General features: G+C 36.5%; 2 protein-coding genes and 1 long non-coding RNA gene across 4 annotated transcripts; 1 reads left to right on the plus strand and 2 right to left on the minus strand.

Moving 5' to 3' along the window:
- Nucleotides 1-13,421: 13,421 nt before the first annotated feature.
- Nucleotides 13,422-21,363, minus strand: SPCS3 (signal peptidase complex subunit 3). Its single transcript, XM_084286001.1, has 5 exons — nt 20,973-21,363; nt 18,595-18,670; nt 15,828-15,902; nt 14,320-14,435; nt 13,422-13,867 (listed from the first exon to the last, which is right to left on the minus strand). Exons 1-5 carry the CDS (start codon nt 21,113-21,115, stop codon nt 13,735-13,737), a joined length of 543 nt encoding a protein of 180 aa, XP_084142127.1. The 5' UTR covers nt 21,116-21,363; the 3' UTR covers nt 13,422-13,734.
- A 1,929-nt stretch (nt 21,364-23,292) lies between these two features.
- Nucleotides 23,293-33,349, minus strand: LOC311208955. Its single transcript, XR_014618365.1, has 2 exons — nt 33,220-33,349; nt 23,293-23,445 (listed from the first exon to the last, which is right to left on the minus strand). It is a non-coding gene; the product is annotated as an uncharacterized lncRNA (long non-coding RNA).
- A 97-nt stretch (nt 33,350-33,446) lies between these two features.
- On the plus strand, nt 33,447-59,900 carry ASB5 (ankyrin repeat and SOCS box containing 5). 2 transcript variants are annotated; one of them, XM_084285999.1, is made up of 7 exons: nt 33,447-33,690; nt 53,749-53,828; nt 54,961-55,068; nt 56,599-56,749; nt 56,883-57,017; nt 58,830-59,021; nt 59,287-59,900. In XM_084285999.1, the coding sequence occupies exons 1-7, from the start codon at nt 33,495-33,497 to the stop codon at nt 59,412-59,414; spliced, it is 990 nt and encodes a 329-aa protein (XP_084142125.1). In that variant the 5' UTR covers nt 33,447-33,494; the 3' UTR covers nt 59,415-59,900. The 2 variants fall into 2 exon arrangements, with proteins under 2 accessions (XP_084142125.1, XP_084142126.1); XM_084286000.1 differs by lacking the exon at nt 33,447-33,690 and adding an exon at nt 50,612-50,679.
- Nucleotides 59,901-61,600: the final 1,700 nt, after the last annotated feature.

The following is a 61,600-nucleotide window of genomic DNA, read 5'->3' on the forward strand; positions in this document are numbered from 1 at the left end:
TTTCTAGAATGGGTACAGAAGAGCTGAATATACAGTCCTCCCTCTTTTTTTTTTTTTCATATGTACATAAAGTATAATATTTTCTCATGCCAGTTATTTTGGTCCTTATTTGTAGCAGCTGAAGTTTGGTAGGGAAAGGATAAAAACAATGGTTGGTTAACAGAAGTATGGTGGGAACTGCCAAGGCAGCTGTTCTCATTTCATGTTGAATCTTGTTGCTTTGAGACTTGCTGCTGCCCCACTAGCAGTTGAATTGTATCTTGTCTTTTGGAGAAGCAGCTGTTCCCATTTAGCATAGGCAGATGTTCAGCACATAGACCTTTACCTTAAAGAATGGGGTCAGTATGATTATCAGTAGAGAAATACCACCCAGCTTCAAAGGACAGCCATTTGTGCTCTACCACCCAGATATTTAAGAAAAATATTTTTATTTTGTTTCTTACAGGAAACATTTAACAGGCAGTTAAAAATGCATTGAAATTGCCTCAAAGCTATTCACAAAAACAGTGGACCATCAAAAAAACAGGTTGAATGATGCTGTCTGGTCTTGTCACTCCACACAGCAACTCTTTATCCATACAGTTCAAAGTTTATAAATTTTATTTTCATTCACAAGAAATTAGGTTTCAAGGTGGTTTTGAGGCAATCAACTATTGCTCCTATATATTTTAAAACTCTGAACCACAGTTTTGTCATTTGTAACTTCTTTATTTGGTCTGTGAGAGATCTATAGAAGAGCAAAGAATAATATCACTGTGTCCTAACTCCAGGAATAGGCTTTAACTATAAAGATTCTTTCATTTGCAACAGATTACGAATTAAGTTCCAGGGTTAAACTAAACAGCACTGTCTTAAATATCACCAGACACTTAGTGGGTAGAGAAGGCAAATGCAAGAATATCATTTATGTACATGTGCACATATTTTCCCCCTATTATATATAGCATTATAAATATGCCAAATATTCAGAAATGTCACAGTAAGATTGAGCCTACCACTGTTTAACACATAACACCCTGAAAAGTCAATAGTGACTTAAAGGTGAGAAGCTGCACACTACTGCTGTGTACCTAAACTTAAAATGAAAGCCTCTTATATCCTTCTGCGAATGTGGACACTTTTTGAGCTCAGTTGTTTTGTAAAGTGAATGCCTGACATCTGCTGGTAATTATATAAACTGGAGAGTGTTGAATCAAATTCTTTAGTTTAGCCATTAGATTAGGGAAGATGCTTTGGAAGATAAACATTATTCAAATAAGAAGAGATTTAAATTATTACTGTCACGATGTAATGTGTTTTCAAAACTGAACAACATTGCAATTACTTTTATTTGTTAGATGGAAGATAGCAATTGTCTTAGACTTTCTTACAAACTTTTCCTGCAGGAGTGATCAAATCCAATCCTCAAAAAAAGTGTCTTTCTCCCTCTCCCCCCACCTTTTTGTGCACATTACTTCTAATAAATTAACATAGGCAGTTCTAGTGTTTTTGTACTTTTGTTTAGATTGAACATTTTTAGAAAGCTATTTCTACACTATTCTGTAATCTGTAATATTTCAGTCATGCTATGAAAAAAATATACTTGCCAACTGAACCAGCAGGACTATAGGAATGCCCACTAAGATACAGACTTAGAAAAGTCCCATCGGTGACAAAGACAATTGTGCTTTTATTTAAGAAGACTTCTCAGAAGCCAGCAAACACATGGGAGAAAATGAAGGATACCGCAGGAGAAAATGCAACAAAAGCTTTGTACCAAAGCTGATAAACTGATAAAGTGAAGACTTTCAGTATTTCATCATTTCATGAAAGGGTGAAAAGACACGGGTCTTTTTAATGGGTCTTTATGTATTTTTGAAAAAATGGGACGATCCTGTGGTTTTATAAAGAGACTGTATAACACCACGCCTTGATAAAATATCATTTAGAAATGGTGCATTAAGGAGCCAACAGCCAGAAAACAGAAGAAATAAAAACATTTAGTTTCACCTTTTCATGTATAACATTTTACAAATTCTTTAATACATACATCAAAAACAAAATGCTATATTTGAAAAAAAAAAAAAAAAGAAAAAAAGACTTAAAAATGGGAAAAAAAATCAGAACTTCCAAATTATACAACTGACCATTATGGGTATCAAATAACAGAACCCTTTCAGCCATGAAAACTGATCTTTCAAGAAAAAAAAAAAAAAAAGGGACAAGATTTTTCTCTTTCCTTGCAGGATTATCACCATAAACCCAATGAAATTAAGAAAATAATTTATTTTTTTTTAAAGTAAAATTTACTGCCCCCACTCATGTTTATTCTCTTTTTGGATCTCTATACTAAAGAAAACAATCCTGTAGAACATCTGCTCAGTCTTTATGTCATAACGTACCATTCTGAAGGTGTGCAACGTGAAAGCTATAGTTTGCTACAATTCTGCCAAAAAGACAGCACAAAAGCACCTTGAATTTAATATCAAGTGCATGTAACTTTTCTGAATTCAAACCATCTGCAATTCTCTTTGGTGGGAGGAAAAAGGAGGATAACAACCAAAACAAAGAGATGAGTTTTAAGATCATTGAAGAGTAGTAAACTATTGCTTCACAAAATAAATAAAGAGCAGCTAAGTCTGTGTTTTTCTGGAGCTGACAAGTCAGTTGTTTATATATGCTCTATCTTCTTAGTAACTTCCAGTCCTTTATTAATTTATTTTAATTTTGTGTTATGTTACATAGAATAGGGCAGACAAATCTTGGTGTTTGAAACTGATTTCCCAGATATATAAGCAGCACCAAAATCACATTGCTAAAATTCTCTTGAGATCTCTTTAAAATATTACACTGAGCTGTAGATACACATATGCAGTTTTTGGGTCTCAATGAAAGGATAACAGTTTGTATACTTTTTGGAGAGAAAAAAAAAAAAGACATACCAAAGTTCAGATTTTAACTGTATGAAGTAATGAGTCTCTCATGAATCCCCAGGAAGTACTGGGGGTTCGCGCTCCACTGACAGTCCTCAGCTGCTCACCAAGCAGATTTGAAAGCCAGAGTCCTTTTTGTGCAGGCACTGAGATGAAGCTCTTATACACCTACTTAAAAAAAATATTATCACTTATCTTCATCTCTTCTATCAGAAGAAATAACTGTTTACCTCATGATCTTACTCCACCCTAATACACATTTATGAATGCTAAAGGATGAATCAAATTTCTTGCTCTCCCTTTGCCTCCACAGGTTCAGAAAGTATAGCCAACAATGTGATAGAGGGCTAAGTCAGCAGAGAAAAAGTCCACGCTGTCTGTGAACCAATTGATGGCCCAACTCTTAGCTGATAACAAATGCACTTACATAAAATAAAGAAAAATAATGTAGAACTTTCATTTACCACTAAAATGTCTGATTCTTTTATAGTACTTAAACATTTCCTTATCCTGACAGGATAACATAAGCATTAAACAAAAGAAACAGAACTAATGTACTTAACGTATAGTTGCTATGCCAAGTATCCAGGAAAGCATAGATATTCTTCATCTTGGGATACTCACTGACTTTGATTAACACTGATGAGGTCCTACATGAAATTATCTACCTTTAAGGAGTAGCCTATGGCCCATTTTCATGGCATCAACAGCTGCTTTTCAAATTTTTCATTGATAAGATAAAAATGGGGAACAGGGAAAAATAATAGGGCTGACTATTCACCAAGTCAAAGACAATACCTATATGCTTTTATGTCACCAAGTTTCATTAACTTTTCATATAAATATCCAAGTGGAAGGTTTAAGTGCTTGCAAGAACAAAATCCATTTATTTAAGGATAATTAAGAACGTTAAATCTGCAATCCTTTTTACCTCTGAGACTTCAGACATCACATAGCTTACCATTAATCTGGAATAATGTGGTATGGAGTTCCTTTGCCAGTGTTTCTTATTTGTTAAGCTTTTAAAACTTACTTTTTTAAACAGTAAAAAGGATACTAATGTTTATTTATATAGCAAGGAAATGCATTAAAAATCAGCTTGTAGGAATGCAAAAGACATTAAAACCCACAAACACGTTCTATATCTTGGTCAAAGACATTATTTTTAATTCTAAAGCTAAGCTGCAGCACATTCTTGAAACAGCACAGACTTCTGGTTTTAGACTCTCCAAGTTTGAAAAACATGCTTTGCTTTCTTGCAAAAACTACTTTACACCCTGCCATATAGCTGTTCTACAAATGTGGAATAAAAGTGATTATGGACTTTGGCCCAGCATCAAGGGCCTGACTGACTTTCTAGATTTTTTTATTATTATTTTTTATTTATTTATTTATTTTTTTTTTTTACAATTTTGACAGAAAAGTGGCAATTCTAGATGCCAGAGCATCAAAGAATGATTGACTAGCATGGCCTTTTCCCAAGACATAGCACTATTTTACTTGGAGCCGATCAGAATTATTACTTCATCTATCTTCATGGATTTCTAGCAATTATAACCAATGCATTTCTTAGATCCAAATCCACTGGTGAAACTCCACAGTTATGAAAGGTATAAAGTATTTATTGGTCTTATCTATGTGAATTTCTGCCTCTACTGAACAAATGGTTTCAGTGACATATGCTAAGTTGCACGTAGCAAATTTCCCAGCCACTTTCAGCTTGAGATCAGAAAGTTCCTTTAATATATAATTATTGGCAAAAAGCACTTGAACATCTTTCGAAAGAAGTACTTGTAGCACTTCCTACTCAGTCCAGGTCTACTACCACATTAAGCTGTTCAATTAAAATCCCATTTCTGATCTGTACTTTAGATTATGGGGATACGATTGCACGTGTACCTAAATTGCAGACACTTATGAAATGGGATACCTACAAGCAACAAAATTAAATTAAATACAATACAATGAACTTGCATTAACTGGAAAATGTGTATATATATATATATAAATATAGCATAATCCTACTAAGCAATAAATTAATAGTTTATCATTAAATATCACAAAGTCTATAAACATAGCCAGTCATCTCTAAGTCATTCATTTAATCAGTTGCTCAAGACATTAGTGCCTAGATTTCTAATAAAGATTAATTGAATAGGATGAGGGAAATTAAGGATAAATGCTCTATCACAAGTACTTCATAAAACATCTTGTTTTTGTTATCTGATATTACATTGTTTTTACATGCGCAAAATTTTTTAAATCTAGAAAGCAATAAAACCATCAACATTAAAAGCGTCCTCTTGGCAACTGTTCCCCTACCTATCCCAAACAACAACAACAAAATAACAGTATTTTAGTTAGAAATTGATTGTAATTTTTCTGTGTTTAGAGCTATTTCTACCAGCTGTATGCTACTAAGATTGTATGCAGTAATTAAGACTGCATTCCTGAAGCATTTTACAAAGTCATATCCACTACAAGCATCTGAAGAGTCAGTGAATAACTCTTGTCTCAGCAACTGGCAACTAAGCTACCAAAATTTTGGGACCCGACTTCAGTTTCAAAAAACTGCTGTCTTATCCTTCATGACAGCCTGCAATTTTAATTTTTGAAACAGAATTACCTGGAATCCTTGCTCTGTGAACATGAATTTACTGTCTGGAGGATCAATTCATATGCTCAGGTCAGTTGGGGTAGTTTCATTTACATTAAAATTGTATAAATGCCAACTTGTAACCACACAGTCTTTCCCACTGAACCCTTTAGATGAATGAATTAATTGCTGCCCTAGCATCACGACAAGGAAGACACAGCTTCAACTACTCTCCCATTGCTACGCTCATCTCAGGGTAGAGGTGGGATGCTGGTGCCCATATCAATGGCTTACACAGTGCAATGCACAGGGAATGCTGTCTTCATCAAAACCCATGAGAAAAGCATGAAAGTTGGGTATGCTCAATGGAACAATTTAATCTACATCACCACTTTTCCCAGAGGCAAGATCTAATAGATATAAATTATCCCAGATAGATACTGGTGTAAGTTATTTCCAGAGAGTTCTAGAGAGATACCTTCCTAGAAAGTATGTGATAACCTTTTAAAGTTCTTCTTAATGGGTGAGGAGGAATTTAAGACTAAATATTCAAACAAATATTTTAAAATAACAGATTCTACCATCATCTACTCTGAGGAGATGTGACACTTATTTTTCTTCCCATGTACAGTAAAGTATTGCGCATGTCAAGACCTACAACTCAAGGTACTCCTAAATATTTTGTAAAAATAAAACACCTCCCCATTAAAAAAAAAAAAAAAAAAAAAAGTGAATTCCTGTTCTGCATTTCAAGTTGAGTTAACAGAGTCAAAAAGCACTTAAAGCACTTCCAAAGTAACCCACCTGTGAGTTTGGCAGATAATATTAAATAGATCTTCTTATGTGTTTATTTACTAACTACTTTTGCTCTCAGAACAATTACAATTTTCTATTCTTAGCATAATCTCTGAATGCATAATTCCTATTCTATCATCCCCACTGTTAATGACTAGTGAGTAACACAAGTTTCAGAAAAGGAAAAAAGTTTCAGAACCCCAGTGTAGTCTTCTAGTACGATAGTGAAACCCTTGTAGTTACTACTTTTGTACTATCGTCCAAACAGTTTTACACTTATCTTCAGGTATTTTCCTCTTTAATGATCTTTTCTTCATGACTCATTAACATCACAGAAGGCAGGGTCAAAAGTTTTATTTCAATCAAGACAGCACGATAGTCTTCACTACTTCTAGGGATGCTGCTATGAATAAATACACAAAGCTCTGTTTTTTTTGACCACCTTTGAAAAGACAAGTTCTGATGAGATCCTCCATTTAGGAGACTTGAGAATACAGAGAGGTTACAATGAAGTAAAGTTCATCTGCCATCTGGAAGTGGATCAGAACTTGAGAAATCAGATAGTCCTTATAGGAAACTCGGATGACATATCTGATGAAATCTATGATTTGAGGTAATTTAATTTAATTACTTAATTTACGGTAATTTTAATTTAATTTAATCACAGCTTTAAGTTTTACAAGTCACTTTACCAATGAATCTTAACATTTGCAAATGTAAAATAAGTAAGTAAATAAATGGAAACCCTAAAGAGAGAGGAATATCAGCATTGGCCATTGCCACATATATGGCTAGACTGCAAGCACAAGTATCCCTCCACGTTTCTCAATATGATTTCAACAACATATAGAAAAAGGAAAGAAATTACCTTTCAGAAATAAAGAAGGGGGATGGGTGGGGTGTGTGTGTGAAAAAGACACTTAAGCAGCTACAACCAACCTCATCACTGTGACTTCCCAATCACAGTTAAACTAGTTCCATCTTAATCTTCAATTGCTACCTGACATGAAAAAAATTTCTCTCTTCCTGACTTGTCAACTACTTCATTACACCTAATGCAAGTCATTCTTAATGACAAACATTTCTTACATTGAAGTCCTACACTCATTTCCCAATCTTCTGTAGCCACATCCAAACTACTTTTTCTCATAATAACTCACATCACTTCACTGTGAAACCTCTCCTGCATGCCAAACCCACCTCCTTCACCCCCAGAACAAACACCCAAGACCATAGCTACCATTTGGAAAACAAAAACAAAGCAACACCACCCCTCTCTTACAGCAAGTAGAAACTATGAGCAAGATATCAGATCAAATTAATAAGACCATACCTGTTTTCCCTTTAGCAGCACAGAAGCAAAAGCCTACACATGATGCCCAAAGTCTGGTTCTGCAAAGGGAGCCCTCAACAATTACCCCTAGGTAATTATTACCCAGCAAGCACCTGTGAAGCCAGGTGGTGCAAATCCTGCAGGAGGTCAGTCGAACACCAGAGACTATTCTAGAAAGGGCTTCATAGTAATTTTGAGGTGGTCACTTGCAAAAGCAGTGCTGATATGGCTTCAGAATGCCAGCCTGTCTGTGGAAATAAGTACAGATAATTATTGTAAAACACTTGAAACACTGGATTACTGCTGCGAAATGACAATTACTGTTACCAATGTTAAGGACATAATATAAATATGTCTCAAAATTACAAAAATGCTTGTTCACTCTCACCAGCCTCTAGTGCTGGGAATAAACACATTCTCTCTGATCTATTTCTACCAGTTGTGATTTTAAGGAGTACCAGCTATTTTTTCAGTACTGGCAGCCTGGGGCACTGCTAACCAGGGCATGCAGCTGATTATGCACCTGAGAGTTACAGGTGGCTTTGGTGGGCTTCATCTGCACAGAGCCTGGGGGAGGGAGTAAAGGACATGAGGTCAAATGGCATCTTTGACTACTTCTGAGTTTTGAAATTTCCTCTTTGTTGGCTCCATTTTTTTTTTTTTTTTAATTCAAATGTCTTGTAATTCTGGTTAATGTGAGATTGATTCAGAGAGTGGTTGTTTTCTGTTGTTGTTCCTTAATACTTTGCACATGGAGGAATTAGAATTTCACTGTTCCCTCTATCACCCAGTAGATATCAGAAATGCAACAATGTTGAAGTTAGAATTAAAAAAAAAAAAAAAAAAAAAAAGAGAGAGAGAGAAAAAAGGTTCTAGTTATCCTTCCAGGCAAATAAAAACAACTTAATTATTTGTGGATAAACTAAATATTATTTTATGTGGAAGGACTATCAGCGTGACACTATTAACAGGATAAGAAACCTTAACAATGGTATGCCTACTTCATCTCTCTAAGAAAGTGTAGGTACACAAAAATGACATCAGAAAATGCAGCTGAGAGCACTCAGGGTGGGCCCCAGAATAAGATCCAGCAGTAGTTTCAGCTGTTCAAGCTAAGTTTGGGGCTTTTTTGTTGTAGTTGTTTGATGTTTTTTGTTTATTTTAGTAAAAATATGCCTGATCTTAATAGCGTAAGACATATATTTACATGTGTTCTAACAGTGGGACTCATACTAAAAAGCATATGCGTGTTTGTATGAAGTTAAATTGTTTTTCAGAGAGGAAAGTCTCAAATTTCTTCCAAAATGAAGAAGCCAAATAAACTGGAATAGCATCCTTCCAATTCAAAAGATTGTCAGGTATTTACTTTTTATGTAGTTTCTGAGACAAATTCAGAATGCAATTGCTCCTCCAATTTTTGTTGTATTATCTTTTATTTTATTTTTTTTCATTTTATAGAACTGCTTCTGCAAAATGTCCTTTAAAACCCTTTCCAGAGAGATGGTATTTTCTGTATGTAATCCAAAAATAATGCAGGAACTCTATTTGAATCTGGCTGTTAAGCAATTTAACAACCAGCTTTAGCTTCATTGTTCAGAAGGAAGTTATTAAAAAAAACATAAACAATGACTAGTAATTTATATTCTACATGTCCTTCTATTTTCAGTATCTATAGTGTCAATCCATAAATAAGACTACGTGCAGGGCAGTAGAGGTTTAAATAGATATTCTAAATAGTTATTTTCCTTTCATGCACATAGTGCTTTCTGTTTCATGCTGCATGCTCAAATCAGTAAATAGAAACCAAAGCTACTGTAAGAGTTCACATTTTTTTGGCCTTAGACAAGAACTGTCTTCAGCACCTCAATAAATTGCTATCTGAAATGCATCGGGGGTGGGTTTGGTTTAAATTTCCTACAGAGGGGTTTCAAGCCCTTTCACATTAAGTAAATTGGTTGCTTGGGAATAGGTATTTTGTACACATCGCTAAATAAACTGGCATTATTTAGTTAGTAACACATCTAAGAGTAGTAACACATCAGCTGCTATTTGCTTCTTTTTATATGAACCACAGGCCATTTGTTTCCCTAAAAGAGGGTTCTTTTTAGAAATGGTTTGAGAATTATCACAACAAAATACAGTAGTCATTTGGCTTTTTGAAAGGCCTTACAGAGACCAGCTGAGGAATTTGCCTACTTACTCCCTGAACCAAGAAGGGAAGAGGGAGCATCCTGTTCTTGTAGGTGGCTGAGAAGCCAGGAGCAAGCACTTACGGTGCCATTTAAGTGCTCATCTATGGTGACCTTTCCCTCAGGACAAACCCAAGTTCTTGCCTCTGAGAACCTGAGCACAAACTCAGAAGTTGTGGTTTCTTCTTCAGCCCCAGGTAAGTCTGAGCTTACCTCAAACACTGCAATGACCTAAAAAGGCTAGAAAAGCTGCAGGCATCATGCTTGAAGTTACAATTCTGGTATCTCAAAATTCTGGTACTGTCTGCTGGCAGGAATATACAATTTTTCAGAAATGAAGGCAGGTTTCTCTCCAATGTTTTCTGACTGTGGGTCCTTGTCTTTGAAGTTAAAACATCTACTTCATAGACAGTCTTTACATTCATCGGACGAGTGCTGCCAAAAGCATACAGTGATGTGGTTGAATGCCAAGCCACAAGAAATAAGTTTCAGTAAACATTTCAAGAAAATAATTTTTTCTTGAAATAAAAATGGTGGATAAATCAACCAACCAACACTTATTTCTCAATTAAAAACAAAACTAAAGGGAAAAAATCCCCCCACTATTTTGCCCAATTATATTTAAAAAGACCTTTTTTCTTCTCTATGACTGTATTAAGTTCTCTATAATATTAAAAAAAAAAAAAGATTTTATATCAAAGCATGTTAAAAACAGGATGTATTTCAGAGTGCTGATTATGCTAATCTGTGGAATACAGCACTAGTTCAGAGAAGTGACATTCATTTAAGCATGGTGGGTACAAATGAAAAATTGTCCTAAAATAGGACTTTAAAATAGTTTTTATTTTTCACACTTCAAAACCGAAGTGTTTGCTTGTTAAAAGACAAAGTTTCTGGACTTTTTTTTTTTTTTAAGAGCTCTCTGATTGTTATGCCAACAGAGAATATACCTACTTATAGTTCAAGTAAATAGTCAGTTGGGGATAATTCATAAATATTAAAAGTTCCTTTTTAAAGAGCAAGCTGGTCTCTTCAAGATCAGCCAGCTCTTGGGTCAGCTCCCAGCAAAGGAGAAGACCGCTTTCCCTTGCAGCCAAAAGCAGCAAACAGAAGTTAACTCCTTTCCAGTGGTGGAAATATTGTGAAAGTACCCTGTCACACTACTTTTTACCTTAAATTTAGGAAGTACACTCAGTAGTTCTCCTTCCTGCTTTGGTTTTGCTTTTTCTGCTTTTTAAAAAGGTGTTATTGTCAGTACAAACACCACATTCCCTGAAAGTCATAACAGAACACATCATTGTTCATCTGTCCTCATACCCAGGGGTCATCTGTAGTCCCTCTATGGTTGAGAAGAAATGAGCCCCACTTAGTAGTTACCCTTTACCTAGAATGTACTACTTGCACTGTATTATTCATGGCTCCAACCTCCTCTCATTTTCTTAGGTCCCATTGATACCCAAACCAGCATTTTCTGCAGAAATGAATCCTGTAGCAATTGTATGCCAATAGTGTCCTAATGTCAGCAGGTGCAATTAGCTGGCTTGTTAGTAACAGCAGTATAGCTTCTGCAGCATAAAATTAAAAGTGAGATCACAGAACAACACATCCAACATCTCTGTTGGATTTTGGTTTGTGTTAGACAGGATCTAAGATCACTCCAGCCATGAATTGAATTCGACTGGCAATGCTCCAACCCATTCCAGGGTCCCCTAGTCCACCGGTAGCTCTGAGGGATGGTATCTGTACCCCAAATCAACAATACCATACTATGACCTCAATATGGAAACTCTCAATATGGAACACTAGAAGAACAGAATTCCACCTAACGGCCTTCTATTTTTTTTCTTTTCTGTAGCTAAAAAGCATCACATTTAGTAATCAGCTGCTTTATAAAGCATGACTACAATTGCAGAGTATTAAAATAACCACATAAGCCATCTTAAGAAACATATGAAAGTGTTGAATGTTTCCCTTAATGTCTCCAGTTCAGCCATTTAAAAAAAAAATGTAAAAATGTCACAGCCCCCTTTAGTCAGGCCTCTCTCCTCCCCCCCAGTTGGTGAACAAAAAGCACATGGAGAAATAGAACAAGATCTGATTAGTACACTTTTAGGGTCAAAGATCAATTATCTCTGTCTAGATTGTTCATTTCCTTTCTGACAATGGACATAACATCTTTCAGAATGAAATTAATGCTATAGAACAGCAGGTTTATCAAAGACAGCCTGTTCTATGGGAAGTTTCTCCCTACTTGCAGCCGTCTCATCACATATCACCTTACTTGTAAGAGGCAGCACGTAGATGCAATTTTATATCCACGTGGCTTGTCTAAATATTGCACACGGTACAAGTCTTTTTGATTTCAGTCTTCCAGTTTTCGCATTGCTTAAAAAGTCAAGCAAACTGAAGTCAACATCCATTTTTCTATCTAGACATAATTCTGTGTTCATCTATTGGTGAACCACTACCTATTGGTGGTCTTTTTTCAGTTTTTCAATGTTTTGCATCTATACCTCTAGATGTTTGACACAATGCCCTTCTAATCATTTTCCATGATTTACAGTAGTAAAAAATTTCTTCATAGCTTTAATTTCAGATTATTTGCTCTTTTTGAAAATCTCCAACACATCCAGAACATTTTGTGTTTGGCAACAAATTAATTTACACCATACATTGTTTGAATATACACGATATTAGTAACTATGTCAGGAAGGCAATAATGTCAAGTGCTCCTTCTCCTGGATACCTGATGAGCAAGAAACACTGTTTGATCAGTATAAACTACCTTTTCTTGCCAAAAGACAATCCTGATACCGTGTGTTTTTCTTTCTGTCCTCTTAGCATTTGTGCCCATAGCTGTGGACGGACGCAGAGCAGGATGTTTATGCAACCAGTGAGAGGCCACAACTGTTGTGGCAGAGGTTCTGCCTGAAACTGCTACTCACTGCTATCTTTTGTGGTTGATAAAAGAACAGGTGGGCTTGCAGGTATAGTTACACTCATATAAGCTAGTAAATCTGCCCATATTCTGTTTCAATTTCTGTTCCCATGGGAAATCCCATATTTTTCAGATGTTTTCCCAGACTGTTTTGGAGAACATATGTCTCATTCCTTGCTATGAAGGGCCCCCTAATAGTTGTCCCAGTCCTCTCCAGAACCACTGTGCTCATTTTTCTCGCTGAGCAGATCCTAATAAAAATAAAAATAAAATGTTCAGCTAAGGCTTCTACATTCCTTATTGACTTAAGCTTAACACACTGAGATTTCTTTTAGTTCTTCCAATAAGAATAGCTGTATTATCTTTATTATAAAGTTATTAAAATGCTTTATAGTACGGTATTGCAAATGTGCTGCATCAATGACACTCAAAACAAGACCTATAGTCTGACTACAATGATGTATCATTTTTCAAAGTAGCTCTTGGCAGTCCTAGAAAGGGCCAAGGTTACCTCACAGCAACATGCCAAGCATGCATTTAGCAAAAATGTTCTAAAACCGAACTTCCAGGCACTCACAGAAATTTCATTCCTGTCAATGTTTTTGAGTTCTGCACAAACAAAATAACTATCAGTACCTCAAAAAAACAGTAAGACTAGTTTCTGGCGTAAAAACGTTTATTTAAAAGAAAGGTAGATTTGTACCCAGATGGCCAAGAAAAAAAATTCCTCAGTTTTCCCCCCAAAACCATTACTTCATGATTTACCTTTCCTTTAAGTTTCAGCTTCAATATTTTATTAAAAAAACAAAACAAAACAACAAAAAAAAAACTTTCATTTTCTTTCCTATGCTGTTAGACCTGAGGAAATTAAGTACCTTTCACTGGAGGGTGGCATGGGATGTGAGAAGAAATTGCAATAAAATTTATTCACAATATACAAGTATAAAAATATGTTGCTTCGGTATTATAATTTAATAACTTTTTGTTGTTTCATAGGTATCTGGGAAAGGTACAGACACATGTCCTGACCCTGTCACAAGAGGTAGAATGCCAGCATTTGGTACAACATTCCAGGAGAGAGTCAAAGTGACGTTCCTGTTTCCCCTGCAAAAGCAACAAAAGAACATCAGCGTAAGTACTGAAGTTAACTAATTAACAAATACAAACATTAATTTATTTGGGATACAAATAGTCTTCCTGGTCCAGAAACAACTTTTTGATTTTATGTAGTTACTTCATGAAATATTATTTATTTTCTGGATAAGACTCTTTTTGGTTTTATTTTTATTTTTTACTATTATTCAACTCCTTTAGAATTTAGGGCAGCACGGAACCAATTCTAGAGACCAACAAGAATATTGGAAGTACTTTGTTTTCTAGTCTACAGAAGCAGATGACAATCTTGGGATGCACGATATCCCAACACTATGAAGACACAATAGACTGATAGAATATAGTTACCTTACCACAGCAATATAAATACATTAAAATGCAAATAAATCAAGATGTCAGGATTAAAAAACCAAACAAACAAACAATAAATATGATTTACTTACTTAAGACCATTTCCATCATCAAAGAAAAAGTATTTTGACTTCATGTCTTTTAAGAACAGTCTTGGATTATCTCCTCTCAACATTATTTTGTCCCAAAGGACCACTTGGTTCAGAGCCTAAAAATGCAGTTATAGTTAAATCAGCAAGGTAACTTATCAGAGAATTTCCAGTCACTGAATTTTCAAGGCATTATCCACCTGAAAACCTCGAAGTATATTTCCAATTCATACAACTAACTTAATAAAAATAATGATTGACCAATGGGAAAACTACTACTACTGAACACTGAAGTGCAGCACAATAAATGGAACAACAAAGAATAGCTTGATACAACATGACAATGCTATTTTAAAAAGTCTCACAAAGTATGATGGGTGTTCCTTTTGAATTGCAAAACTTGTTTCTAATCTAAGGTGGCATTTAGACTTTGTCTCGAACAAAAGACAAATAGAGCTACACTGTCCAGGTATTTAACATTCTTGCTGACTTTAATGGAAAAAACCTCTGCATGAATTGCAAGCATAATTCAAAGAGTTGTATCAACACATTAAAAGATGGATCCAAACATTCTTAAGTATTTGAAATACTGCTCTTCTAAGTAGTCGCACAGTAAGAAGGGTACGTGGGTATCCTTATAGTCTTGTTTAGTACCATACAGCCCAAATGAGACAAGGTATTTCTCAATGTTTATGAGAACTGGTGAATTAAGTTAAAAAAAACAAAAACAAAACACTAAAAGATGAAGCAAAACAATGAAGTTCCAGTCTCTAATAAAAATACCTAAAAACTATTTTAGCATAATGCAATACCCACCAGCATTTATAAAACACCTAGCATATTAAAAAAAAAAAAAAATACAGTGTAAAAATAGTTTTATGTAGCTAGATAAAAAAGCCTTCACTATATCCTTGCAATATAAGTATACTAGATTAAAACAGCGTTCAGTGTTACCACAGCAGTACAGTAGTTGATTAAAGTTAACTTCCATAGGCTGTTCCACACAGATCCTTTCAAACCAGTGGAAAAAAACTATCCAAAGTGAAGTACCAGTAACAACCAATTACTTTGAGAAATCGGATGAGATAACAAATGAGGCTACAGTAGCTGATCTGGGCAAACATTTATGTAACCAAAGAAAAAAAAAGACTCGCTAAATCTGGCCAAACCAAAGGCCACTGTATCTCTAACAACAGTCAACTGCAAAATTAGGGAAAAGTTAAACAGACAGCACAAACAGGTGAATATGCCACAGTCCACCATTCTAAGTGAAAAGCAAGGCATGCGTTACATTTTTTCCTGTTTACTAGATACATAGCAAGTTTCATCAGCTTTTGAACTTCCAACCCTGCAGTTAAACTGTCAAGAAAATAATAACCATAAAGGCTAGTGAAAACAGTCCAAGCCAGTAGGTAACACTGGTGCCTTAACTCTTTCCAGCAGAACTTCAGAATGTTAAAAATAGTTGCAGTACAAAATGGGTAATAGCTTCAACATTTTTTCATACTTACATTGTTTTTTGTTGAATATTCTGCAGACAAATATAGAAACAATTGTTTAACATTCCAGTCAAATATACTCTGCAGATGTATGTGCGTTAAGGAAAACACCATATTGTACTTTCATAATCTTATTTTATTTTTACTAGATCTAACTAGACTATGATAATTACAGTGAGTTCTTACATTTCAACATACTTCATCTTATTTGTAAATCGGAACATTTCCAGGAGTTCTAACATATACTTCCATCACTTTAAAGTAACAGGGTTCATTAATCAGACAAAAAATAACAACACAACTAACAGCTATTTCTTCTAATGATTTAAGAGTTCCATATTTAACATTACAAATCAGTAACTATAATCTATTGCTAGTTGGTCTACTACAAAATCTTAAATATAATATGCAAGATAGAATTCTTCAGAAAATACCTTCAAAACTGTTATTTATCAAAGAACACTGAACACAAAGAACAAAAAACTATCAAAGAACACTGGTATCCAACTGTGGATCAAGATATAATAGCATTAACCAAACAAAATTTTGAGTGTAGAGAGCTCAAAGAGCCGATAACATTAGAGAAATCGGTAGATTGGAATCTATCACATTGGAAGGGACATCGGGAATTATCAAATTACCTACCTACTACAAAATCAGTGTATTAGTAACAAAACTCTACCCAGATTTTGACTGATGGTAAAGAACTGACAACTGCCATTTGAGACCATCAGTATAACAAAGCTGATATTCTGAATACTTGTCTATTGTTTATTTAGCAATAAAACACACCATGTGTGATTGCTGATACCTCTTAATTGACGACAAAGATTAACTGTAACCTTCTATTCCTCCAACCTACAAAAATGCCGTCTTTTTTATTCTGTTCTCCAGTATCCAGAACAGATCTCCAGTATTCTCCAGTTATCCAGAACTTTTTTTTCTTTTTCTTTCCCACTTACCCGAGTCTGAATCATGTTTTTAAGCCTCTAATTCAACAAAAGGCAAGAAATTAAAGAATTACATAATTAAATGCTGTTTCCACATGAATAGCTGGAGCTATTTCACTTGAATATTTTAGTCATCTACTCAAAACAACAAACAAGAAATCCCATACGAGAGATCTCCAGAATAATTGCTAAAGTGAGCTATGTATTAAGCACACTCATGACAGCTTTTGAGAATTGCCTCCTCCCCTTTTCTTTCCCTAGGTTTTTCTTTTAACAGTTATTTCATTTAATTCTCACTAGGACTAACAACTTGTGTCCATTAGTTAAGGCAGCCAATGCACCAATATCTTTTTACAGATTTCATCCAACGAAAACTATCAGAAAGTTGTATTTTACAACTCTACACACCGGAAGATTTATTTATGCCAAGGATGAAAGATTAATTCAGGATTTTTATAATTAAATTTAAAACTACTGCTACCATTAAACAAAATTAATAAAAGATGAAATCTTTAACATCCACACGCTGCAGACTAACCCTTGAATAAGAACGTTTCTTCCAGAGGTCCTGTCCTGACTCGCCCTGTTCTGTTCCCAAGTACACTGTATACAATTTATTTCATCAACTTTGGAATAATTTCAGTCTCTGGTTTTAATACCTTTAAGAATTTCAGAGGAAAAAAACTCAGCGTAAGGAGTTCTCCTCTCCTGCTTCCAGCTGATAAAACTAATCCCTCTCATTCCTGTGCAACAAACACCTGCAACAATCTGGCTAACCTGTTTATCCAGCTTTCTCGTTCATTCAGGAATTGTTATTTGTTTCAGTTGCTTACACAGTGTATCATTTTCCAAAACAGGGAAGCTGAAGCACAGAGGAAACCAACCTCTTTTCTAACACAGTGACAAAAAACAGTAGACAGGGAAAAATCCCAGGAATCTCTTGAAACCCTGATTCAAAGCAAGGCTTAGTGTAATCACCTAAGGTAAAGCACGATGCCTTATATTCAGTACTGATTTCTGCAGAAAAATACTATTTTAATACCAAGATCCTGAATCCTAAGAATGATTCCCCTCTACCTTCAAAAAAGCTACCCCAAACAAAAACAAAGAACATCCATAAACCACTCTCTCTTCCCAATAAAAGCAGACTAACAGGGAAGTCAAGAAGAAAAATACAAAAAGAAAAGCTGCCCAAAGGCATCAGTAATGCGAAAGAGGTCAAAAATTAATGTGATTAGGTTTGTAGTACCTCATACGCTTCCCGGTGAATTTCACATTACTATACAATAAAAATTTGACAGTTTAACTTCTAAGAAAGTAAAAGGATGCAGTATCTTTTAAAGGAAGACAGGTGCTTGTATACAGCTACTACGTGGCCAGAATTTTAAAAGCCTCACAGCAAGTTTGAAAGTTGCATCAGAGTTCCTAGACTCTGTATGACAGTCCAAATTGTGTGTTATGTAAACCCTACAATTAATTCACACCTCAAACCACCAATACAACCGTCACTTAATGCTAACGATGTCCTGGCGTTAAAATGCAATTCCCATTATTAGATGCACTGCACTTCCCTACAGAACCTTATTTTAAAAGTAGGTATCAAAAAGGAGAGGAAGCACCTCACCCAGTGTCATTTACGTAACAACTATTCCAGGTTCTATTTTTATGCCCCATAAAAATACTATTTTTCACTGCTTTAAATTTAGATTTTAAGACAAATTGCTGGTTTTCCTCAAGTCATGAATATCTGAAGATTATAAGGTAACAAAAATAAATGTCAAGATGTTCTCATTTCAGAATGTTCTCAAACCATTTTTTCCATTAAGGATATCTGCAGTAATGTCAAACGTGACAAATCCCAGATCACTTCTTTCTCTAGGTCCAGTGAAATCTTCCACATTTTTTCTAAGATAAAACAAAACACAAGATTATCTTTTCTCATTATTTCTCTCTCACACTTTACATAAATTATTATTCTTATTGCATACTTCCCCCATGCATTTCCTCTACGTTCTTTTAAACACATTTGTTTAAAATATAACCACATTATAAAATAAAGCCTGCCTTCCAGAAGGTTTGGAGACCCAGTCTCAAATGACAAGCCTTGCCCCCAGAGAATTCAATGTAATTTATACAAATGGCCTATAGGTGTTTTTTTTTTTTTTTCTGCCTGTTAATAAAAACCTGCGTTTGTCTGTACCTCAACTACACTACATTTCATTTTTAGCAAAAGGTGCATTACCCATCCCAAGCTATATAAATCTGATTCGAAAACCAGCAGCATAGCTGTCTGCTGGCAACCATTTTCAATAATATTTCTTGACTTTACATAAAAAGCCTCTATTGCTCAGTCTCATACAAGACACTCCAAAGGTGCTGATAAACTCTTGTTTATGTTTGCAGTTCTCCCAACTTACAGAAATTCTCCTTGGCATTTATAGTCATTAAGTAGCAGTAGAAAGAAAATGCTTACTTTTTTCTACCGTACGGTTTTGGAACCTTATTACAAATCTGCTGTTTGAGAAATATCTGACATTGCCACAGTAAACCGCATTAAAAAAGAAACTGGAAAATAACACTGAGGCACAGCAGATATTTTCATATTATCGAAGTTTATCAGTTTACCAAACTCACTGTCTACAAGAATACCATATGCAGGCTGGCAATGAACTATGAACCCTAATTTCTCACATAACAAAAGTATCAGTAATTATGAATTTATCAATTGCATTTATTTCACTGTGAAAATTAGTAAAATATAATTTCAGGAAAATTACATTTAATAATCTCAGAGGGAAAAAAAAAGGTTACCAGTGAAAAAACACTTTTGGAGACAGCAGTCAAGAAAAATACCACCAAAACTGACCAGTTTAAGACTTGGTAGGCATTTCCAACCCTTTGCAAAAATCAACACCTTTGTAAGTATTAAGCCTTAAACTGTAAGCCTGCAGAACTTTTTATTAGTTTAAGAAAAAACAGCTAAGGTGTAATGCCTCTTCTTCTCATTAATATCAGATCTGCGCATCACTGAAAGGACTGGCAGTATAAATTTCATCCAGATTAGGCATTAGTATGCTACCTCACATCTGTCAAGCTCACCAGAACACTCTAAGTCTCTTTTTATGCCAGTTTTATGCTGTTTGCAACCCTCAACCCACTAGAAGTATGGGTTTGCTTCCTTGAGGTATTAAGCCAATCCAAAAGGTGACTGCAGTTCCCACTCTTTAATTGGGTTCATCTTGCCTTTCAAAGGCTGCTGCCAGCCATTCACTCCTGCCACCTCCCCTGGGGTGGCTCTAAACCTCCATCAGCTGCTTTAACTCACTAACCAAAACCAGTAAGAAAACAAACCTACATTTTGACTCAACAGGGAGTTAGAGCAGCTCAGAAAGGTGTCCAGCGTGCCCTATTCTCGTGTTCCATCTGGTAAAGGTCCACGCCACCAGAAGCCCGAGTTGAGGCCTTCAGGTTTTGATGGCGGGAGCTCAACCACTTGTGAAACTACAACCCCACGCTTAACTTGATGCAAGCTTCCTGTGACAAAGTTTCCTTTGAAAAAAAAATATGAAAAAGACAGTTCCGCTGGCACAAGTTTGCCTTGTGTCATGTGGGCAAGGCGCTTTCGGTGCGGTGTTACATATTCCACACCTGGTCGGTTTCACAGGAAGACAAGCCACCCGGGTCAGCCTATTGCTCCACAACTCGCCCACACCCCATAAAAAAGGGGAATATACGTTACTAGAAGGAGCATCTGCGGGAACTAGCAATTTAAACTGTATACATATGTATGTTAATTCCAGTGCAGTCAAGTCCCCGCAGCCCACACAGCCTTCCTGCCATGCACCCTGCCCCCTGTGTAAGCCACGGCCCCGCCTCAGGGCACCCGCGGGCTGCCGGTGGCCCCTCGGCGCAGCGCGCCCTAGGCCGCCCGCCCCGGGCCCCGCCCGCCACTTGGGGCCCCGGCCCGCCGCGAGCTCCGCCCGGGACGGGAGGCGGCGGACGCCGTCGTGGGGCTCCCTCATTGGCCGCGGCAGGGGGCAGCGGGCAGGAAGCGGGGCTGCTCCGGCAGCCGGGCGTTAACGGCGAGGGGGAGAGAGGGGCGCGAGCAGGCCCCGCAGCCAGCCGTTACCACCCCCCGGCCGCTACCGTGCCCCGGCCTTTAACCACCTCCCCCCACCGTTAGCGGCCCCTCGCCCCCCGCACTCACAGCGTGACCCGGGAGATGGCGATGCTGACGGGCACGCTGCGCTCCTTGAAGGCGGTGGTGATGAAGCAGCCGAAGGTGAGCGCCGCCATCACGCTCAGCGAGAAGGCGAAGAGCGAGTTGGCCCGGGACAGCACCGTGTTCATCTCCCCGCTCGGCTCGGCTCGGCCCGCCGGGCTCCAGCCGCTGCTCGGGCGCGGGGTGTGAGCGGGGCGGGGGGGTGGGGTGGGGTGGGGTGAGGGGTTGCTCCGCCGGCCTGGGACGAGGCGGGCGGCGGCGGCGACGCCTTGCCTTGGGCCGCGGAGGAAGGGGCGCGCGGCCGGCACGGAGAGGCGCGGCGCCGCCGAGAGCACGCCCCCCCCCGCCGGCCGGCCCCGCCACGCCCCACGCCTCGCCCCGCCCCGCCTCGCGCGCGCGCCTGCGCGCGCGCCCGCGGCGGGAATGACGCCCGCGCAGCCGCCGGGCTCTGTCGCAGCCGGGTCCCCACAGGGCTCTGGCGTTTTATTTTAAGGCAATTTTATTTTAATAAAATGGAAATAACACGAAGTGAAGCTCGATTTTTTTTTTACTTGTTTTCTATCTTACTAAATTTAGCACTTCACCTTGCCATTCGTTACACTGTTTCCTACAGTATTCCTATTGCTTTCCACCTGATCGCACACGCATTAGTATATAAACCCTCTTACCATTAGAATTTTTTCTCTTCACCAAAGGGCTCAGTGGTCCCACACATTAGCCTTCCACCCTGCTCTTGTGAGTGGGTTGACATTTCGCTTTGAAATGTTTAGCATTTGTGCTAGCAACGCTGCACTTAATTAGTGGGGTGGCTTCTGGCTCATCGTCCCAGGCCCCTCCTGGGTTCCCAGTCCTGTGCTATGGACCTGCGAGGTTATGAGTCTGAGAACCGGGAAGACGGACGGTGTCGTCCAGGCGACATCATTTTCTCTCCCTTTCCTTCTAGTTTTGTACTGTAAGCCTAGGTGAGAAATGCTTTTGTCTTTTGGGGAGCCTGTGTATTTAACTGTATGAAGTAGACCAGGCTTGATTCACACACATTCCCCAGGGTGGACAACAGGTGTCAGCAGTGGTTCACTTCTATTTCACTTCCCACCCTGCAAGTCCGGCACTATCAATGCAAGGAGTAGGCACGGGAGCTAAGATAAAGGGGTCTAAAAAGGCCTCATGGTGCCTAACGACACCGTGGGAAGAAGGTATGGGCTGCCAGGCCATTCTGGAATAGGTATATTTTATGGTGCTGTTTCCTTCCCTCCCCTGTAACTGGCCAGGAGTCGGGTTTGAGATCCAAGGAAGAAATAAAATCTTTGCAGATAAAAGTAGGGGATAGAAGGAAAAAAAAAAAAAAAAGATAGTACTAATGCTGTGTGTTTCTACCCAGCTGAAATACCTGTTGCACATCTCTGTTTAGCGCTATTATTAACTTTAGGATGTGAAGGTATCTGTGAGGACGTGCTGTTGGTTTCTGTGTGTCCCATGCATTTGCCATACTGAAATCAGTTGCAGACCTAAACAGGATGGGCTCTTTAGCAGTGTGCTGATGATAAACTCTTTGCTGGTTTGCAGTTGGTAGTTCTGTGTCTTTCTCACATACCAGAAGAGCTCACGGAACACAGAGACTTGCTTGTGTAAAGGTTTTTAACTCATTATAGTTTTATGTTTTGATTTGCTATTCAAAACATAAGGTTGGGAGGTAAAGGTTTTTATCTATGGTCTAAAATGAAGTGTTACTGAAACCTTGGATAACTGTTACTGGAAAGTGGTACTTTCCACCAGGGTATTTGAAGACGTAGAAGCAAAAAGGAAATTCTTACTGCAAACTGGGAAAACTAAACATTTCAGAAGTAACATAATCTCTGCTACAATTGAAAACACAGTTCCAAATATGAACACTGTTCTTTTCTTATACCTACACACAAAGGGATTGATTGTCTTTGCTCTTGTTTCTAGTTCTTATAGTTGCAATATAGAGTTTTTCATTACAGAATCACACAGAATCTGTTAGGTGGGAAGAGACTTCCAAGATCACCTAGTCCAACCTCTGACCTAACACTAACCAGTCCCCCACTAAACCATATCACTAAGCTCTACATCTAAACGTCTTTTAAAGACCTCCAGGGGCGGTGACTCAACCACTTCTCTGGGCAGCCCATTCCAATGCTTAACAACCCTTTTGGTAAACAAGTTTTTCCTAATATCCAACGTAAACCTCCCCTGGCATAACTTTAGCCCATTCTCCCTTGTCCTACCATCAGGCACGTGGGAGAATAGACCAATCCCCACCTCACCACCACCTCTTTTAAAGTACCTGTAGAGAGTGATAAGGTTGCCTCTGAGCCTCCTCTTCTCCAGGCTAAACAACCCCAGCTTCCTCAGCTGCTCCTCGTAAGACTTGTTCTCCAGTCTCCTCACCAGCTTCGTTGCCCTTCTCTGGACACACTCCAGCACCTTGATATCCTTCCTGTAGTGAGAATAGATATTCGACATTAGAGAAATCTGTTGTTGCAGAAAACTTAGGCAATTGAGGTGGAAACTGTAGGAGTAAATTAGTAAAATTTCTAAAGCATTGGTCAAATAACCAAAGCAAGTTGAAATCAAAAGATCTAGCCGAACTCATGTAAGCTCCGTGTTCTTATGACAAATAAATATGGCTGTTGCTCATGTTGTTTTGAATGTATTTTAAGAGAACCTTTAACTAAATGTCACTTATAAGCACAGTATGCAGGGGAAGACAAATTGTGTTGCTTATGCAAGGACCAATGTATTACTCTTTCAGAACAAAGAAGCCATCTGTAGCTTTTCTGTGACTGAAAACTTGCAAAATCGAAAGAGGAGAAAAGTTTTGGAAGGATGAAGGCAGGTGTTAAGGAAGAAGAGAAGAGGTTTATTCATAATAGCTCTTTGCTTGTAAGTTAAAAATTGTTCTGTGAAAAATACGAAATCCATTCATTTTGTAAAGAATAGTGGCATCATATTAGTATCAGAAGTTAGTATCAGCTACATAAGCTGTGCAAGTCTGAATGGATCAAGTACCATAATTACTAAAACAAATGTATACAATCTTGGAGAGAAGGAAATGTTTGGGAGACCATTTCCAAGATGTAATGCTGTAAGGTGGCCAGTATATCTGAGCACTGTACTAAGTTCCTGACCAGCAAAGCAACTAAGTCTTGGCAGTGCTCAGGCTGTTCTTGTTTCAAGAAATTTCTCAATTTTTCATTACAAAAGAAATGAATAAAATGCAGAGAGGGGATTGGGAGCAGATCTGAAGCTTAGAACTCTCACTTGTTTATCCCTTCGCCAGAATTTTTTCCACTTTGGAATTGTGTTCTTAGGTACTCTTTGATGTATTAATCATGCGCTCTTTTTGCGTAGCATCAGCATTTCTAGAGGATTGATCCCCGTCAGCAGCTCAAGATGGTAGTCTTCTGAGAGAGAGCGGTATGCAGATAAAGATTAAAATAAATGTCATCAGATATTAGAGCAAATGTGGCCATGAGCAGCAGCCTGTGGAATTTTCATCCCTGTTGCAAAAGCCCCCTTTCAGTTAGCACCTCTTCTGACTGGGCCATTTTTACAACTGATGTGGGAAGACTGTGACTAACGGAGTAGTCTTTCTGGACTGCATCAAAGGGTTTTTGTTTCTAATCTTCTTCTCACCTCTATTTTTTTCTTTATGGATCTACAAAGTATGGAGAATTCCAGGGTAGCCAAACAAAAATTTTCACTTGCACCTACATTACTGTTCCTAGTGCTTCAGCAAGAAAATATCAGGTAATTTAAAATTTCTGATTTCAGAATGAACTTGATGTTTTATAACAGTGTCTCATTCAGTTGCACAGGGAGATGGGACCAGATATTCTTGTCTCCATAACCAACCAAGTATGTTTTGGCACCCACCACAGTTCATTTTTGGCTACTAGCAGACTTGCTAGTGCCCATTCCATGACATATGCAGCCATGTAAGGTAAAGACCTCTCATGCATCACTGGTTTAGCTGAAGCTTTCACTCTTCAGTGTGCTTTGCATTCTGTGGCAAGAAGCATGTGTGCTACTGATCCACCTCACACTAGTTTGACCTCATTCCCTAAGTCAGTTACAAGTTCTTCATCACCAAGTATTTTTATATCTCCTGTAAGAGAGCAGAGATCTCTCCAAGCAGAGATTGTCATGCCTCAGCTTGCGGAAAAGAATGTTTTGATAGCTCTGCCATGATGATATCATTTAACTGATACCAATTTTAGTGGATGGAAAAACCTTTCTGATATTAATACTAGCCATGGGAGTCAGCGTATAGTGACCCTGGACATATGCTCGTGGTATCATCTCAGCCCTACCAAGTTATGAAATTGACTTAGTAGTTTCCTTTTATTAATACCATTCATAGGCACCCGAAATATACTTTACTCAAAAAGGAGACAAATGAAGCCGCTTTTATTTAGTCTAGAAGAAAACTTGTCAAAACAAAAATTAAGAAAGTGGGTATGAAGTTAAAAGAAATTGATGATTTCACTTTTTTAGAAGCCACTTATAATAAAGAAAAAATACAGTTAAAAGGTGAATGAAAAAAGACCCTAGTGTAGAATAAAATTTAATAATTATGAAAGGATTTCAAGTTGGTGACAAAAAACATTCACAACTCAGATATATCATCTCAAGCAAACTTTTCACTTTGGAGTAATCAACAATCATCTCATCTGGATGACGTAGTTTGAGGGTCTCACACATAGGTAATTAATGATTTTCTATAAATTCCAAATAGTTTAGTTAAGTCCAGAAAGTATTAATTCAAACAGCTGAGGTCTGTCTAGGCCTCAAGACAGCAGAGAGGCTTTAGTTACAGTTGCAAGACTGGTCTTTTGAAATCAATCAGTTGAAACAAAATTTCTGTCAACCCTATTTTTTAGATATATACTAACTCTATGTGTAATAAAAACAAATCATGGCTGTTCTAGTATTTGAATGTGTCTGGCTTGTTTATTTTTAAATAGACAGCTATTTAATAAGAATGTAACATTGTGCAGTTTAATGAAAAGATTAACTCTATGAAAAATGTCATATTCAACCACATTAATTCAGATTAATAGAGGGTGCTTGCACTGCCTACTAGAGAAATAGCAAAATTAGGTCTGTCAGGGTGGTTCAAAATATCAAACACATATTAGCTGTAGTACCTCATACCTAAGGAAGTGGGCAAATTAGTTGCAGAGGAAGCAAGCATATAGATATGGTTGGAAACGAAAACATTTGTAACAAAAACATTAACTGGAGGTTACAATCTCTGTAGCAGAATGGGTGGTGACGTGTTTTTCACTGTGATGTCCAGTAGGTTAGTTTAATGAGCAGTTAAAATTAAATTGCCACATTTTGAACTGGAGTGGCTAAATATCAATACAAATTCCTTCCTGTTGATTTCCAGGAATGGGCAGCTGGAGATGGTAACTTTTTAGCAAGACTCTCCCCCCAGAGGTTTAGAATTTATCTGTCAACAATCTGTGTGCGCCTGCCATCTGACATGTTTCTGGTTTTAGTAATGTCTCCAAGTATGCACACGACTTCTCTTGGAATCCTCTGCTATGGAACTCTTAACAATTGGGTTGTGGTAGCTGCCTCAACAGGACTGAAATAAATATCGTAGGACAAACTTAAAATGTTTCTTAGCAGAACTCAGATTGAATTTACTTGTAAGCAGGTCAGTTATATCTGCTTCACTTCTGTAGTGCAGATATAGACTTTACTGTCAGCAATTAGATGGAGTGGTTAAGCAGATCAAGCATGCTCATACGATAATGTTGCTGATAGCAGGGATTGTTTGATACTAGACTTGTAGTTGAAGTGGAATCTATCACCATTGTGACAAGCAGCTATCCAGTGGGTGCATAACAAAGTGATACAGCTTTAAAACTTCTATGTATTCTTTAAAAGAACTGAGACAGTTGAAAAACTGGAATTTCATAATCACTTTTTTGTGATTTTAAATATATGTGATACAGAGAAAATCTGGAATGTCAAGAGATACCAATTTATATTTAAATCCTTGAGAAGTAATTCAATTCTCAGGAAATGAAGATATGTAAGTCTGTATGTCAGAACTATTTTCCAAAGACAGGAGTAGTATTTTCAACAGGCAGGAAAGACAAAACACCTGAATAAAATCAATTTAAATTCATTAAAAGTTATCAATAGATTAAGGAAACTTTTTATGATACTACAAAGGCAAGGTTGCATCATTCATGTGGTTCAATACTGGAAGAGCTTGATTTATATAGAACCTAAACTGTATCAGAGTACTAGTTTTAAAACAGTGGAGGAAAGAAAAAGTGTGATTGTATCCACCCGAAGGCATGAATCTGGACTTTCTTTAGCAATTCGAGAGCCAGTAAAAATAATGTTCTACAGCAAAATAAGTAGAGAAACTACATATCTAATAAAGCTTGGGACAATTTTTTTTTTTGTGCATTCAAGGCTTTTAAATGATCTGATATGTTTCATAGTCTTATGAGAGAAGAAAAATGATATCTAAATACATAGCCCTCTAGTGGAGTATGTGTCAGACATCAGAGCATGACTACTGAGGGAAGGGTTTTATGCTTATCCTGATTTTCCCCTTTTGCAACACATAAGATATTACTGCATGGCATTATCTGGACAAGCAGGAGACTAGAATAACTTATAAAAACTGCAAAAGTCTGAGAGAAACATAGCTCTGGATATCAATTACAACTTCACATTGCATTGTTTGTGTAGATTCTGGATAGATGTGGTATTAGGGTACATCAGGATGAAAACAAGCTGTAAAAAGGAGATGTAGGCCTTTAATTTATTTATTTTAGTGTTGCTTCAATTGGCAATACAACTCTAAGGCTTTTGTGTGGACAATCTAGCAGTGTCATGTGGTTTGAATTGTTTTTAAAGATAGCAACAGGATGCAGAGAAAAAGCATTGGATCTGAGTCAAACTGACTTCTTCAGACCAAAGTTTGTGTTCTCTCACTTTTCTTCTTTTCATTCCCCCAAACTAGTAACACTAAATCTGTAGGTCCACTACCTCTTCTCTTCTCTTTCTTTCTTTACAAAGCTTGTACTACAGAGCTTCAGTTCCTGTTTGGAAGAGGACCCAGTAGCTGTTTCATGCCCTCCAATCACTCCAGTTTGTGAACTATCCATCTAGCTATCAGATAATGGTGATTTTTTGTTTTGTTTTGTTTTTCTGTGCTTAAGCTTGGATGTGTAATATTATTACTAATTATTACAGATGTTCCTGAAAAGAACATTTCGTATTTTTAAAGGTTTCATTGTATGTGTGTCATTTTTTGCTTTACCTTCAATGTCAACATTTTGCATGACAACACACGTGATCAAATGCCTTTTAAAAAATAGTTGCTCTATGTCTAAATTTAGTTCAGTTGCTTCAAACGGGAAGTTACAGGAAAGTAATGCTTCAGAATATATATTCAGGAGGAAACGACAACATTCAACAGCTTTAGATGAGTCAAATAAAATTTTTTAGCATTGAGGATTAACATTTCATGCATCTATTAAAATACAAGTCAGCAGGTCACTAAAGCAGGTAGTATTTCTTACTGAATTAGACATTGTTTAGTAGCTCTAGCTTCTCAGCATTTTTGAGTCTTTCGTCAACGGTCACATCAAAAACTTAGTAAAAGAACTAGTGACTTCTTTCTAATTTTATTTTGAACTAAGTTTTGAGGTTGTTGTTTTTGAAGTTTCTACTGGTGGGGTATATATACTGTATAAAATAATGCAATCTTCAAAGCATCTAAGTGTTTTCCATTCCTCTCCCTGGCATCCTATTTCATTAAATTATATTTTGTTATATTTGATATAAACCAAAAGTTTCAAAACCAGTATGACTATCTGGTATATTCTTAGTTGGAGCTCTTATATATGTGTATAGAGAGAGAAAGACATGCAGGCAGAGTGTCATACAAGTAACTCCTTATGCTGTATTGCATATTTCATCTTCAAAAAAAAATAATAAAAAAATACTTGCTTTCAGATATTTAGATGCATTTCGAAAATACTGAAGTCTGTTAATAATTTGTTTATAATTACACTTCTACAGCATACATTAATCTAACTTAAAGATACTGCTTTAAAAGATTTAATGAGAAGTGTATTTTCCAGAAGTAAATACACAGGATATGCTATGAAGAAATTGTATTCCTAAGCGTTTATTGTGTCTTTGGTATTTAAAGATGCCTTCAAAAACTAAATATTACATCAGTTATGTTATTTTTCTTAACTTACTGAAAATCAAGTACACCACTCTTCTAAGTATTGAGAATTCCCAAAATAATGCAGAGTTCATTATTGTGGTTATGTAATGAATTGTAGAAAACAGAGCATACATTTTTCCTAAAAGTTACTTGCTTGGATTGTGGGTAAATTGCATTAAATTTCCTCAACACTTTAAATTATCATATGCTGTTGCTGGAATGTTTTCTTTCTGCTTTTGGCCACTACTCAGTAATATATTAAAGGGCAGGCTACTTTGTCTGGCATTGTCTGGCATTGTCTGGCATTCTATTAATCTCAGGACTACAGCTTGACATTAACCACTTTTACTGCCATTATAAATGGCAATACTTCTAACTTTAATAGTCAGAAGTATGTTCTTTAGAAATGATAACACAGCAAGCTACATTAAAAAGAAATACAAGACCATGAAGTCCAGCATCTGAAAGATTTTACATGGATTTAAAATTAAAATGCTAGTTAATTGCTAGAAAACAGGAAAGTACACAGGATGAATGATTACGTTATACTTGTTTTATTTGCTGAGAATATGCTAGCATGCCAAGCAAGGAAGATCCTTGTCTGTGACGGCTCTTACACAAAATAAAAATTTTAATACTGTTTGTTTGCAGTGTAATTCAGTGTAATTTGGTCCCATTTCTTTGTCTGCTGTGATAAACCCATAAATGTTAGAATAATTTACACATCCCTTATGATGTAATCATGAAATCAGTGATCGTTCAGAAGTATTTCATTCTGTTTAGGTTTGTTATCCAAATTTTGTATTAAAAGAAAAATTAAGTACCTAATTAGCTTTAGTATTGCTTTCACTGTAATATTTGATTGTTTTGTTTACAGCAATGAAGTAACCTTCAGAATCCTGCTACTAAGTAGTCCTACTAAACCCATTTTCCAAGTGAGGAAGTGAGGCACAGAGAAATTTCATTTTCAGGTGTCAAAATTATACACTAAATATGAACGTCCAGATTAAATCACTGCTGTTTTCAAATGCTTTTATATTTTTATAATGTATATTTGTTGCATATTGATGATGCATCTCTATTTGGAAGCTATCTGTATTCTGCACTGCTGCAGATCAGACTCCAATTGCTCCACATTGCCATGCAATAGAACATTTACAGGCCATTTTTCTCTGCTCTCGCATAGCATCATTGTTAATTCCTTACTTGTGCTTCTACTTTCTGATTTCTGTTCCAACATCCATAGCTTTCCATTCCTGTTCACCCAGTCTGCATCGGCTTGTTCTCAGCTATTTTGTGTTCAAGTCTCAGTATTCACATTGTTGATTCCTTCAAAATGCCACATGAATGCTAACATCTAAACTGTTGTTCTGTTTTCATAACTGCATGCCTGGAAGCATGAGTTTGCCAACAAGCTATAAATGGCAATTTCTGGTGAGCTTTAGAAGCCTTAGTCTAGGGTAAACTCAGTTCTGTGCAGTTGCAGTGTTTCCAGTAAAGCTAGAAATATGAGAGAGTTATAGAGAAAGTAGAAGTATTATTAGGAGAGTAATTTTGCAAGCTTCTTTGTATGTGTGAACTGAAATTCTCAAAACTTATTATTACTTTTGTCAGTATATAGTTTACTGCCGTGGAAGGAAATTTATGAGAGGACGGAAGATAAGCTTTGATACAGGACTAATTCTCCTGCTCGATTTTTGTGCTGTTTCTAAAAGCAGAAGATGTACAGATCAATGGGGATTTTCTGAAAGGTTAGTTACAAAATATTACGTGAATCTGCAACCTTATTTTTGAGAAGGCTCTTACTGTTTTTGTTGATGCTTTACAGAAAAATTCAACCTGAAGAAGACACCTAAGAAATTTCTCTGTTCAGTGATTTGTCTACAGCAGTTGTAAGAAGTAGGAAACACGATTGTAAGGGGAAGATTAACTCTGAGTGCTGCTGTTAACTCCATCTGTTATTTATAGTAATTGCTATTTGGATTTTCACGTCTACGAAGAAATGCTGCTTTGTTAATTAATGAAACATGGGAGAAGTCCAGATGAGAAAGAACACTTACTGGATGACACAATATGCAGTCAGGTAAAGCAAACAAACAAACAAACAAAAACAAAAAACATTGTAAAGAAAATAAAGATTTCCTATGAGATAATTGATTCTTCCTTATTCTGCATTGTAAATTTGCAAAAACAAGTACTTCAGGTGGCTTGGGAATTCTGATCGAGTTAGGCTCAGTAATACACATAGAAATATGGAAGTCTGAAATTCCAGTACTGGGTATGTTACTAAGGAAAATACCATTTCTATTAATGATTGAAACGGAAATTGGCAGTGCTACCTCAGAACATAATGCCTATTTATCCTTATGGAAAACATGACACCACAATTCAGTGTCAGATAACAATGTGCCAAATATAAAAAGGGATTTTCATTTGGCATTTTAAGTACTCACTTCTACTTCTAACTATGGTATGAGGAGAGCAGTTCCTATTCTAGCTAGATGAGAAAATGTCTATAAACAAAATGTAAGAGAAAACATACATATTTTTTCACAGACTAATATAGTTTACAGTGTAAACTATCTTTTTATTTCCTTTTCTAGTTACTATTTTGACTTCTGCATAGATTTTTTTTTTTTTTTCAAGAAAAAACTGAATGTCTGCCTCTCTCAAGATAAGCACAGTCTAGTTCCTGTCTGCTAAAAATCCTGGTACTTATTTATAAGCACACTTTCTTTTCTTTTCTTTTATCATTGTCTTTTCTTCACTTGAAAGTTTTATTTGAATGTAATTTTCAGAAAACATTACAGTTTCTTACTGTAATAAATTACTCCTGGAGCCAGGTGATAAGAGTGTGGGTTTTTTTTGTTTTGTTTTTTCCTTCTTTTCCTTTAGAAATATGATTTTGTATAATATTGTTAATGTCCGCTATGCTATTCATTAAAGGCAGGGGGATCTTTGGATGCACAGTGGGATCATACCCACTGTTCCTCATGGACAGTTGCCAACATTCTAAAATGTGTTTGTTTGTTGTTGTTTTTTTGACTATCAGACAAGAGAATCCAGAGTAGAATAGAAACCGTGTTTCACTTTAAGATTACAGAGTTTTTTAAGAGTATTTTAAGTTATAAAGACACTATTTCTTTTTTATTTAATAAGAAGTATAATGGAATTAAAATAGGACCCTCACCTGTGCTGCCACAATTATTTTAGGGCCATAGCTTACTTAGAAATCTAGTTCTGTTCTGTGGCTCCTCAGTTTGTGTCATGTTGTGACACCGTAATTTACTCATTAGTAATTACTCACACTAATGGAACAATTTGTGTGTGACTTCTGATAACTATGAGTAATCAGCTTATGGTATATAAGCAAATTAATTCTTAAAAAATCTGAGGAACTTTGATTGCCCTTTCTAAAACTGGCCAAGAAAAAAACCTGCCATATCATTAGCTTAAAATAATATGATACAGCACAACGAAATATGTATCATAAGCACTAGAAATTTTCCATGCTGTATATTTACTACTGCCTTTATTTAAAATGTTCTGAGATCTTATTTATAAGCACATGTTAGAGTTTGATTCTTACCTGCTCTGAGTACTGTGTCGTGGTTTTGTTTTTTTTTTTCATAATGCTATAAGCCATGCATACTAGCTATTTTATTCTGCCTGAACAAAATAACAAGAGGCTGTCAAAATTGGTCTATTTTAAAATCTATGTATCTTTATTAATGTGTATTTCAAGTATTTACTGATGTGATTCTCTTTTTTTTTTAAAGAGAAATGTTAGCTAAACATAAAATGAATTAACATAAAAGAGCACTTGTACTTAAGCAGAACTTATTTTAGCAGAAACTGACTTATTTACCTGAGTTAGCTGTTTTAGTACATGAAATTGTAGGTTATAATAATAATACTTTTGATAGTGTCTTTTTAAACGTGTATAAACAGAATAAATAAATGAATTAGAAATGCAGAATCTGGAATTAAACAGACCTTTTAAGTGGAACAAGTACAATCCAGGCTCTTGCAACTTGTGTCTGTTATATTCCGTCCCACTTGAATATCACCAGGCCAGCAGGAGTGGTAGTGAACTCAATACTATGTACAGTATAAATAATCCTCATATTTTGAGCAGCAAGCATCATGACCAGCTGATATTTTCTTTCCTCAGCACCAGTTGTTCCCAAGAGTGCGTAGCTGGAGCCATATGATCTTATCAACACATTTGAGAGCCCTACCCAAACACTGAGAGAGATTTTGCTGCAGCAATGACTGTCATAGAAGAAAGTCGCCCTTTTGCCCAGCAGCTATCCAATGTCTACTTTACTATACTTTCCCTTTTTTGTTTTAAACTTTTTGTGAAGATCAGCCTTGCTATACTCAGTCACTTCTACATTGTGAAAGGGAACCGCAAGGAAGCAGCAAGGATAGCTGCTGAATTTTATGGAGTTCCTCAAGGACAAGGTATATTTGTATTTACAATCTTATCACTAAAGTTTGTGTTCTTTGTTGCTGTGTGGGTTTTAAGCATTATTTATTTATTTATTTATTATTTTCAGGCAATTACTTATCTGCTAGCCTTTTTCATATTCAGTTTGTCAAATGATATGTAGGAGGAGGCTTTTTCTATAGTTGTCTGTTATTTTTAAGAAAATTCTTAAGGAACACTGTTAGATTCTTTAAGCAAATTATTATTAGTAGTAGAAGTATGTTTTTGCATATTAATATTAAGTTCAGAATAAAACTGAAGTATTACAATCAATGTCCTGTTAGGAGAGAGGCCTATGCCTAAGGCTGCCAAACACTTCCTAGTTTAAGACATTTTTCTTCCCCAGTTGCTTCTAAGGTTGCTCCCACTCTAGCCACACGTGGGTGAAATTTTCCACACTTGGCATATTATTATTTTGCAACACTCCAGTGAAACTAGTCTAGATAGTTCTGAGAATTATTTCTTGATTAGGTTAAAGTTATCATATAATTTATTTGAATCATAGAATCATAGAATAGTTTGGGTTGGAAGGGACCTTGGAGATCACCTAATTCTACCTCTCCCTGCCTGGACATCTCTGACTAGACCAGGTTTCTCAAAGCCCCATCCAACCTGTCCTTGAACGCATGGAGGGATGGGGAAGATACAGTCCTTCTGTACCTTGAATGAGCATCTTGGAATGCATCAGAAAACTTACTGTCTGTCAGGGTGAGCTTTTGGGCATCTGTGTGAAAACCACATTTTACTGGGTTGAAAGCTCTTTTGAAAATTCCGTTTTCTGTTTGCTCAGGCAGAACTTTGGAAGAACTGGGCATTACTGTTGCCACAAGCTCATCTCTGGTGAGCCAGTACCATTTTCATACAATACTTTTTATTGGCCACAGAAGACAGAAATCTCTTTTCTTAACTGACTGAGCCGTGCTTTTGTTCAGCATGGGATCCCTGCTGCTTCACTTGTCTTTGATTGCTCCTTGTGTTCTGAGATGACTGAAAGTTTGAGTTTGGTAATGAAACAGGAAGACTTGTCTTGTTTTTTATCACATTCATCGTTCATCTCTAGGTAACATGAGTTACCTTAGAAATAATTTGAGTTAAATGTGAAGGGGAAAATTAGAAAAAACTAGCTTGCTTTGCAGAACATTTACTTGAGGTGTATTTATATCATGTCTTCTTTGTGTGATTTAGAGAAAGTTCTGAAACCCAGGGTTTTTACATCTGAGTATATTAATCAGATCATTTGAACTACTACGTATGTGTGCTTGTGTGTGAATATATGTATAGCTGTATGTGTGGGTGTATGTATGTACATGTGTTCACTAGAGCAGGTTGGAAAGGACTGACCATCTGTCCCACTGGCAAAAATACTCACAGAGTACATGGTACGTAGCCCTTGCTTTAAATCAAGAAGAACTTTTTGTCAGAAACTTCCTTTTAGCTCTAAGGCAGATCAGTTTGTGAAGACAGACACAAAATCTGAGTAAGGAAGGAAAAGACTGGGGGAAAAATAAAGGGAAAGGAATAAAATGCATCAAGATGAAAAGCAAAATAGTCTTCCCTATGTCATCTTTTGAATCCAGGTCAGTCATCAGATGTCTGAGCTATTATAGCCAAATAAATGTATGTTTGGCCTTCTGGTAGTCAGCCCATACAAAAGACGAAAATCTGTCACTCTTGCAGGTTGCTGTTTTGCTCACGTAGCAGACATTTATATTGATTTTAAAATCTCACACATATTGTGGAGTTTCTGTTTTTCTGTTTGGTTTATTACAAAACAAGCAAACAAGGAACAGTTAATGCAAATATTTTGTGTGTAAACTGTATTTTTCACTGTCCAATCTGCAGTGTTTGTGTCTAGTTTTGGAACAGTTCTAAGCAAGTGTTTAGCTAATGTTTCATAATCTACAAATTCAGCCATTTGTCATGATTAACAGGATTGGTCCTTGCTCTCTGAGATGCTAATAAGACTCTTCAAAATCATGATTTTATCTTACTCTGTCTACATCTTTGCTCTGTGTTTGTAGAAGGGGGTATGATATTGTCTTAGCTCACACCATGTTGTGGCATTTGGTTTTTTATGTTTGTGAAGTACAGTATGGAGATACCTTAATAGAGTTTATAAAATACAGTGAACAAAATGTCCTGTTCAAACTAATATCTGGAAGATGTTCAATAAGTCATGTGAAGCCACAGCTTGAACCATTAAATAATAAAATTAAATACTGAATATCTACCTGATTACCAATCCTGTTATGTGTTTTTTATTAAGCAACAGATAAGTCTCAGCAGGAAACCTGCCCACAAAAAAAAAAAAATAGCCTATCATTGCCTAATTGAAGTTTATAGTATCTTAGGAGTAGCTCCTATTAGAGGAAACGTTAGTTTTCATTTTCTAGTTTTAACTTGATTATATTACTCTTAAAATTCTGCTAACGCTCGTATTTTCAGTTTGCTTGTAATATTACAAAATTACTTTTTGCTGTTATAAAGGCTAGCTAGGATAGAGTGTTATAATTTTGAAGAAAAGAGCCTTTGGAAATGTGCTACTAGCCACAGGAATTATTCCATACTTAGCAAATTGAGTTCTTGAGTTAAAATAAGCCATGCTTTTTACAAAGCTTTAATAATTGAGGACATTTTAGGTACTGAGCACTAGTACTTCATGGAACTAATTTTATCATACTGAAGGTGTATGGGTCAATACAGGATTTGAGCCCTAGGAACCACACGTTTCTTGGCTGATTGCCTTAGTTTTGTGACTTTTTCTTCGTTGAACACAAGCAGACAGCTTTACCTGTATCATCTGCCTGTTGCAGTCTTGTTGCTAGATAGAAGTGAAACAGATCATGTTTTCTTCCTTCAGATTTCAGAAATATCTTCTCTCTTGTTTTCTCTGCGGTCTACTGTGTTAAATTTATCCTTTAGATCTCACATGTATGTGAACAGCTGGATTGGGACAACGCCCATAATTAATTTTAAATTATTATAGGGTGTATGTGGCATTGAAATATAAGAACTAGATCAGTGTCCAGCATCAGATAAGACCAGAAATGTGTGTATAAAATCTCTACTAATTATAAATCGCATAGTTTGTTTATGAAGATGAAGTATGAGTAAAACTTTTTTTCCGTACAGCTAAAAGGCACCTTGAGAGGTAATTTCAACCCTCAAGTACCAAATATAAAAGGGTCGCCTGGTAAATATTTGTTTAACCTTTTTCTAAAATGCTCAGTAATAGTGATTTCTGCAGTGTCCTTATGCAACTGATGCCAATTTTTACTGTTTCTCATCACTAGAATGCTTCCCACTTAACCTGAGATCTACATAAGTCTTATATAATGAACGATTTTATCAGTTTTTCTCCAAGTATGAAATTTAAAGACTACTAGCATGCATGTTCCCACCTCTGTAGTTTTTGTCTTTTCTAGAACAAAGGATTTCACTTGGTCTGTTAAGTCTTGTTTTCTAGACCTGGAATTACTGTAGTTGCCTTGTCTGGACTTGTGCCAGTGCATATACAGTTCACAGACATCTTTATTCACATCTAATTTCTCATGTTAAATGGAGCGCTCCAGCTGACACTTTATGGGTGTACCCAGTGGAACTATTGGTTGTACAAAAGTGGGACACATATCACGTGCCGTATATGTGATACCCTATGTAATACCTCCTGCGGTGATGCTTTTTTTTCCCAACAATATAGTGTTATGGATTGTAGCCAACTATAAACCGCATGTTAAAACAGTGTCACTGTATTATGCATTTGCTTCTTCCCCTTTAAGTATAATACTTGCCTTCAGCTAACTTCATGCAATTTCTCCATTTTACTCAAATCTATTTTTAACTGCTTCCCTCTGAGCAGTTACAGCACCTGCAGTTCAGTGTCATCCACAGATTTTAGAAAAAATAAACATAATAGTCTATCATCAGTATTTGCAGTATTAAAACACTGAATAGCACCAAATGCAGGACAGAACTATGCAGTCTTTTACATTTGTTTAAAGTGGATTAAACACTATGTCTTAATAAACTCTCTCTTTTTTTTTTTTTTTTTCCTCTGGTGAAGTCAGTGGTATTACTAGCATAAAAGACTTAAATGAAAAAGGCATCCACTCTATTGTAAAGGTCCAATTTACTGGATTATTTTACTGGATCAGTTACTTTGGCACTGATCTTGTAAACACTTACTCGTATACACATACTTGCCCCATTGAATTGAAAGGGACTGATTAGTTATTTAGAGCTAAGTGCTTTGCAATCAGGCACTTATAGCTGTGCTATAAATAGATTATGATACCTAGCTTTTCTGTCTATCTAGCTTTTATGTTTACCTAGCTTTTGTGTTAAAGTGAACATGCATTTATTAATTATTCTATAAAAATAATTTTATTAATTTATTTTATGGGAAATGTCAAAGCACATGTATGTTTATTCAGTTTTAAAGTTCTGTGCCCTATAAACCGACCTACAAAAATGAACTTACTTGCAGATTAATTTGGGGTATAATTAGCTCCTTAATAGGCTATCTGCAGTGACAGTGACCTGCACAGTAAGATTAATTCTCTTGCAGTATTTCCAGATCTGTGAAGAGTTAATAACAGGCTTTTGTACATCTGTTGCTTGACAGAAACCCAAAGATCAAAGCAACCTTTAGGCTCTTCCTACTACACCAATCAGCAGGTCATACCATGAAAGTACTCTATATAAGTGCTGAGTTAGAGATTGAGCTGATTTTTATAATTCCTTTGCTTTAGGATGAGGTAGTAGCCTGTGGTTTCAAAGTACGTGCATAAAATCTTCAGACATAACTAATTGTTAGATGTTTTGGGGACCATAAGACATAAACTCTACTGGGAAATACTGCTGAGAGCTTGGCTTATATGGAAGAGTCCATAACATGATTAATATAGATAATATAATAGAAGTTGGAGTTATAATTCCCATTCATAAAACTGTGTAAGGCAAAATAATTCTGTTTTCATAGAATCACAGGATGGTTTGGGTTAGAAGGGACCTTAGAGCCCACCCAGTTCCAACCCCCTGCCATGGGCGGGGATACCTCCCACCAGGTCAGGTTGCCCAAAGCCCCATCCAGCCTGGCTTTGAACACCTCCAGGGATGGGGCATCAACAGCTTCTCTGGGCACCTTGTGCCAGTGCCTCACCACCCTCTGAGTAAATAATTTCTTCCAAATATCTAAACAAAACCTACCCTCTTTTAGTTTAAAGCCACTGTCCTTTGCCCCATCACTCCACTCCCTGACAGAGTCCCTCCCCAGCTTTCATGTAGGCCCCCTTTAGGTACTGAAAGGCCACACTAAGGTCTACCCAGAGCCTTCTCTTCTCTAGGCTGGAATTAATTTTATCAAAATTAAAACTGATATTCAGTAGCTGTCAAAGTGCTTTTAGCTGCAAGCAGAAAGTGTTCAGAGGAACCTTCTTTTAAAATAATAACTTGGCAGAAGTTAATGTAAGCAACAAACAGCTAATCATGTACTTAGAAAGGTATGTGGGGTATGTACAGTAGTTAAGTACTTCTGACAACATGAAATGTTTATTCTTTAATATCCTATTTTTAATTATGTCAACTTGGCAAAAATCTTCATAGACTATCACTTTATGCATAACTATACTATTTTTAAGTTGTATTTGAAAATTACTTGAAAGCAGAATTTGTATTTGTAGTGTTTGTGTACAGTTTCTCAAAGCTATACTATTTTTGTAGAACTGGAGAGGTGAACATGCTCTTGTTTCTTATAGGTTAAAAAAATAAAAGTCTACTCCTGATACTCTTGGAGTATCTGGAGTATCTCAGAACATGGCAAGTTCTAAGCTACCCTTCTCTGCTTTATCTGCTATGGCCATGCATGGTAGAAATGCCCAGTACATTAGTTATTCCTAGTTATCCTAAATTAAGCCAATGGCTAGGATTATGCCATTTAAGACTGGAGTCCCCATCTCCTTTCAAGATTATGAGACTAGTAAATAGTATTAAGTCTGCTGTTCCCTGCTTTTTCTTGTACATTGAGCACTGTTTGGGAAGACCCGAGCAACCAGGTTCATTAAATACAACTTGGAAATTGGAAATAATGCTGTGTTACACTGTTAGAGATCCACTATGGGGAAAGCTTGATTTTTGAACTGTAGCAAATGATTAGAGAAGAGTTTTCCTATTATTCTACTCTAACAAGTTGCAATTGATAACGTCACTCAGCAACAGTTGTTAGGTAGGGAAGATAGGCACGAGGCATTTTCTCAACTTGCATTCCACAGAGATCACAGTTCTATTAATAAAAGCCGTACAAGACCTCTAATAGCTTCCTGGACACAATAGAGATTCATTTAGTAATGATAGGAATATTGTATGGCATACCTATTCACCATAGCACTCAGTGTAAGGCGCCACATTTAGCATTTGTTTTTCATATGCAGCACGTAAGTTAATGGTGTAAAAATGTTTAAGATAGTGAGAATGTTCTTTTTGAAAAGTTCAGAAGGGAGTTTTTTTGATGGAGCTTGTCATCCCCTCTTACATGCGGAATAACTTTGCCTAGTATGACAAATAACGGCCAAGGAAGAGTCTTGAGTAAATCTCAAGATTCTAGACACTTGCTTAGAGTGGAGCAAATCACACCAACATCTACAAGACACCAGAACCATTCTCCCCTGAAGAACATAATTTTGATACCTTAAAGGCATTTTGGTGAAGGCTATGTGATGCAACTAGACTGGCATGGAAATTCATGCAACCGGAGCTCTGACCTGTCTGTAGTAGCAAAAACCAAACACAACTGTTGGCAAGCATTGGCTCTTTCCCCACCTTAAAGAAAATCTCTGAGGCTACAGAAGGTTCCAGTGAATGTATCTGCTGGGGCCTGTTTTCATGCTTGCTTCCCTGAAGGGAAGTGAGTTATCCTATCATGTAGGTTCCTTTGTGTTTTATTTTATTCCTGTCTGTATTTGTACATTAGGACCTCCTTGGGAAGACCATCACTGCAGGCTGTATATTACGATCAGTATCTTTCATGTGTGCTTCCTTAATATGTGTCTTTTCTGAAGGTGGACTTTAACTTGTCACCATCACAGATCCTATTGACATGCTTGATTTGCGTACATGTTCACATGGAAATTCCCTTCATCAATTGATTTATTTTTCTGGGTGAGATGAATAATAAGATGAATAACAAGTACAAACAAAACTGTTTGAACTCTGTTGTAGCTTAAAACCTACAGTTTTAAAGGTGCACAGCAATAAAATGAAAATATAATCCTGGAGCAAATGATAGAGGAATCTACCTGCAAGGCCTTGCAGGCAACTATTCAAAAAACAAAGCCATGAGGAAGATCCTGAACTGGGTTAGGGCAAGCTCAAATGCACCACCTGTATTTGCTTTTTTTTTTTTTTTTTTTTTTTTTTTTTTTACAGCAGCAGCAAGGCATAGGCATCATGGGGATACCAAAATAGCATAGCTCCCTGAAGGCGATGTTCCTTCCCGCACCCATAGACTTGTTATGGCCAGAGTTCTGCTATTCACACTCTTCTCTTGTTCTCAAACATTTGCAATGCAAGCAAGCAGTGAGTGAACTTCTGCCAGGGTTGGATGATGATGGCTTTGGGGGAATGCATTACGTGCCTAAGTACTGAGCTCTGTTCATGATTGCAGCAATGCTGCCTGGCTGGTCATAAATCCATTATGGCATGCTCCATCTGTTGCACTAGAGGATGTTACTTTTCGCTACGTCTAGAGCCTTTCTGGCAATAGATCTCATCTCACTCTTTAAGGCTCTCATGTTAATTGTCTGAAGATTCAATCTGGGGTGTGCTGTACCATTCCCACGTGAACTACTGGTCTCATGCCTTGGCCCTTTATGCTCTCTGTCAATATCCGAAGCCCAGGTTTGTTTTGGATTTCCAGCTAACAGAGAGTTAGAATACTGTAAAATGGAGTCTGTAGTAGGATTGTTGGTTTTCTTTATAGTGGCATAGAAAAATAGCATTTTCTGGTTAAATAAATAGTAACCATTTAAGCATTATCTACATACATGTATCTGCTGGCATTGTCAAGATGTGGAGGACAGAGAACTGGTTGGGGACACCTGGGTAATGCCTAAGCTTCTGCTTGACTGCTAATTATATCATTGAATTGGCCATGAAATACGCAAGTACATGCAAGCATCTTTTTTTTGTTGTTGTTAAGGGGGTTCTAGTCCTTTCCTGTCCTGCTGCTGCCAGTTTCTAGTCCTGTTCCAGGATATAACATGGTAGTCTCCATGCAGTCACTGACTGATAATACTGACCAAAAAGGTAGAGTGACCAATTCTAAAAGTACAAAACACTTTGGGAAGCTAAATGGCACATTAGTTGGCTTACTTCAGGAGTATGGCATACAAAAAAACACCAATCTGTGACATATGAAAATAGTGCAATTTTGTCCAATCCTTCTTAAGATAAATTAATGTTATTGGAGTTCAGACTATACTGCATTGGGCTTCATCATGCTTTATTATGTGTTGAAAGGATTCTTCTTTTTTTTTTTTTTTTTTGGTTGTTTTTTTTAAGCATCTTTTTGTATGTTATCGTAGTTGCCTCTGCGTGGCCTTACGAATAGCCTTGAAAATAGAGTGAATTCCCCATGAAATTTGCCCCTGTAAACTCAGAGCTGTTTGCTGACACAAAAATGTTTGAAACTGTACTGAATTTTATTTTAAAATAAAAATCTGGATAAAAACATCGTGAAGAAAATAGCTTTGAAGTTTCCTCTAACAGTTCGCCTATTGGGATATAAAAGCACTAATTATAAGTCAACTGCAACGTAGTGGTTTACTCAAAGCCTGTCAGTTAAATTAAGTCAGAATTCCAAACTCATCAGTAAAATCCTCCATTTTCCATTTTTTGTAACTGTAGTGTCTGCCCCTTCCTCTTGTAGTTTTTCAGATGGTTAGCTGCATTGCTCCCATGGGTACACGAATATACGAATGGACATATACATAACATGAATACTATCCATAATTAGTTGTGTACCAGGGCAGCAAAATAGTGGTCTATGATATTTTCTCCATACATAGGTGTCTACTTAGATTTATGTTACAGGTTTTGTAATGGATTTTGGAAATGTTTGTCTTCAATAGCAAAAAAGTAATAATAATAAAAAAAAAATCTGAAGAACATAATCTAGGTACCAAACCTGAGTAATTTCAAGTAGTAGTGGCTTTATTACTTAATGAGGTTGAGAGAAAACTGATGCTCATTTTAAAGTTGATGCACACAGTGCATGGATGGCTGACTTGAGCAAGATCACATAGCAATTCCATGTAAGGGGTGGAAATGAAATACCTGGTTCTTCAGTCTTACCACACGGTTTTAAGTATATGTCCATCTTTTCTTCATATCAACATCACAGTCATATTTTTAATACATTTTTAGTTGATTCTGATGTTGGTCTAGCTTTCACTTCAAAGAAAAAAAAAACAAACACTTTATTTACGTACAGTTTTGATATGACTTTTGCCCAGAATATGAAGAGCTTTGCCCACTTTAAAGAAACAGCACGAAGAAACAGCATACATTTTTACTGTGCTTTGATGTCCTTCAAAGTGTTCAAACTATGTTGGAACGGCAAGTGTCTATGGAATAGAGATATTTTTGAAGCTGGCAGATTTTTGGGGTAGTCTACCTTCATTGATAGCTTATTGCTTCTTATGCAGTTTTGTAGAGGAGAATGAGCAGGTGCTGCTGACTCACCAGGGAGTCTTCTCTGAAGCCATGAAAGCTTTCTGTGTATGTGGTGTTTTTCTTGCTACTGCGTGGTCACACCTGTGTGGATGGTGAGAATAATAACGTGTGGGTTGGAATATCTGTGGGAAGCAAGCAGTATGGCCTACGTCCATGTTGTTTGTGGCACTCCACTTGAAGGACCCAGCTTCACTGTCAGCTGACAACTTCACCCACTCCTACAGAAACATGTAGGTCTTGTCTTCCCAGCCCACTGTCAATCCCTGCCCTACAGTGCCAAATGCTTTGCTTGATCCTAATCCTCACCACCTTCTCCTGAAAGCGCTGGGATTCCATTCCAAATGCAAAGAAAATGTAAAACTGAGATGAGCCTCTGAGCCATGCCAAGTACAGAAATTGTCATCAGTTAATTCTCACATGGAAAATAGTGCTGATATCTTCCTGACACAGACACGTGTATACATGTTCTTAGTAAGGCTTCTTGTTGATTTGCTGTATTTTCTCATACTTATTTTCTTGAGGAAGATACGATGAGTTGATGACTAATTTTAGTATTAAGGTTATATATAATGTCCACCCTTTTGCAAACCCTTTTGCAAAAGCTCTATTCCAGCTTTTACTTGCAGAGTCTGATTGCTGGATATACACAGGTACTTATCACAGTTGGTTAGACATTCTGGCTGATTCAGCTAGATAATATCTGAGGAAAAGAACTTTCTGAAAGGAGCATAACCTCTGGGAGAGCACAGTTTTGTTCTCTATTGTGAGAATAGAAGTAGCCCACCTACTTCTGTTCTGTAAACAGTGTAACACTGTTCCAGTAAGACAGTTCTCATGTTCTGTAATTTCAAGGTAAAAAATTGTGGCTGCTCTTTCATCATCCCCTCACCCCACCCAACTATAAACTTGCCTCTGATTTTCTCTTAAGGAAAAACAAGAGGGATCTAGAAAATCTCATGAAATACATTTGTATTATTCCAGTATCTTAGGGATTCATTTTTGTCAAGTAAAAAGAAAACCTGAAAAGAACAGTACCAGCAAACCCCAGTAATGTTAATTTCCTTCTATAAAGTTTACAGATGGCTAGTTTTTGTATTAGTAGAAAAGGTTAGTGAAGGAAGTATTAGGGGGTGGGGAGGCAGAAGTAAAGACAGCACAACTACTTGTTATTATTACAAAGAAATCACTTAGAAATAATTTAATCTTTGTTATTATCATAAAGAAATAGCATGCTGGAATTTTATTGTGGATTGCTTCTCTTTGCAGACTTCTGTTGTGCAGTATCAGTGTGATACATAATAACAAACAAAAATGCTACTAGTAGTTGGTTGTCCTTGTTTTCATTATTTGTTTAAGAAATAGCAGCTTTTGCTTCTCATGACAAGACTGCAGCCTTACTTTCATAATGGGATCAGACCCATTGAAGTTAACCAATGTAGTCTTTTTTGGTAGTGAAACCATTTTTTTTAATTAAAGATGTAATTTCTAGTTGACATCTATAGGATACCTTTCTCCCCTACTTGAGAAAAAAAAATAATTTCACAGCTTCTTCTGGATTCCAAAATCTCCCTCTTAACTGCACATTACATACGAGTAAGGCCTGCTGCAGTAATAATTATTGTTTCTGTCTCTTACTATAAGATTTGACAGTGTGATAAAAACAGATTTAGTTTTCCTGTTTTAGGTTGCTTGTTATTCAAGAAACAAAGCACTGAATACTTATGCTTTAATAATCTCTTTCTTTTTGATTTAGTTATTGAAAAATTAACACATTCTATCCTTTTAAATTGTGTAAACAGTTAAGATTCATGCTGTAGCTAAGCTGATTCTTTCTCTGCTTTAAAAATAGAAAATGCTAGAGCAATCCTTCCCTTCCCCCGCTACGTACCCATTAGTCCAAGCTAGCAAATGTTACTGAATGGATTTCAGTGTTGTAGCTACTCTACAGTAAGTACAAGAGCCTTTGTGAAAAAACGAAAGGAGGAAAAAAGGTAGTAGAAATCCATTTGTGGATGTTCGTCAGACCGGAATACCTGCAGCAATGACAGCCAGACTTCCCTCCAGAAACAAACAATGACAACAAGCACTGCTGTTCAGAGGAGCCACAATCTCCCCAAAAGACGCCTAGAAAGTATAGGGGAGTGTCCTGCGAAACGAAAACCTAGCTGGGGTATTCTGACCAGCCAAGGTTAGTACAGCAGCCATTTCAGAAACTGTGTACTGAAATACGCTAACCTGACCCAATTTACCATGTTCTAGGTCTAAACTGTTGTTGTTTGTTTGAGCTGTAATATAAATGCATGTTTATGTTAAAGGCACTCTGCTTTCTTGCATGTGTTAACTCAAGGGTGTTGAGGATATTTTATTACTTTTTTTTTTTTTTTTTTCTGTACTCTTATCAGGTATCTAAAATACCCTTTCTTGTTTATCCGTCTTACTTGTTTTATGGCAGTGTTTAAGGCTTGACTTACCCTGACTTTTGCTGTCCGGACACAAGGTAACTGGATACTGAAGGCTAATTATTTACAACAGCAAATTAGAGAATGAAAGGAGGGGGAGGAGTAACTTTATATATAAAGAGCAGTTTATAGGTAACAGAAGCAAGAGGCAATGGAAGAACTACAAGTGACAGAATTATTGTGTCCTGAACTGAGATACTAAGGAGAAAATTACAATTCTAAGGGTTTGCAAAGAAAAGTACTTATGAGGTAATTAAGTTATTGCACACAGGCAGTTTAGGCAATGAAGAACAAACTGTATTATAAAAGAAGTGCTTAGGACTGCTATTGCCTGAGCCACATTTTCCTTTTTTGTGTGTGTGTTTTTTTTTTGTTTTTTGTTTTGTTTTTTGTTTTCAGAAAACAAATGTGTAAAAGGGAGCTTTGAGTAATCATGAGAGTCTAATAGGACTTTTTTTTAAATGGTTATCATGGTCATAAGTAATACTGACCATGTCCTAAGGCTGTGTAAGGGGGGGGAAAAAGACAAAAAAAATTGTATTGTTTATCTTATATGAAATTTAAGTGTTTCAGAAGTGGAGATGTTAAAATACTCAAGGAAAATAAGAGTATTAAAGGGACAGGAGACAGGAAAGAGAGATTTGCTAATGTTGTGCATAATTATGAATTTACGATGTAAAACATAGCTATATGTTACAGAAATACCTTTGTCCAGTACTTACTGACAGTTCTAGAATTAAGCAATATTCAAGAACTAAAGCAACAATTACCATAGCTTCCCAAGTAGCTGTTTGAATGTAATGGTACTGTTCACCTTTTGGGCTAAGATTTCCTGATAGTAACTGTTATTTATGAACATTTCAGCTACTTAAGTCAGCAGTTCCCCCAAAAAACAACTTTCTTCATCAGACTGAAAAGAAATTTTACAAATGTTTTGTCTACCAGTGTTAGCACCAGCTGCTCCCTGAGGGTTAGGGTTCCTTTTCTAATCTTAAAACGTATTAGCCCCAGTTAGCCAAGTTTTGGAAAGTTCAAAATCCCAGCCAAATACAGAAAGTAAATTTTTCTGAAGATTTTATCTTAACATGGTTTAGCTACTTACAGCCTCCTTGTGACCAACTAGCAGGGTGTATGACTGAAGCCTGAAGTACCAGGAGACTGCTGTTGCAATTGATGCTTCTGTTTGTCGCCGTTCACTTGAATAACAAGTATATCTAATACTAAATCTGAAGAAGGCACTTTACTTCCCTCTCTGTTCCCGTCTGTGAGAGTTACTGAATCCTGATTTTGTTCCCCAGGCACCCTAGCAGAACGGAGGAAGAGGAAGTCATACAGCAATGCATGAAATACGCAGACTGGAAAATAGGCTAAAAGTGATGGGGTGGCAGGAGGCATGTCAACGTTAAGATTTAGTAGAAGGGAGAAAAATAGAGCCAGGTTATGAAAAGGTTTTTAGCCTACTGGCACGAGGGTCCGTAACCAGGCTATTTGAGCAAAATCTCCTAGATGTGACAAAAATCAGCACACACTAGCCCCAGCTTTGCTGGCCAGTGAGCTACTGCCTCTATGGCTAGGAATTACACCACGTGCTGCATGCACTCTGTCAAACTGGGAAAATACGGAGAATTCTGAGCACAGCTTGGGGCAAATTGCTGGCAGTCTGGCTTAAGGCCGAGACTGGTTTTGATGAACAAAATTACTTCAGGCGGAAATGCTCCAAAGATCCAAGTCAGCTCAGATTGCCAGTATTCCTCTTCTGTCAGCTTCCAGTTGACAGTCCATTGAAAAACTTGTTTTAATAAAAGTCCAAGGAAACAATACTAGCCTTACAATATCACCAGCTGCTCCACATGCTTGTCAAATCCGATGTGGGTCTAAAAGTATCTACTGATTTAGAGGTTAATGTGATTTTAGATTTTGGTGCTCTAGCTATGGCACACAGAGTTTGCAAGCTACATTGGTCCAGAAGAATATCCAGCCTGTCGTTGGTTCTCCAAAAAGACAGAAAAAACAGACTGTGCATGAGTAATGGGCAGGGGAGTTGTTGCTGTGCTCTCATGTGACAGGAGAAGGGGCCTGACATGTTTCTTCCTGGGTGTGCAAGGCCTGGCTCAGAGCCAGCAGCAACAACTGCTGCTGCTGCTGCCATGGTCACTATCATTGCCTTCACGTAGCATAATGTAGCTTCTGTTGGCACCTGTCTTTTTTTTTTTTTTTTTTTTTTTTTTTTTTAAGGCTTTTAATACAGCGTAGTGGCTCACATTTCTGTTAAATTGCAACAGCAAGTGCTCAGGATTTAGGAATTGTTAAAAGCAATGTTGCTTGGGCCGCAGTGATTTGATCCTCTAATGCCCAATAACAGTATTTGACAACAGGTTCACCTGCTGTACTTTTCCACAAAGCTCCTACTTTCTTTGATGTGCAAGATGGATGATGTTCTGAGAATGCATTAGGTTTATATACAGAAGAAATACACCCTCCATATTCTTGTATGTTGCAAAGGTTGAAAGGAATGTAGTCAATGGCAGGAATCCACAAGAAAAAAGAGCTAACTTCCTTATGCCCCATCCCTAAAAGAAAATTATGTTCTTGTCTTTGTTGCGGCCCCTGTGTGTTTTAAAAGCAGTCGTCTAACCTAAAAGTTTGTTGGTGGGTCGTGGTTATTATCTAAGCATGAAATTTCAGCAGTTTGGTGCTCTCATAGCTATAATTAAACCATGCTTTCAATGTACACTCTAATACCTAAGTACTCCAGAGACAAAAAGAAAAAAAACACTATTATATTAGTTTTCCAATTAGAGCCTGTCGTGGTTCCGCTCGAGTGGTTCCGCTCTAGTGGGCAGCCGAGCTCCACCACAGCCGCTCTCTCACTCCCCCTCCTCAAAGAGGAATGGGGAGAAAATATGTGAAAAGGGCTCAAGGGTTGAGATAAGGACGAGAAAATCACGCAATAATTATTGTAACGGGCAAAACAGACTCAGCATAAGAAGATAGTACGATTTATTGCTCGTTACTAACAAGCTAGAGAAGTGAGAAACAAAGGAAAGAAACCAAAAGCACCTTCCCCCCCCATCCACCCTCTTCCACCTCCTCCCCCCAAGCGGCACAGGGGAACGGGGAAATGGGGGTTATGGTCAGTCTACAATTAGCTCTTTCAATTAGCTCTCACAGAGGCGTAAAACAACACCGCTTATTGGCTCAGATCTGGAAAACAATGGGGCCCTTCCCAAACATGGGGCAGCTTCTAGATCTTTCTCACAGAAACCACCCCTGTGGCCCCCTGCTACCAAAACTTTGCCACGTAAACCCACTACAAGCCTTAAAATTCCATCTTTTGGTTCCTAGTTATAGGAACCAAATAGTTCCATAGAATGGATGATGCTATGAACATGGATTAAATAAGGGCTTTGAAGTATTTTTATGGTATTGGGAGAATGCTATTAAAAAGACAATATACAATTATTAAATATTATGTTCAGGTTGGAAGATGCTACTAGATATGGATATATAAAATAATCTGAATACTAATTCAGTAAATATAGCACCAGAATGGCAAGTATAATGTGCATTCATGTCATGTAGATGGACAAACAAAACTGTGTGAGGAAAGAAGTTTTGTTTTGTGTGGTTTCAGGAATAGGATATTGCTGTCTTTTGCAGTTGGAATGAAATCCCCTCATTTTGAAAGTCTATGTGATGATAAGCACTGGAAAGAATATTGGTGTGAATCAACCAAAGTTTCATTTTTTTGTATGTGTATATTTACATGTTCGTGTGTGTGTGTATATATATATATATATATAAAGTTATAACACATAAAGTCAAATTAAAGCAATGATGATTTAAAATACTGAAATGAAATACCTAAATGCCACTTGAATGGATGAAATGACTGGGTCTAATGACTTTAACTAAAATATTTTTACTTAGTATTTTACTGCTATGATTGTTTGTGCAGGAATGGCTTACAGGTAATTGTAGGTAGATGTGGAGGAGTGCAGGTTATATGAAAATGGAAGAAAATAATGTTAATGACAGAAATAGATCAAAACCTGAATTGCAAATCCCCAATTTTAGGGGTGGACTGATACTTTCACTGCTTAGATTAGTTATTAAAAACAGTTTAATAGCCCAAGAATTGTTAAGAACACAATAGGCAATAGTGAACTGCTAAAATACAAACCCATTCCACTGAGCAAATCAAGCAGCATTTGCAACATGTTGAGAATATCTCTGCTTCTTTCTTTTCTAAGAAAATAGGAAAATGACTTATAAACATTTGGCAGTGCTTCCCTTAGAAATCTCTGCACTAATAATGATGTTTGAGGATACCAACTAATTGAATGAGGTTAAAAAGGGAGTTCATTTTGCAAATCTTACTTAGCTCAAGGTTCTCTTGATCTCACTAGGAGTTTCTCTTGGGTTGAAATTCAAGTTAAGCTGTCTTGGGAAGCAAATACACAGATGCTGGCACTTTTGTTACATAAAAAAAAAAAGGAAATGTGGGAAAAAAAATAAAAGGCCACTGTCCTTTAGCATAAGAAAAGAAACTGGCAACTGCACATGCTCATATCTTCAGAGCTGTGTTTACTGCAGGGTGAAAGTTCATGTTACAGTGAGCTGCTGATCTCCTTCCAAACATAGCTGGAGAGTATTGAGAACAGGCCTAACTAGCAAGAGCAGGTTCATTTATTTATTTATTTTTCAGATTGAAAGAAATGAGTAGGATTTATAATTGCAATTGGTTGGAAGTGCCGTGGGGAGACGGAGATTTAGGTACTGTATGATACTTTGTAATTTTGTTTTTAACTATGACTGTTAATACACTAAATATATTTATTCTTTCTTATTAGTGTTTACAAAGCAGTGCAGGCTGCCCTTCCTGGTAAACTCTATGCCAGCAAGCTTGGAACTAGTGTGGCTTCTAAATATAGTTTGAGATGCTTTGTATTCAGCGTCTGTCAGGGACTACATCAGTAGGGACTTAATACATTAGCAGTTTTGGAACAGACTGTGTTTGCTAATACTGTTGTTACAGACAACGCTGAATTAAAATTTTTCCTTATTTATATTCTCGTGAATGCTTTCTAAGTAAGAGCCATAGCAAGCTTTGTAGATTAGCAGAAGGCAGTGAGCTAGACAAAGAATTTATTTTAAGACAACTTTGATGTTTATTTATGCTCTGTATTTATTTTTAATGTATTCTTGTACCTGTGATATTTAATGATTATTATGCATACCAATAAATTAGTTGGAATGTGAAAGAAATTTTCCAAACCTGGTTTGCACAATTTTTTTCCTGCAGTATTTTGCTTACAGATTTTCTTTCTAATAGAGGTGGTACAAACATGTAGGTTTTAATGGATTTAACAGAAACAGTGAGCTGCTTGATGCCTACTTGAAAGCTGGGATATAAGGTGGGCAAAAACAGAGCTAAGAATGGGATCTGGCATCATTTGCTTTTCAAATTTCACTGACATTGTAATATTAACAGTTATTCTTCTGAGCAATCCATGGGGGAAGGAGATGGAGGAATGAAAGGTGTTTTCAAATATAATGGTGTTCAGGAATAACGGTGTTTTCAGATTCTGCTTGCATCTTCGTTTGGTTTAGAATTATACAAAGCCACAAAAAATGTCCAAAGTATGAGTACATTTAATAGGGATAAAGATTTTATAGACTTTACAATATTATTAGTTTTTTTTGTTTTGTTTTGTTTTTTGTTTGTTTGTTTTTCTATATAACAGTTGTGTCTTTTTCTTCCTGTTAATTTAGGAGTAGGGTAAACCATCAAGAGAGAGAAGTTCTTATCTGAGGAGAAAGTAGGAAAACATTTCAAAGGCAGCCTCTAAATGCAGTTTTTAACTCTTTTTGAGGATTTTTTGCAGCTGCCAAAAGGAGAACTTAATGAATTTAGCTTCATTTGAATTAGAACAACATGAGTACTGGTTCAGATACTGCTATAGAAGGATAGAAGGAGGAAAACATCAGTCAAAATTCTCATAGTGATTACACACACATTCAAGCTACTACAATAGGGTAACTGTATTTGAGCTTATTGGGATGGCAGAGAGGAAATACTGGTATTTTGAAAAATCAGGTCAGTAAGATTTCTGAGCTCAGTTATTGTGTAATATTCCCTAAAATTCCAGTCAGTTTGTGTATGTCTTTTAGCTCAGTAGTTCCTACTAGAAGTAAAAATTGAAAAATACTGCATTTAATCTTGGCAAGGATTTTTTTTTTTGTTTTAGTAAGTTACACCAGAAAAAAAAAGGTAACATTAACTTTTCACTCTGATTTAAAATAAATCTGTAACATAGTGGCTGCTAACAGTAATATTACAGAATTGCCCATTTAGGATTCCTTTTGTTCCCCTCATACAGTTATTTCTAATTAGAGTTCCAATTTCAATTCTTGTGAGAAAACTATGAACAGAGAAATAAATGGTAGAGCAAGAAGATAAAGAACAAAGTCAGAACCATACTGTTTAACAACTGTACATTTTGGATGATTTCAACATAATGGTAATAGCTGGCAACAAATCCATAGCATGGTTCCAAAGGTGGAACCGCAGCTTCTGCAGGTAGTTGACATAAAGTCACTCAGCTGGGGGATTGCCCTCAAGTGGCCATGATAATTAAATGATGATAAACATGGCTGGCCATTTTTGTGGCTGTCTGCTTCTAATCAACAAAGACTTTATGACTGGTGAACTAAAAATACTGTATAAACTTTGGTAAGGAAGCCAAAAAAGTCCTAGTCCTAACCCATATGTTCATTCCAGACAGCTAGGTGAGAAAAAAATATCTGCCAGTGTTAGGAAGAACTGCAAGATTTAGAAAGCTGCAGGTTTCACCAGTTATTACATCAGCACCTTAGAGTTCAAGTGACTTTTTCTAACAGAAATAAATATCGATAATTCATAATGTATTTTGAAGATGGCTCTTTCTTACATAGTCTTTCAAAACTTCATTTGCAAAATTCATACAATAAAACGTTACCGGTTATGCTTGCAACTCTATCTGGCTATGAAAGGGCTGTCAGCAGCCAGTCTTCTAGAGGAAAGGGCAGGCTCTTCAGCAGGAACCACAGGAGAGCTCTGGGACTTGGGCTGGAGTTAGGGGTTGTGGAGTTGTGTTTTTTTGTTGTTGTTGTTGTTGTTGTTGTTTTTATTGGATGGGAGAGGGGTGCAGGACAAGTCTTGAAAATAAATGCAAAACTTTACTTTAAGCATAACTACCTATTCTAAGTGCTAATAATTTCAGGACTTAATATCCTGTTCCTACTATAGCAACCTTTTGTAGTATGAATTCTCACTGTATTTCTCTTCTTGAATTTATGTAGCAGCAGATTAATCTCATCAAGCAGAGGGATTTCCAAATTGTATTTCTAATAAAAAAAAAAAAGTGCTTTCTGCACTTTTTCAGGCAGGCTTATGTTTGTTTTAGGTTTAAATACCAATTTGTTGAAGCCTGTAAACTTCTATATGATAGCTGCTAAAATAAATTATATGATTTTTAAAAATAAATAATGAAAAAGTAGAAGTTAGAAATATGGCAATCACTGCATCTATTACATCACAGCAGTGAAATCAATATAGCAATGTTTGTTCTCCTCTGTACTACATAATCATTTATTATAGATGTTTACAGTTAACAATATAATACAGTTAATATATTTTTTACTGTTTATAAACTGATCATTTTGAATAGTCTTTAAAGGGGAACAGTTATTTCCACAGGACAGTTGACTTCATTCTGTGCATTATATTTTCTGCTTTGCTCTGTGCATTCCAAAAGCCTCCTTATTCCTATGGTTTACTCAATAAATGTTGTTATTATATAGGTTCTTGGGCAGATCGCTCACCTCTGCATGAGGCAGCCAGTCAAGGACGTCTTCTTTCTCTAAAGACTTTATTGTCACAGGTGAAGGCTGTGTTCTTAAAATTGCTTTCTTTTTTAATGTTACTTAATTTCTCAGCATAGATAATTAATCCAGATTTAGTATGTTTTGCTTTGCTTTCATTCACCCAAACTTTTCAGAGAAATTCACATTTACAAATTTTTGATACAATAAGATATAATATTTAAATATTTCTTTTGTATGTTTTAAAACCTCAAAAAATTAATCTTTACCAAAGCTGTAACTAAATGTCTATCAGTCTTCCCCTCCTGTGTGGTGTAAATCAATGTATCATAGAACTATCTGAGTTGGAAGGGGTCCACAAGGATCATCTGCTCCACTGCTTTAAAAAGTCCTTAGGAAATAGAGCTAGCCAGAAAGATACTTATTGAGAGGGAGGTATCACTGGAAGATTAGGTTTGTTGCACAGTTGTGATTAAAAAAGGATTTTGTTAGCAAAGGGAGAGACTGTATACCATTACATGTTAATATTACAGTATTGTCATATTAGTTGCTACAATACTGATAAATTATACTAAATAACATTCGATGAATGCAGTTATTAGCTTTTAAGAATTGAACAGTATCTACTGTAGCAAATTTCAAGAGCTTGGTGTTTTTATCAACCAACGAAGTGTTCTCCTTGCTAAAATTTATTAGATTTCTCTAGGCATTTTGAACTGTAAATCAGAGAATCTTAAAATCATGGGGCAGTTTAGACTCAGGGCCTTATTGGGCTTTAAATTTTAAAGACCACCAATGGTGGAGATGCCCCAACCTCTCTGAAGCCCTGTTGCAGGGTTTCACCATCTCCACAGTGAGATTTTTTCCCCCATATAACTAATTGGATTTCACCACATTCCAACTTGTGTCTCTTGACTTTTGTCCTGTTGCTGTCAAGAGTCAGGCTCCTTCTTCTTCATAACCCCTATTTCTGGTTCTAATATAACTGATTTAAAGAAAAAAAAAAAAAGCCGACAACTTATTGTTATCTACGTTGATTGAAAGATTCTTTATATGCTCACTGAGGATTTAATTACTGCAAGTAGAGTTTTAAGCCTATTTAGAGTGTTATGAATTATTCCTTTGAATAGTATGAGCAAATGACTCTTAAAAGCTTCATGTGTCTTCATATGTCATTCATATCTTGTTTAGGGTTACAATGTAGATACACTAACTATTGACCAAGTAACTCCACTTCATGAAGCCTGCCTGGGAGATCATGTAGGATGTGCAAGAATCCTTCTTGAAGCAGGAGCAAATGTAAGGGTGTTTTTGTATGTGAAGTCCAATGCTAACTTTGGTTTAACTGAGAAGGATATATTCCTTGATTTTTTTCTATATTGATATTTCTCTGTACTCTATTAATTGCATTTATTTAATGTAATTACAATAAGTTGATAAGTTGCTATCTGAAAGCCAGCAAAGGAAAGTGATGGGTCAAAGAAGCCTCATTAGAGAGATGTAAGGTTAAAAAAACAACAAAAAAAAACACATTAAGAGTAGATCTCAAACAAAAGAACAGCAACAGGAAAAATAGATGAGAGGTGGGATGGCACAAAGACAGAGTAATGAGTTGGAGAGAATCTGCTAGCAGTGTGTCACCAGCCTTATTTCTCCTCTGAATTTCATTACGTCATTTATCTTTTGAACTTCTGAATGCGTCTTTCCTTGCTGGTTTCCTCTTTCACTGAGTGGCTTCTTAGAGACTTATATTTTAATATCTCTGGAAATGTTTTGTCACATTGTGCTTGTGTGCTCTTAAAATTCTTTGGTCTGAGTACAAAAGAACATTGGCTATTTTCGGTACTCCTGATACAGACTCCCTGTTATCCCAAATCAAAAATAAGAATTCACAGACAATTTTCACTACAATCTGTGCTGACATCAGATTCCCCATCAATTATAGTTTCCCAGATCTCTTATCTTTGTAATGGAAATGTTTATTGTCCTTTCAATTAAATTTTCAGAAACATCTAGAATATGTGTAAGTAATAGAAAAAAAAAACAAACGTAGTTGTGTTCCAAAAACTAATTCCTATCCACTTCAGCGAGCACAAGGATTCTATAGATACAAAACTATAGACAAAAATATAAGAACAAATTTTATTTTCCTATCTTAATTTTTTTGTAGTACTTTTAATTGTTGGCATGTGTTTGGGGATGCATGGAAGAGGATAGGCAAGAGTCCTCTCTCCAAATACCTGTGCTTTAATATCACTAGCCTTCACAATTTTGCCTACTCTCTCTCATCGTTCTCTCATACTGAGAATATTCAGTTAAACTGAGGGATGGCTACATTGGTATCAGAACAGCAAGCACTATTAGCCTTGTCTTGTCCCATGAAATATCACTCCAACACAGAGATTAAAAACATAGAAGAAAATGGCAAATAATTCCCACATGGAGCTTGCAGTCTCACAGAGCTACAGAGAAGGTCCCCATTAGGATACAAAGTGTGGATTTTTTGTATCAATTAAAAGAGCTAGGTGCAATGACTTCTGAAAACAGTTATTTGCTGCCCAAATAGTCTTCAGTATACCAAGTGTATTTTGTTTTGCTTGATGTAGTTTAACAAGAATACCAGTGAACTGATTTCACCTGGGGAGTATGGTGAGAGGAAGACAGTAGCACAGGGACTGAGCAGTTAAGCTATTTTATCCTAAATTGTTATTCTAAACATTTTTTGTTTTGTTTTCTTTTTGTATTTTAAAGCAGTTTCTAACCATATTCTGTTTTTAAAAAATATTTTTTCTTTCAATTCTGTTCTTACCTATATTTTATGTATTCTAGGTAAATGCTACAACAATTGATGGAGTGACACCTTTATTTAACGCATGTTCAAGAGGCAGTGCAGCATGCGCTGAGCTCCTGTTAGAGTATGGTGCCAAAGCTCAGTGGGAGTCCTGTCTTCCATCCCCAACTCATGAAGCGGCCAGCAGAGGTAAGAAATTACCCTCTGAACAAACATGGAGTAGTGGACAAATGTTTCAATAACAGTGTTAAGAAGTGTGTCCAGTTTTGTCAATGAGACAGCTTACTGACGTTGAGCAACCTGTTCTACTTTGTACTGACAGGGCACAGCGAATGTCTGGAGGTACTGATATCCTGGGGTATAGATGTTGACCAAGACCTTCCCCATTTGGGAACACCTCTGTATGTAGCATGTGTTTCACAACAGATCCACTGTATTCGAAAGCTTCTTTATGCAGGTACGTCATGATTTAAATAAAAGTACTGCTAGTTTATAGAATTATGCATGCTGTACTCACTTTTAAAGTGAGCTGTGCTCAATCAAGAAAACTAGAACCCTTGCTTGCGGGGTTGTATTTGCAAGTTTACTGTAGTGTGTGCTTGCTCATAATAACTTACCATATCTTTCATTATTTTGTGGCATAGCAAGCATGTGAGGGGAAAAGGGAACAAGACCAATAAGAATGGGTGTTCAGAATTTTCAGCACGTACCTCAGCTTTGTAGATGTTCACTTTCTGTAGGAAAAACAAAGGTAAAAATTAGCAAATTAGCTTTGAGAAAGTTTTTTTTTTTTTTTTTTTTTTTAATATAGTAACCATTGTGTTTTCAACAGATTTTTTTTAGCAATGTAGTCCTACACTTTTTCATTCTTCAGCATATTCTGATTGATCTTTTTTACAAAGCATAGAGGCCGAGCTGCAAAAACAAGAGGTAAGGCAAATGGCAGTTAGTCCTAAACTTCATTTTATGTAGTTAATCAACAAAAATATAAGTTGGAGGTTCAATTTCTTTCAGAAAAAGTCCAGGGACATCATCTGCAGAAAGGTTTATTTGTTGCATTTCAGGCAATGAGATACAAGGTTTTTGCATCCTGCAGAATGCTTCTCCAAATATCCTGCAGAACAACGAATGAAAATATATACTTGAATAATTACAGCCTTGCCATCTTTGCACTTTTTTTTTTTCTAGTTAATTGCAGGTTACTTAAGTGAACAGTTAAATTATTTCTTTTGAAGTCAGTTTCTTTGTCTTATTAACTATCCTATTTCATGATTTCTAGGTTTAAGAGCCCCAGAAATAAAACTAACATGTTTTGGGATTCGAATACTACCACACAATAAAAACTGTAACAGGATATTCTAGATTCATTATTGCCCTAATGTAGAATAGGATATGTAAATTGACAATACAATTAACTATTTATATCTATCTGAATTTATTTGATCAGTTTGTGAGAGTGTATTAGAAAGTGAAAAGCAAATAGACAATTAAATTGGCAAGAGAATTATACTGGGGAAATATTCTCAAGTTGTTAATACTGCTAACAGTGACCTATTTGGACTTCAAATTGAATTGCTATGCCTGTGATATTTTAAAGTTATTTTATTCACATGAGAATTAAAAGGGCCAAAAACCTTTTATCAGTTGGAAAATTTGGTACAGAAGCTAATTTTTGGTCTCAGTAGATCTCTCAAGATTTATTTTATTTTTTTTTTATTTTATTTTTTCATCTTACAAGACAGTCTAGAAAACTATTGAGGTAAACCTAATTTTAGGAGGGAGTAACAGCTTGCTTATCAAGGAAGTTATTCCATGCTATCTATTTTGTGGACATTTTGTGTGGACATTTTTTCATGAATAGACATTCATTATTGCAATTGTGTTTAGTCCATTTTAATTGAAATACTCCAGTTTAGAGATTCTTTTTAAACATTTACATAAGAAAAGTTTATTTTTACTTGTAGCAATTTTTTTTATACATGTCCTTTTTATAATTTTTATAATTGATTTTTTCACCTTTTTATAAAGTGTTTTCCCTTAAAATCTAGTTCTGTCTAATAAAACTATCTAGGAAAAGTATATGGGATCAGAAGAATCACTAATATGATTAGCAATTGTTGTATACAATAAAATTAATAAAATGGCTAAAATAAGTGTTGGAATCCCCAGACAGTGGATATATATATATATATTTTTAGCATCTTATTTAGTCAATTGCAATTTTAATTAATCTCTTCTCTACGTTTCTTTACACGCATATACCCACCAGGTGCCAACGTGCAGAAAGGAAAGCATTTGGAAACTCCACTCCATGCTGCTGCCCAGCATTCAAGTACAGAGATCGTAAACTTACTCCTTGAATTTGGGGCAGACATAAATGCCAAAAATACAGATTTTGAGAGGCCTGTAGATTTAGCTGCTCCAAGCAGTTTAGTGGAGAGACTGCTGCTACTCCATGAAGGTAATCAGATAATTTTTGTGTGCAGGTTTTTTATTTAAAAATAAATTATTTGCTCAACCTCCCTGACCTTGCTTTTTTGAATACCTGCCTGTTTATTAATAAGGTTTCCCCTAGTCTTTATCTCTGAGAGGGGGAAAAAGGCCATAAAGGAAAATAAAAAGGATAAAGAATTTACATTAGAGATACCATTATTGTGCAAGGCTGTTGCAAATCAAAACAGTGGCTCTTATATAATTATACATCTCTCTCTTTTTTTTCTTTGCAGCCACACCTTCTTCTCTTTGCCAGCTCTGCCGACTACGTATCAGAAATTACATGGGAAGAGCCAGACTGCATCTTGTGCCACAACTCCAGTTGCCAACAATACTGAAGAATTTCTTACAGTATAGATAACGTAGTAATTAACCTTTAGAAGCTTGAATAACAAATACTTTTTCTTCTTTCTGTTTATTGTATATTTTACCTAAAGAACTGCTGGGCAGAAAAAAAATGCCTTTTGCATATTACTTTAAGAAAACAAATCTTTGACACCTGGTGTTGATATGTAATAATAATTGGGAGCCATTCAGCAACTGGTACCAAGGTGCTAATAAGGCTGAATTGAATGTGTGCTGATACTCTGGGAAATGATTGTATAGCTTTAGCTTAACACTAATTACTAATTAGCTTTAGTGCTGTTAATTTTAATTGTATTTATACTTTAAAATTTGTTTGACACACCTGAACTGCAAAAAGTTTCTTTATTACTATTTGTTAAGTTTGTCCATTTGGAGTCATTATTTTATGTGTTTTTAAATTTCTGTTTTTTGTGTACCTAAAATTACTTGTTAGTAGGTACGCTACATCCATTGATTAAAAAAAAAATAAAAAATAAATACATATCAATTTTTCTTCCTTTTCTTTATATAGACAATTCATTAATGATAGTGAAAAATTCCCTTAATACTGCCTGTGCTGTGAACTGGAATTCTGTGCTATGACCTTTTTTTTTCCCAGACATGCATAGTTTGTAGATTCTCTAATTTAAAAATTAGTGAAGTTACAAGTCTACAAACTCTAGGAGAATATCCCTCAGAAGCTTTAGTTCTGAGATACTTTCTGGTACCCTCTTGTAACGGGATTCTCTGGGCTCTTTCCATATCTTTTCATAACAGTACTCTATCATAACTTAGGGGCATATTAATTATTTGCCTCAGAGAAAGACATGATTGTAGGGCATCTGCAAGGTTTCTTAAGGCTACTACATCTTCAACCTGAAGTTCAGGAGGTGGATGCAAGGCTCTGGAAATACATCAATTCCCTGTAATGTGGCAGGTCTCACAGTGAAAAAGCTATTATTTCTTCCACTGTCTATTTCATAAACAGGTTCCCAATTCCAAAAAAAATGTGTTTCAGAATCCCAGAATGCAGGCATTTCTGTGACCATACTGAAATTATATTTTTCAACTCTTTAGCCAGAGAAGGGATGCAGACAGCTCCAGGGGACATCAGAAAATCCAAAGGATTTTTACTGCACTCATGCTCTTGCATGGTAATGATAACTAGTCCTATCAAAAAAGGTGATCTGACTAGATAATCTAAATATAACACTCCTAATTTTGTCTTTTAATTTGATCTTCATTTGAGAACTTCCTAAGTGACAGGCACTCAGTTCCTGCAAACCAAAGCATGGTACCTGAAATTTTACCACTTGCCCTTGTGATTCACCTTCTTCCATTCCTTTTCAGTGACTCCTTTCAGTAGTTACGTTACTATGGAAAGATGCTAAGCAAGGAACTAACTATAGAGGAAGTTTTCACAAAGAAGAATGCTTACTCAGTTGCTAATTTATGTGCACCTAATAAAATCCAGCTCTCTGACCCCTATACTTGTTAAAAGGAATATTAATTTACATCTGCTCCTTGCAAAAAGCTCCAGTGTGAGCCCCTTCTGGAGTCACCCTAAAGGCAGGCTAGATGGGTTAGGACCCCATACTGTGCATACTCTTCGTAACAGAAGTTGAGTACATAGCGAGCAAATTCAGTAGTTTTGTTTTTCACCCAGAAACTAGTAATTTCTTGGTTTTATGTACAATACCATTACTGTATATTACTTCAAGAAACAACCACAGCACCACTGGACATTTATATATGGAACACGATCACTCAGGCTGTCATCCTCAGGTGTGAACTTTTCAAATTCGACTCGGGAAAACAAGTTACTTTTGCTGAGAGTTACATTACAGTGCCTACCATCTTGTCTCACCTCCCCTAGGTATGTTCACATGCTCACGGCATTTGCAGTGTCTATTACCACTGATCCCTGCAATCATCCAAAAAGCAAACAAGATCATTTTAACTGCTTGCAGCTATTGGGATCTGCTTCCTCTTTACTTCTACAGCAGGGTAGCCTAGCAGGGAGACTAAACCCCAACCAGCTGGCAGTAGTACTTTTATGACTTCAATCTCAGGTAACATACAGTTCTCCACATAATCTTTAATCTTCTGCTACCAGATAATAACATTAAAATAGAGTCACTTGAGCCAACTGAGCCAACTGCGGACGGGAACGGCTTCTGTTACTATGTAACAGGGACAAAC

This window comes from Netta rufina (genome assembly GCF_964035555.1).
Source record: "Netta rufina genome assembly, chromosome: 4".
In the NCBI taxonomy this organism is placed as follows: Eukaryota; Metazoa; Chordata; class Aves; order Anseriformes; family Anatidae; genus Netta; species Netta rufina.

What these genes read in the sequence shown, in the direction of transcription:
- SPCS3 (XM_084286001.1), bottom strand. Translation starts at nt 21,115, where the DNA reads ATGAACACGGTGCTGTCCCGGGCCAACTCGCTCTTCGCCTTCTCGCTG. An exon ending in AATATTCAACAAAAAACAAT is followed by an intron (nt 14,436 to 15,827) that starts GTAAGTATGAAA and finishes CTGCATTTTTAG; the next exon opens with GCTCTGAACCAAGTGGTCCT. An exon ending in GATGATGGAAATGGTCTTAA is followed by an intron (nt 13,868 to 14,319) that starts GTAAGTAAATCA and finishes TTGCTTTTGCAG; the next exon opens with GGGAAACAGGAACGTCACTT.
- ASB5 (XM_084285999.1), top strand. Translation starts at nt 33,495, where the DNA reads ATGACTGTCATAGAAGAAAGTCGCCCTTTTGCCCAGCAGCTATCCAAT. An exon ending in TAAAGACTTTATTGTCACAG is followed by an intron (nt 53,829 to 54,960) that starts GTGAAGGCTGTG and finishes TATCTTGTTTAG; the next exon opens with GGTTACAATGTAGATACACT. An exon ending in TCATGAAGCGGCCAGCAGAG is followed by an intron (nt 56,750 to 56,882) that starts GTAAGAAATTAC and finishes TTGTACTGACAG; the next exon opens with GGCACAGCGAATGTCTGGAG.